Source organism: Lactuca serriola, chromosome 2, assembly GCF_051521515.1.
Source record: "Lactuca serriola cultivar US96UC23 chromosome 2, Lser_US96UC23_V15, whole genome shotgun sequence".
NCBI classification, from domain to species: domain Eukaryota; kingdom Viridiplantae; phylum Streptophyta; class Magnoliopsida; order Asterales; family Asteraceae; genus Lactuca; species Lactuca serriola.
Window position 1 is genome coordinate 210,965,646 of NC_136409.1, and position 72,089 is coordinate 211,037,734.

Below are 72,089 nucleotides of genomic sequence, written 5' to 3' on the forward strand. Positions count from 1 at the left end.
TATGAGTTAGATAAATAAATTGACACCTAAGGAATTTTGAGATAACTAAATAATTATATATATATATATATATATATATATATATATATATAATTATTCTTAAAAATAATGTCGTGGAGCACTTTGGAGGGAGTTGCGATGCATGACTGCGAGATTCACAGCAAAATACAAGGTGCCGCAATTCGAGATACGTGACGCAGTGATTGGAAATACGCGATGCAGCTAGATCAAGAAATAGCAATATAATTTGACCCTCACGACGTGAGCATTAAAGTATGATGCTATAATTCATTTGTGAAGCTCACGACGTGAGATGTGTAATATCACAACGTGACACAAGTAAAGCTCACGACGTGGCAAGGTGGAGATCAAGACGTGGCGAGGTGGATATCACGACACGAAGTAGCCATGAAGATTTAGTAGATGATGTACTTTGAGTAGCTGCGATGTGGCGATAATTTCCCAAGACACCGATTAAAATTAGATTACTATATGATGATTTATGATGATGAATTGCGAGGCGACGAGGAATTTATCATGACAGGATATGTGATAAAGATGAGTTAAAATATAGTTAAATATATTTATAGAGCCAAGAGTGTATAGAAAACGAGAATATAAAACTAGAGTGATTATATAGCTTTTAAAGTTGAGATAATATGAGAGTGATACTGAAGAGTTCATAATCAAAGCGCTCAGATTAAAAGAGATGTTAGAGCAGGAGATTAGATAGAGTATGAGAGTGTGAGACAGAGTGATAGTATTACTCTTAAAACGAGATAATATGATCAAGATTAATATTAAGAAAGAAATAAAGATGTAGAAAACTTTTGAGAGAGATTTTGAGACTCATAAGAGAGAGGGATGATGAATGAGTTAGGATAGAGATAGAAAGAAACGAAAAAGGAAAGAGAGAGAGAGAGAGAGAGAGAGAGAGAGAGAGAGAGAGAGAAAGAATATAGATGAAGTAGGATTTGAGGAATGAAGACTTTTACTCTAGATAATATGATTTACAAAAAGATCTATGAGAGGTGATGGATCTTACAAAATGAGAATTTTGATTGAAACCATAGACTTACATGATTATATCCTGTAGACGATTTGACATATATGTAGACGATTTGACTTACATGTAGACGATATTTTGTGATTGAGTTTCTGAGAGGCGACGAGACCTAATCCTAATATGAGATATATTATGATCGACTTGAGTTGTTGACTTGAGTAAATGATATTGATCTGAGTAGACAATATTAAATTGAGTGATTCGAGAAATTGATTCGAGTGAAAAATATTAATATGATTGATTGATCCAATTAATTTGAGTGATCAAATCTTAGTGGACAATATTAAATGAGAGATAATTAGATCATATATGAGATTGATATTCCTTCGAGAATGAGATTGAGATATTAGATTGATATTCCTTTGGGAATGAAAATGAGATATGAGATTGACATTCCTTGAGAATGAGACAGTTATGAGTTGATATGTCACGGGTTGACACTATTGCTATTTGTTGATGTGTCATGGGCTGACACTGTTGCTATTTTTTGACGTGTCACATGCTTAAACTGTTGCTATTTGTTGATGTGTCACGAGCTGACATTGTTTATATTTTTTGATATGTCAGGGGCTGACACCGTTGTTATTCGTTGATTTGTCACGGGCTGACATTTTTATTCGATATCTATTGGAAAATCACGTGCTGACATTGTGATGTGATATTGGGTTACATGTTACGAGTTGATAAACGATAAGGTTTGATTACAAGGAAAAATAAGATATTATGATTATGGCATTATGTATGATTATGATGCATACATTTAGCAATTACATAAATTGATCAAAGTAACCTATCTGAGTGATTGACCTGAGCGATTGAGATTAATATGAGTAACTGAGTGCGTCAATCGATCTGAGTGATGGGGAACTAATTCGAGCGATCAATTAGAGTGAGTGATTTGGTGGATCATGTAATTTGAGTGTTTAAACTGCAAAAAAAATGAGTTCTAATGAAAAATGTACAAGGCTGCAAAGTTAGACAAGAAGTTATTAGAGGCTGATTTGTTAAATATGACAGCTGCAAGGTGTCAACTTTGAAGCCTAATAACTCGATATTTATAGCTGATAAGGAATAACTTTATAAAGTAAAGTTATGGTCTATATAAAAAAGAATACACAGGAAGAAGAATCAGACAGAGCGAATGTGTAGTGAATGAGATATGATTATTTAGAGTTGGTTGTTCAAATATGTGAAATTGTTGAAATGTTCAAGACCTTCATGTTCACAACTGAATAATTCCATTTTTTGACATATGCAGATGGAGCGGGTTAAATGAAATTTGTAATAACCCTAACAGGATTTCTAACGATATAAATTTTGTTCGATCGGAGTCCGTATGATTGAGTTACAAGGCTAGAAGGATTGAAAAAAACCATAAATTTTGATGGGAGGTTATCCTGAGTCGAGGATAGTAAGGGTGATTGATGTGGGGAGTCATTCCAATTGATTTAATCGATCTAAGTGATTAAATTGAGCGATTGATACTGATATAAGAGTGTTTTTAGTGATTGATTTAATTAGAGTGATCGATCAGAGTGATTGATTAGAGTAATTTGAATGATTGATATGAGAAATTGATGTTAATATAAGTCATCAATTTAATTGATCTGATTGATGTGAGTAAATGATCAGGTTAATCTGAGTAATCGATTGAGTTAACTAATTGATTCAATTGATATGAGTGATCTGAGTTATTGATCCAAGTAATCGATTCAAGTGATTAATCTAAACAATTGAAATTTATTTAGGTAATTGATAATGATAAGAGCGAATGATCTGAGTAACTGATTTTTGATGAGAGTGATTGACATTGAATAGAGTAATTGACATGAGTAAATAATATTGTTCCTAGCAATTTTAGTAATTGATTTTAATGAATAATATTGATCTAAGTGACTGACTCAATTGATCTGAGTAAAGTAATTAATTAATCAATAACTTGAGTAGTTAATTAATCAAGAATTTGAGTAATTGAGTGGTTGATCTGAGTGGCTGTGAATATTTGAGTAAATTAATCACATTGTATGTAACATAGAGATTAACGAGATTGAAAATGATTTAAGTTATTTTTGAATGAGTGGTCATCTTTGAAATATAACTTATAATAAGATTGACTTGCGAAGTGTCTAGTTTATATTTAAAGATGATAATTGCTATGAGTATTTCCACTTGTGACATCAGGATGAGTCGTAAGTCAAGTGTCGAATGATTATTTAGGAAGACTAAGAGAAATGTTGGCTTGAATTATGATAATGAGTTGAGATAAATATAAGATACGAGAAGATTAATAGAGAAAGATTTTGAATATTAGTAATGAACAATTATTATTGATATGAGTTATTAATCACTGATTTGAGTAATCAGGGAGATTGATTTTACTATTTGGGAATAATAATAATAATAATAATAATAATAATAATAAGTATCGATTTGTAATTATCGAGACCTTTTTCCCTACGATTAATGTATCCCCTAGGGATAACGTCAAAAAGGAGAAGACTAACTAATGCCAGGCTTGGCCAGGTCAGAGCCCAGTCAGATTTAGACCGAGGCTAAGGTCGGGCCTCCACCAACGCAAAGATCACTGGCATGACGGTTAAGGTGCAGCACCGTGCCTTAACCTCTTCTCCAAGGAATAACACCCCCGACACACGTGGGACCAATCAGAGTGTTCCACTTCCCCATCTGACGATAGCCACAATCATCATAATATCCAAAGATTCCCCTCTAGATAATGGGGGGTGAGGCAAAATACATGACAGAGGCTCCTTCAATGTGGGTCTGCCACGTCGCACCTTATGAGGGAATGCTCAACAAAATCAGTCGAGGGGAACACACCTCTCTAACAGGTATAAAAGGATCCTTATTCCTCACGGAGAAGGAGACAAAATCTTTTTCTTGTGATTTACCCTTACTTCTCTCACATATCATTCTAACTTGATCGTCAGAGCTTCGTCCCAGGAATTTCTCCCGGACGCTGACTAACGATGATCTTTCTCTTTTGCACTATGATATCAGGAGACGGAACCTGCACAGAGCCCATTTGTAACCTCAACCAATCCATCTCTACCATATCACAACATTTGGCGCTATCTGGGCGTATCTCTAGAGCGATACATCCACGAAACAAACCGAAAGAGCAACGATGGCATGTGAAATCCTAGTGGCGACAGGAGCAGCGGAGAGAAGTCTGCTATGTCCAATGTAACCATTTGATTGGGGGAAAACTTTCGTTCAGGAAGAGCACACTTCAAACCACACACCAGTTTCACAGACGCCATCCAGCTCTGCAGCTGAAACAGTGACAACTTGTACAACTAACCTATCGCGCCCAACAGCTAACTTGGCTCCACAAGTAGTGATCATTACCACAACCCCACAAATCATCACAACACATCAAAAAATGATCTCAGTTTCACAACAACAATCCTTCCCACATACTTCAGGCACCGGGACCTGGATCCCTCACACCATTCAACCACAACCACAGTATCCCCCGATGGTCTATCCATACGCCAACATGGCAGGTTTGCCTCAAGTGCCGCTATTCGTACAACAACCACCGATCTTCAACCCGCTTGTACAATAGAACCCGGGTTCAATCCCTGCATTGTCTCAGCCGCAAGTCACGACGGGGCAGACATCGACCGACCACAAATCCAGTTCTTATGGATCCGGTGTTCAGTTGTCAGTAGCATCTGAATTTAACCCCTTCACAACAGCCACTCAATCATTTAATCCATACGCGCAGTAGTACATAGGGGCATAATATATATATATATATATATATATATATATATATATATATATATATATATATATATATATATATATGGCTCCCCCAACCAGCGGGGCAATACATAATCCAACAATTTGGATTGTCGTCAAATCCACAGCAGTACCAACGGTACATCTTGTCGGTGGCCATGCATAACCAGATGTACGCAAGCCCTTATCCGATGCAGCAACACATGGCCTTTGGCGGTACGTCATACTCGTACATGGACAACCCTATGCGAAGCGCCAACTCCAATTTTAGCCATGAACTGCTGAAATATGATATCCTGCACACTGCGATGATCTTGAATATGCTAAAGTACGACAGTACCATAGACCCAGATGACCACATCGATAACTATGAGTGGACAATGACATCTTTTAAGATGGATTGTCGCTTCACCTATAATTATTTCCCTTGCACCTTAACGGGAAATGCAGGAAAGTGGTTCAATTCTCTAAGGCGGGGCAGTATCTCGAGTTTTGAGCAGCCAAAATACCTTTTCCTCAACAACTTCATGCAGTTGAGGAAAGGAAAAGGGGATGCCAACTCTGTGATGACGTGTAAACAAAAAGAAGGAGAATCGATTTGTGACTATTATGATCGGTTCACACTAGCTACCTTGAATATTCCAGGACATGAAGAGTTCCCGGTAATAGGCGCCTTTGCCCAAGGTCTACTTCCTGGAACCCTATTGAGGAAGATGCAAGGAACAGTCCCTAGATCCAGGGATGAACTCAAGTTTCGTGTGGAAAAATACTTGCGACAGATCGAAGGGGAAAAGCGAAAGGAGGCCAATCTCAAGGTTGTAGCTAACACATATCTCAAATAGGAAGAAGCGGCGTCCCAGCCATACTCAACCTAGCAGGAAAGGCATGATGGCAACCAACAGAGGCACTGCACAATTGCCACTCCAGGAACATGTCGAGGAGATACATACCGTTCAACAGGGATGATAACAGGAGTGTTCATAATGATATCCATGCAATTAATAAGACCCCAACAAAGGAGAGCAAGGACAAGACCAAGTTCTGTGAGTATCATAAAAGCAAAACACATGATACCAACGAGTGCACGATATTGAAGAGGGAGATTGATGAGAAACAACTAGTGGGAAACATTGTTGACATAGCGAAAGACCTCAGGGAAAAATTTGATGAGGATAAGCACCAACCCAAAAATTAAAAGGATGAGGGAAAGGATCACGAAAGGAGTGCAGAGATACTCACCATCACCGGCCCCACTCATGTAGCAACCGCCAGAGCCAACATGTAGGCGCGAAGGTATACCATCAAAACATCCTCAACATAGCATTTTCGATGAACGACCCTAAGCCATAACACTGGGATCCAAATGATCCATTGCACATCACCGACTTCATTAGCCAAAACCGTGTTGAGCAAGTGTATATCGATACCGGAAGCAGGGTCAACGTGATTTATGAACACTCCTTTCGGCGGTTACCAATTGAATGGAAAAAGCAACTTTAACCACCGCGCCAGGGCCCCTTAGTTGGGTTCACCGGTCACGACATCTGGCCAAACGGGAACAATCACTCTCCCATTTACATTGATTACTCATTATGGGGCATAACAGATAACAAGAGTGCTCGAATTATTGGTTGTTGATCTCCCGACCGAACACAACATTTTACTAGGCAGGCAAGCGCTTTTCCAGCTACAAGCGACCTCATCTACCCTTCACGGTATTCTCAAATTCAGCACGAGTGGTGGATCGGCAACGATAGTAGCAACCAAGCCAGACAATGTACGCAATGCCCAACGAGAAAGGAAGTAAGAAAACCAATTGTGTAGAAGTGAATGTTGCCAGAAGGTGGAGGATCAACGGTGGATGTCTGAAGCAACACAAGTGCCGATCCACGAGTCTAGGAAAAGACAGAGAAATGTGTTCAGTTGGATCACCACATTCCCCCACTGAAAGAAACGAGCGCTAACCTGAGGGCGGTTCAACCAAAGTATGGAGCAAAAATTACGAAGCAAAGAAGCGCCTACCTACGGGCAACCGTACCAGCCTAGCTCGCAATCGACGACCGAACCTTGCCCAACCAGAGAACGATTAGGCACTCGAAGCAGATCATGATTGATGTTGAACGTGAACCAAAATCCCGTGGAACGAAAGAAATAAGCGTATGGCATAACAAAAGTAAAGGCAGAGTGCCACTCATTTTAACAAACAAGCCTTCTTATAGAAGAGAACAGACAAGGGCCTCTGGTGAACTAGACAACACCCCAAGTGACAGTGTGACATGCAGGGTCGACAGTCACGTAGAAAAGCACAGGTGGTACCCTCGCCCAGCCAAGGGGAGGTGCTTTCCATGGTCACAACACGTGCTGAGTCAAGAAGAAGAGAAAGTGAAAGCACCTCCAGAACAAGAAAAATGAAATTTCGCCCTCTCACGTTAGGCCCGGTCGTAGAAACAAGAGGAAATCCCAACCTGTTAAGAAGCACTGGCAGCAAATGAGGAAAAAGCGCACAACCTTGATGAGGTATTCATAGCAGAACACTCAATGAAAAATAAAGAGGAGGCCGAGAAAAAGGAGTATGGTCAAACTCCACACAGGATAACCATACTCCAGGTGCTAACGTAAAAATCGGGCATGCACCCTAATAACTAGACATTTAGAGTCTATTGTTTCTTGTTTTACTTCTTTTGTTTTTCTTAAGAGTTATTATAATTTACATTTCAAAAGAGCATTCCAGAATTCAGTTTAACAAATTGCAAAAAACGCAAAGTAAAGAGGTTGTGCGTATTTTCCAAGTAGCAACAATGGTTGATCACCTACGCTACTTGAGCAAAATCTATGCAAGGATGCAATCGTAGGTCTTAAAAGAGTCATAATATTTACCTACAACATGCCAATAACACCTCAGAGCTGATACTATATAAATCCCAACTAATGGCACAAAAAAGGGGTTCTAAAAGATTCATAACCTTTCCTCTGATAAAAAATAGTATCAGGTCTTGAGGTGACGATCTCGGCCAGTATATAGGCAGCTAGACCTCAAAATATAGTCATGAAAATTAACCAAAACATCTTGACTTGACATAAAAAAGTCTGATTACAACATACAAATCAGTGCAATATGAGTCAAAAGTAGCATTTATACGATGTCTGAAGCACCATTAACTGATTAATATGAGCCCCATAACAAGAGAGTGTGTGGAAAATAATCACAGTATAAACATCGAATAACCTTAGCCTAAAGATATCACATGTTAATTCAAGAAATATACATACAAAAAAGAGAAGGAAGAGAACACTTTCATGCCAAATACAAAACAAACTATACAATTCATGGTTATTAACACCCAATATTTTTCCCTACATATCTAGTACACGGGGATGCAAATACATTACAGAATTAACACAAGGGACAAACATAAATTAGTCCTTGAAGTTCGATGAAGATCTTCCCTGACCCGACCTACGACAAAACTAGCAGAAGCTATCATAATCTAACTCCCCCAGACGAAAGAGGCCCACGAAATCTGTCTAAGCAAGGAACGTAAGAGCAATACCCACCTCTTTAGCCTCCCCGCAACACGGCCAAGATCCTGGGCTTCGGATTCACCAGCAATGGTGGAAAAACCACCTAGTTGTCTCCCCTTCTCAAACCCGAGGGCCTTACACGTTGTACGAACACCCTGGATCCCATTGGCAAACTCCATGCTCTCGATAACTTTATCAATTACGCGAGTCAAACCCTTCTCCAACATCCATTGCAAACCGCCTCGGGCAATGATACCATCAACATGGGTATGAGCCAGTTGACATTGGCACCTAGCCAACTCGCTCGCTAACACACCCTTTTCCCGAGTAAGAGAACTCACTTGACTTTCGAGTCAATATGTTTGAACCTCCAAAGTGGCCATATGATATTCTAAAGGGGCCTTTTTGCAAGCTACAATGCTATTTTGCTTGAAAAGTACTTGGCGATCAGCCTCTGAATCCCAGAGTTCCTCCCTTATGTTTGCCACAACCCCTTGCAAAGTTTTTAACTGGGTTCTACTCACGTCGGTGCAACAAACCCTGTCGGCGGCAGCAAACATGAGGGTGGAAGCCTGAGCCACAGCATAGCGAAGGTCACCAGCCATACGAACATTCGATTGGCGTGCAAGCAAATTCATTGTAGCCGAGAGTGAGCACAACTACTCCACTCCTGGGCTGTGATGTCTTCCAACATTAAGGAATCCCTAGTAATCGCCCAACCCAAAACATAGGAATCGAAAGGAAATGAGTGGGACGAAGTCCCCATTTCGTCAACTAAGGAAAGCTTCTCCGGCTGGAAAGAACCTCCAGGTGAATCCAGTCCACCCCCACACAGTATAAACATCGAATAACCTTAGGCGAGAACGGACGTCAAACGAAGAAGTTATGAATTTTTAACGAAAGTTTCTGTCCCGGCCTATTAAAAATAAATAATAAAAATAAAAGTCAAAATTAGCCGACGGAGTCTAAACGAAAGTTGTAGATCGTAGTCTCACCTTCGCATGGATATAAAGAACGTTGAAAACGGAGTTTGTATGAAGAAGATATGAATTTCCGAAGATTATTAAATAATTTGTATTTATTTTTAATCTTTAATTCGGAAGCATTATCCGAAGGAGTCACCGGTCTGATCCGAAGTACGCCCCGCGTACTCCGAAGTGTCGACATTCGCAGCAAGTGGCTTCGGATGACGAACGCAGTGACGTTTTTCGGACCGGTACGCCCCGCGTACTCCGAGGCTCCAGCCTCCTATAAATAGGATGTGAGGGCAGCCGATCCAAATGCCAATTTCCTCTCTTCTCTCTCCCGTTTTGCATCGATTTGCGTGCCAGAAATACCCCGAAGCCCCGATATCATACTCGATCCCCGAGGCGAGTCCCGAGATCCCGAAGATCCCGAGAAGTGCGGTTCCCGAGCCGAAGCTCTGCCCGCGAGAAGTTCGATTTTTGAAGAGATCTTCCAGATCTGCTGAGGATTACTACTTCTGCAAGTCGTAGTGCTGTCCGATCATCTTCTGATCAAGTGAGTGTGTAGTTATTTTCTTCTAACGCATAATTATTAAGTATTTTCTATGAAATACGTGCTACGTGTATAATATAAGGTTGTTTATATGTGTGGGTGTATAGTCCCTTTCATAAACACGGGTATAATACAAGTATTGTTTGAATGTATTAAGTGTATGTTTGGGAGAGTGTATGGTTACTTTCTTCTAACACATAAATATGAAGTATTTGGTATAAAATACGTGCTATGTGTTTATATATTGTTGTTTATTTGAGATGAGTATGGAATGAATGTTTTATATAGTTTTTAAATGAGATAAACTGTATGTGTATTCTATATCTACAAATATGTTGGGTAGAACATGGGTAGATGAGATAGTTGGTATGTGATAAAGTGATGGGGTATGAAAGATGATTAAGAATGATATTGGTAGACGCACCAATTAAAGAATGTCATAAAACTAGCAGATGTGCTGGAGAATAATATCGGTAGATGCACCAAGTAGTGAATGTCGTAATCCTGGCAGACGCGCTAATAGGATAATGTCGACAGATGCGCCAAATAGAGATTGTCATAATAATAGCAGATGCGCTTATAGGGTAATCTTGGCAGATGCGCTTATAAGATAATGTCGGCAGATGCGCCTAAAAGAGAATGTCATAAACCCGGCAGTCGCGCCCCATAGGGTATGACGGAATCATGGCAGAGGCGCTTAAAGGATGATGTTGGTAGATGGGCCTTATGTAGCAATAGATTTGTGCTAATTCCTTAGGTCAATCCTAGGAATGGATGAATGGCGGGTAGTTGAATTCTTAGGGTAAAATCCTAAGAAATAAAGGAGATAATGGGGATGGGTAATTGGGTTGATTGTTTGATGGTTGAATATAATGATTATATTATTGTGGGTTGAAAACCCTATATGCTCACCAGGCTCCCAAGCGTGACCCACTCAGTTTTCTTTGCATTACAAGTAATGACACAAGAGTATAAGTTGGTGGACTTGACGAGAGGTTTTAGACTATAGATCAGTAGTTGAATAACTATTGTAAGGTCTATTTATATTGTTTATGCTTTTGGTCTGTATCGGAACATGACATCCCGAGGTTTTATTATTTAATGGAAATACATTCTCTTTGAGAAATGTTTTGATAAATGGTTATCATATTTTATTTTGGGAACAAATTCCGCAACCGTTTTCTTTAAACGATCACTCTGATTTATAAAACAAAGCATAAACAAATCGGTCTTTTCTGGCCGTGAAATTGGGGATGTCACAGTTGGTATCAGAGCATTAGTTTAAGCGAATTAGGAATTTGTAGGAAATTTCTAGACTTAAACTTAGAATGCTAAGTAATGATTGTGAGGAGTGTGTCTAAATTATGTTAGGTAGTACACCTAAATTGACACAAGCACTAGTTTATTTTAGGAGTGATGCCTAAAATGCTTTTACGTGCTAAATGTTTTGTGTGATAGCTATATTGATGCTATTATTTGTTCGGATCTATGGTCTGTTGCCGACCGGATCTGGAAACCTTATGTGTTTAGGATTCTAAGCGTATGGCTACGATATTAGAACTAGCATGTAAACGTTTCGGAGTAATAAGGACGATTTAATTATCTGTCGTGATTGAGGATCTGAATTCACCTTATTTGGTGTGTAGATCAAAAATGGTAAGAACCAGAAGTGGAGTTGGAAATGCTGATGAAAACAGGAATCAACCACCAGTGATTGAGCAAATACCTGTCGTAGCAGCAGCACCCGAGCCGATAACAATGGCTGGTGTACAAATGATGATTCAAACTATGTTGGATCATCAAATGGAGGAGACTAGACGGTTGCTTCAACAGAATCGTGAAGAACTGTCAATTCGTGTGGAGGAGCCTGAATTAAATGAAGGGCACTCGGAAGGTGGCAACTTCAGTGGGTCTGTTGGTCAAGCCAACCCACCGATAGTTAGGCAAGACAACCATGGTGGAAGGAATGATGGAATGGGATGCAAGTACAAGGACTTTCTAACTTGCAAACCATCGACCTTCAATGGAAAGGAGGATCCGATTAGAGTTATGGATTGGATTTCCGAAATGGAGTTAGCCTTCATGACTTGTGGCTGCAGAGGCAAGTTGCAAACTATCTATGCAGTACGTCAGTTCAGGGGTGGGGCTGTTCATTGGTGGAACACTTTGGGAAAGATCCTAAGTCCTAATGAGCCACTGCAACTGACCTGGGCAGAGTTCTTGGTGTTGGAATAGTGTCTAAGTCTACAACTATATTAGGCAAGTATTTGATCCGGTTGTGCATGGTCCTTTTGGGTTGCCTTCACCATAGCAACTTGATAGGATGATTTATTAAGAGAGAGTAAATATTATTAATATATTATAAGAATAATATAATGAATAATATATTTGTTATTTGATTAATATAAGTCATAGAATTAATTAGAATTAATTTGGTGACTTAAAGAGATTAATTAAATAAAGGGGTATAAACTGTCAATTGTTTGATAGTTAAGCTTTAGACTGTAAATCCATTAGGATATGCCTTGGACGAATTCTAAGAGCTTTTGGATAGCTAAAATCGTCCATATGCTTATCTATGGAATGGATTTGGATAGCCTTAAGAGAAGATTATCCAATTAGGGTTTAGGTTGTAACCCTTAAGGAGTCTACAAGTATAAATAGACCCCATGGCATAGGGAATTCGACACCTCTGATTAAGTAAGAGAACCCTGGTCGAAATTCCTCCCTCTCCTCTCTCCTAAATCATTCTTCTTGCTATTGGTGTTTGTAAGCCATTAGAGGAGTGACATTTGTGACTCTAGAAGCTCCAAGACCTCAAGATCAACAAGGAACTCAAAGGTATGATTCTAGATCTGTTCCAATGTTGTAATTTAACCTAATTAGTAATTAGAAGTCTTGGATTCATAGCATGTTTATTAGAGAGCCTAGATCCAAGCATTAGGGTTTTGCATGCGCACATAGGAAAGTTCTTATGGCTAAAACCCAACAGTGGTATCAGAGCCTAGCTTGGTTTTCTTTAAATTGTTGCTTGATTAACTGAAACAAACCTGCAAAATTCGATTTTTAGGTTTCTGAGTCACTGACTCGGCGAGTCCCAAGGTGGACTCGACGAGTAGGCATGACTCGGCGAGTCCCCTTGTGCACTCGGCGAGTCCAGGCGTCAGGAATGACCAGATTCGGGATTTCTTTGTGTTTATCTTATGGAAACTTACCTTAATCATAATAGATCAACCTAAATCCGATTTTATGATATATATGACTATTATCTTGATCTAGTTAAAGGTATTTATCAACTAATAAAATATTTAATTTCCTTATATGATAATTAATTAATTATTTAACTATTTTGGTAATTATCTTTCAAAGAAATCTTGAATAAATCAAATATAGATAATTAGGATATTAATTGTTAATTGGAATTATTTGTTATTTGATCCTCCATGTTTTAAATGATTAAAAGCTACCCTCATGTTTTGAAATTTACTTTTGTGATTAAAAGTTTTAATTTAGACAACTTAAATTTCAAACCCTAGATTTTAAAAGTTTTAAAATACAACCCTATACTAATATGATATTACTAGAATAATATATATATATATATATATATATATATATATATACATATATATGTATAACTAAATGCTAGTCTTACCGTTAGTAGGCCTCATTCACGAAGCCGATCTATAAGGTGGGTATAAGGTTGCGGCCTATAAAATGGCGCTTAATGGGTGTACACTCACACCTACCGCTTGCTTGATTGGTGGAGGGTCGTTAGCCGAACGGGTAGGATAGGGCAACCTCATCCTCTCATTAAAAGTATAATACAAAGTAACTACACATATTTTTAAAATTTCCCAATCCTAGTTACTTTAGGAAAAGTGAATTGATGCAATCCCATGAAATTACACTTTGCACCTTGCTAAGATGTTAGTGGAGCGTGTGTGGTTTACCGGCACACTAATTGGTTCTAAGCGAAGGTGGCAAAGGGTGATTAATTGTTTATCATAGTTCGATGGAGCGTGTGTGGTTTACCGGCACATCGAATAGGTGATCGTTACAATGAAGGCACCATGTGAATTTGCATGGTAATTCACACCCGCTTTGTGATCCTCGGCATCCCAGTCATAAACAAGAGGGGCATATCGAGATTTAAACATGTCATTGAATAGTTTCAATGAATCTCATCCGAACCTAGGAATTCTCAAAAACACTTAGGACTAATAGTTTAAGTTTTGTGATGGAGAATTAGTGAATCGTCATTCACTTACCTTCAATTTATTTGCATGTTAGATTACGGCATCCCTTTTCTAGTATGTAAATGTTATTGTTGGATCCTAGCCCTAATTTTCTTATTGGGTGATAATTAGGGATTCTTATTCTAATCTATCTTTGTCCTTTTCTAATTGTAGATGTCGAACGCAAACAACGCTGCTGCTAGTTCTTTCACGTTGATGAGCCTTTGCCAAAAGGTCACCTTCGATGGAACGAACTTTAGCGAATGGATAAGATACATTCGCACCATTGCTCGCTATGAGGACAAAGAGTATGTCCTTGATGAGAAGCTCGAGAAAATCAACACCGAAATCGCTACTCCAGCCGAAATCACCGCCTTTGAAACTCATGAGCGAGATGCAACGAAGGTACATTGCATCATGATCGCCACCATGAACTCCGAATTCCAAAAGTCCTACGAGGACATGTACCCGTACGAGATGCACCAAGACTTATTGGAAAGGTACCACCAAAACGCGAGACAAGAGAGGTACGAGATTTTCACTAACATGATTTCCGCGAAGATGGGTCATGGAGAATCTCTTACCATGCACTTGCAAAAGATGCAAAGGTATGTCGACCGCCTTCGCAAGTTAAATGTTGACTTCGGTGAGGATTTGGCGATCGACATGGTGCTTCACTCTTTGCCTCCGATGTACAATCAATTTAGGATGACCTACCACATGAACAAAGAAGAGGTCACCCTAAGCAAGCTCCAAGGTCTCTTGAGGGTTGCTGAGAGCAACTTCAAAGACAAGTCTGTTGCACCTACTCCCAATCCGCCCGCTGCTCCTGTCTTGGCTATTGGACAAGGGAAGGGAAAGAAGAGGAAAGCTTCGTCGAAGAACTATCGCAAGGTGAAAGCCCGAGATGGTGCCTCTTCTAGTGGGACCAAAGTTGATCCCGCCAAGCCCTGCTCTAACCCGAAGGAGGCAGAGTGCCACCACTGCCACAAGATAGGACATTGGAAGAGAAGCTGCCCGGATTACCTGCAAGCAATCAAAGAAGGAAAGATCAATCCATCTTTCGCAGGTATATATACAATCAAATCTAACGATTCTAATCATGCTATTTCTTGGGTTCTTGATACCGGTTGTGGTTATCACATTTGTTCTAATGTGCAGGGACTAAGAAGAAGTAGGGATGTGGAGCAAGGAAGGATCAATCTAATCATGGGGAACAGAAGATCGTCGCCTGTAACCAAGATTGGAGTGTATTCCTTAGTGCTTAGGAATAGTTTAGTTTTAGATTTGAACAATTGTTGCTATTCGCCAGAAATGGCAAGAAACATCATTTCATTTCATGGTTTATATATACAAGGATTTAGATTTTCTTTTAATAATGAGAATGGTTCTATTTTGGCTTACCTAAATGGTGTCTTTTACTTTGAAGTTATACCATGTAATGGAATATATGAAACCGTTATGATTGTTGATAACTTAGGAAATGATGTTTTGAATATTGATTCTTCCACTAGTATGGATAAAGCATCCTTGTGGCATTGTCGTCTTGGACATGTCAACAAGAAACGCATAGCCCAACTCCAAAAGGATGGAGTGTTGGAGTCATTCGACCTTAGGGAAGATGACACATGCGAGTCTTGTTTGCTTGGAAAGATGACTAAGTCGCCCTTCACGAGTACATGTGAAAGGGGCGAGGGTCTATTGGACCTAATACATACCGATGTATGTGGACCGTTTAGATCAACCACGAAGGATGGGAACCGCTTCTATGTGACTTTTACCGATGACTATAGTAGATATGGGTATATCTACTTAATAAAGCAAAAGTCAGACACCTTTGAAAAGTTCAAAGAGTTCAAGAATGAAGTGGAGAATCAATTGGGCAGGAAAATCAAGATACTTCGATCCGATCGAGGAGGAGAGTACCTAAGTCTTGAATTCCACGATTATCTCAAGGAGTGTGGAATAGTTTCACAATTGACGCCTCCTAGGACACCGCAGTTGAATGGTGTGGCAGAAAGGCGTAATCGAACCTTATTAGATATGGTTCGCTCTATGATGAGTCGTGCTTCGCTACCAATATCTTTTTGGGGGTATGCCTTAGAGACTGCCGCCCATATCCTTAACCGAGTCCCTACTAAAAAGGTTGCCAAAACACCTCACGAGATGTGGACGGGGAAAGCTCCCTCGTTGGCACATATCAAGGTTTGGGGTTGCGAGGCTTTCGTAAGACGAGATACTCACGACAAGCTTGAACCTCGAAGTGAGCGATGTATTTTCATCGGCTACCCGCAGACATCCTTTGGATATCTCTTCTATAGACCGAAGGACAATGTTGTCTTCGTTGCGAGAAGAGGAGTTTTCCGAGAGCGAGAACTCATAAGCCAAGGAGACAGTGGGAGGCAAATCGAACTTGAAGAGATTCAAGAGTCGATAGATGAAGGAACCTTTACCACTGGCGTTCAACCCGAGGAGGAAACTCCGGTTGAACCGATTGACGAATCCTTACCTCTTAGACGTTCCGATAGAGTTAGAGTTCATCCCCAGTTTTATGGCTTTCATATTACTACCGAAGGGGACACGTATATTAGTGATGGTACACTAGTAAACCTTGATGAACCTAATAGCTATAAGGAAGCCATGGCAGGCCCGGAATCTGTAAAGTGGAAAGAGGCAATGGATAGCGAGATCCAATCCATGTATGATAACCAAGTTTGGAATTTGGTTGATCACGTGCCCGGACGCAAGACCGTTGGGTGCAAATGGATCTTCAAGAAGAAGACCGACGTGGATGGGAACGTACACACATATAAAGCGCGATTGGTTGCGAAGGGCTTTACTCAAACTCCTGGAGTTGACTATGATGAGACCTTCTCACCAGTTGCGAAGATTAAATCTATTAGAGTGATGCTAGCAATTGCCGCATTTCATGATTATGAGATTTGGCAAATGGATGTCAAGACCGCTTTCCTTAATGGAAAGTTGGCAGAGGATGTTTACATGGCTCAGCCAGAAGGGTTTGTGGATCCGAAGCATCCGGATAGAGTGTGTAAGCTTGAGAAGTCCATTTATGGACTTAAGCAAGCGTCTCGCAGATGGAATCTTTGCTTCGATGAGAAAGTCAAAGAGTTTGGATTTGTACGAAGCGAAGACGAATCTTGTGTATATGTCAAAGCCAGTGGGAGTATAGTAAGCTTCCTCGTTCTATATGTCGATGACATATTACTCATAGGAAACGACATCCCGACTCTGCAGGAAGTTAAGTCCTAGCTCGGGAAGTGCTTCGCTATGAAGGACCTCGGAGAGGCTTCTTACATTTTGGGAATAAGGATAGTAAGAGAAAGAAGTAAGAAACTAATTGGACTTAGTCAGAATACTTACTTAGAGAAAGTACTAAAACGCTCTAGTATGGAAAACTCAAAGAAGGGAGAACTACCGATACAAAGTAATGCCAAATTGAGTAAGACTCAAAGTCCGAGTACCGAAGCTGAGATAGCAGAAATGAGCCGAGTACCATACGCTTCCGCAGTTGGCTCAATCATGTACGCTATGACTTGTACTCGCCCTGATGTAGCCTTCGCTTTGAGCATGGTTAGCAGATATCAAGGGAATCCTGGCAAAGCACATTGGATTGCGGTGAAAAACATCCTTAAGTACCTTCGGAGGACGAAGGAATGGTTCTTAGTCCTCGGAGGGAGTGATGACTTGAAGGTGCGAGGGTATAGTGACGCCAGTTTTCAGACCGATAGGGACAACTACCGTTCACAGTCGGGCTGGGTCTTTACCCTAAATGGAGGAGCAGTGACATGGAAGAGTTCCAAGCAGGAAACCGTAGCTGATTCAACGTGCGAATCAGAGTACATTGCAGCGAGCGAAGCGTCGAAGGAGGCAATATGGCTAAAGAACTTCATCGGTGATCTTGGAGTCATACCTGCCATAAAGGAGCCCATGGAGATTTTCTGTGATAACGAAGGAGCGGTTGCCTTGACCAAGGAACCGAGGGATCATGGTAGATCAAGACATATCGACAGAAAGTATCACTTCATTAGACATCGTGTAGAAGAAGGACAACTCGTAGTAAAGAGGATATCATCAGAAGATAACCCAGCAGATCCGCTTACGAAGGGACTGAGTAGGGTTAAGCACTTGCAGCATGCTAGGAGTATTGGGCTAAAGGATGATATTAGCATAGATTAGATAGTATTAGAAACGTGTAATAGATAAATGTAATTGACATTTGATGATTAAATAAAGGAGTTTTATTTATGAGTAATGTTACTATCTTATGTTAATTGTTTAGCTATTGTTTCAATTTGCATGTTTTGACTTCCAGAATAATTGAGTTTATTAGGAATAATAGAATTGTTCAAATTGTCCACAATCGTTCATATGTTGGAAGTAGATATGAATGAAGATTGTCATGAATTGGTGTGTAGATTGTCTAAATGGTGTTAGACATAGCAAAGGGTTGCTGCAACGTTCATGAGTGCTTATGAACTAGTTTTGAGCATTGGAATAAACCCGCGCTTGCTGGAATGACCTTATGGAATACGATATAAAAGGTGATCGCAAGACGATAATATCATATAGTCTTAAAACCTAGATATATGGTTTATTATTTGTTAATTGATTGTACATTGATAATACGAAAACGCATCAATAACTTGGTGTTATAAAACGTATTGTTGTGTATAGTTGGTAAATGAATAAGTAAATGCATATAAGTCGAAGTTTATCTGTAACTTTTATCTAAGAAGGTAAAAGCGATATCTCGGCCGCTCGATGATTTGATTTGACTTATGTGCCGGGCCCGGTCAGAACTGAATTGATGTGTTCGATTAAGTTCTATGTCAAATAAATCAGAGATCGAGAAACCTAAATGCTTGACTAACCATTCCATAGGATTGTCAGCATGATATCTAACAGAGGACTGTACGTTCCCTTATCTAAAGGACAAGATTGATTAGATCAGAGTTGACAGCGTCTTTGAGAGCTATGATTGCAAACCGAATTGTACTTATGAATATAGTTACTAGACTTATCCAAGTGGGAGACTGTTGGAATAGTGTCTAAGGCTACAACTATATTAGGCAAGTATTTGATCCGGTTGTGCATGGTCCTTTTGGGTTGCCTTCACCATAGCAACTTGATAGGATGATTTATTAAGAGAGAGTAAATATTATTAATATATTATAAGAATAATATAATGAATAATATATTTGTTATTTGATTAATATAAGTCATAGAATTAATTAGAATTAATTTGGTGACTTAAAGAGATTAATTAAATAAAGGGGTATAAACTGTCAATTGTTTGATAGTTAAGCTTTAGACTGTAAATCCATTAGGATATGCCTTGGACGAATTCTAAGAGCTTTTGGATAGCTAAAATCGTCCATATGCTTATCTATGGAATGGATTTGGATAGCCTTAAGAGAAGATTATCCAATTAGGGTTTAGGTTGTAACCCTTAAGGAGTCTACAAGTATAAATAGACCCCATGGCATAGGGAATTCGACACCTCTGATTAAGTAAGAGAACCCTGGTCGAAATTCCTCCCTCTCCTCTCTCCTAAATCATTCTTCTTGCTATTGGTGTTTGTAAGCCATTAGAGGAGTGACATTTGTGACTCTAGAAGCTCCAAGACCTCAAGATCAACAAGGAACTCAAAGGTATGATTCTAGATCTGTTCCAATGTTGTAATTTAACCTAATTAGTAATTAGAAGTCTTGGATTCATAGCATGTTTATTAGAGAGCCTAGATCCAAGCATTAGGGTTTTGCATGCGCACATAGGAAAGTTCTTATGGCTAAAACCCAACAGTGGTATCAGAGCCTAGCTTGGTTTTCTTTAAATTGTTGCTTGATTAACTGAAACAAACCTGCAAAATTCGATTTTTAGGTTTCTGAGTCACTGACTCGGCGAGTCCCAAGGTGGACTCGGCGAGTAGGCATGACTCGGCGAGTCCCCTTGTGCACTCGGCGAGTCCAGGCGTCAGGAATGACCAGATTCGGGATTTCTTTGTGTTTATCTTATGGAAACTTACCTTAATCATAATAGATCAACCTAAATCCGATTTTATGATATATATGACTATTATCTTGATCTAGTTAAAGGTATTTATCAACTAATAAAATATTTAATTTCCTTATATGATAATTAATTAATTATTTAACTATTTTGGTAATTATCTTTCAAAGAAATCTTGAATAAATCAAATATAGATAATTAGGATATTAATTGTTAATTGGAATTATTTGTTATTTGATCCTCCATGTTTTAAATGATTAAAAGCTACCCTCATGTTTTGAAATTTACTTTTGTGATTAAAAGTTTTAATTTAGACAACTTAAATTTCAAACCCTAGATTTTAAAAGTTTTAAAATACAACCCTATACTAATATGATATTACTAGAATAATATATATATATATATATATATATATATATATATATATATATATATATATATATACATATATATGTATAACTAAATGCTAGTCTTACCGTTAGTAGGCCTCATTCACGAAGCCGATCTATAAGGTGGGTATAAGGTTGCGGCCTATAAAATGGCGCTTAATGGGTGTACACTCACACCTACCGCTTGCTTGATTGGTGGAGGGTCGTTAGCCGAACGGGTAGGATAGGGCAACCTCATCCTCTCATTAAAAGTATAATACAAAGTAACTACACATATTTTTAAAATTTCCCAATCCTAGTTACTTTAGGAAAAGTGAATTGATGCAATCCCATGAAATTACACTTTGCACCTTGCTAAGATGTTAGTGGAGCGTGTGTGGTTTACCGGCACACTAATTGGTTCTAAGCGAAGGTGGCAAAGGGTGATTAATTGTTTATCATAGTTCGATGGAGCGTGTGTGGTTTACCGGCACATCGAATAGGTGATCGTTACAATGAAGGCACCATGTGAATTTGCATGGTAATTCACACCCGCTTTGTGATCCTCGGCATCCCAGTCATAAACAAGAGGGGCATATCGAGATTTAAACATGTCATTGAATAGTTTCAATGAATCTCATCCGAACCTAGGAATTCTCAAAAACACTTAGGACTAATAGTTTAAGTTTTGTGATGGAGAATTAGTGAATCGTCATTCACTTACCTTCAATTTATTTGCATGTTAGATTACGGCATCCCTTTTCTAGTATGTAAATGTTATTGTTGGATCCTAGCCCTAATTTTCTTATTGGGTGATAATTAGGGATTCTTATTCTAATCTATCTTTGTCCTTTTCTAATTGTAGATGTCGAACGCAAACAACGCTGCTGCTAGTTCTTTCACGTTGATGAGCCTTTGCCAAAAGGTCACCTTCGATGGAACGAACTTTAGCGAATGGATAAGATACATTCGCACCATTGCTCGCTATGAGGACAAAGAGTATGTCCTTGATGAGAAGCTCGAGAAAATCAACACCGAAATCGCTACTCCAGCCGAAATCACCGCCTTTGAAACTCATGAGCGAGATGCAACGAAGGTACATTGCATCATGATCGCCACCATGAACTCCGAATTCCAAAAGTCCTACGAGGACATGTACCCGTACGAGATGCACCAAGACTTATTGGAAAGGTACCACCAAAACGCGAGACAAGAGAGGTACGAGATTTTCACTAACATGATTTCCGCGAAGATGGGTCATGGAGAATCTCTTACCATGCACTTGCAAAAGATGCAAAGGTATGTCGACCGCCTTCGCAAGTTAAATGTTGACTTCGGTGAGGATTTGGCGATCGACATGGTGCTTCACTCTTTGCCTCCGATGTACAATCAATTTAGGATGACCTACCACATGAACAAAGAAGAGGTCACCCTAAGCAAGCTCCAAGGTCTCTTGAGGGTTGCTGAGAGCAACTTCAAAGACAAGTCTGTTGCACCTACTCCCAATCCGCCCGCTGCTCCTGTCTTGGCTATTGGACAAGGGAAGGGAAAGAAGAGGAAAGCTTCGTCGAAGAACTATCGCAAGGTGAAAGCCCGAGATGGTGCCTCTTCTAGTGGGACCAAAGTTGATCCCGCCAAGCCCTGCTCTAACCCGAAGGAGGCAGAGTGCCACCACTGCCACAAGATAGGACATTGGAAGAGAAGCTGCCCGGATTACCTGCAAGCAATCAAAGAAGGAAAGATCAATCCATCTTTCGCAGGTATATATACAATCAAATCTAACGATTCTAATCATGCTATTTCTTGGGTTCTTGATACCGGTTGTGGTTATCACATTTGTTCTAATGTGCAGGGACTAAGAAGAAGTAGGGATGTGGAGCAAGGAAGGATCAATCTAATCATGGGGAACAGAAGATCGTCGCCTGTAACCAAGATTGGAGTGTATTCCTTAGTGCTTAGGAATAGTTTAGTTTTAGATTTGAACAATTGTTGCTATTCGCCAGAAATGGCAAGAAACATCATTTCATTTCATGGTTTATATAGACAAGGATTTAGATTTTCTTTTAATAATGAGAATGGTTCTATTTTGGCTTACCTAAATGGTGTCTTTTACTTTGAAGCTATACCATGTAATGGAATATATGAAACCGTTATGATTGTTGATAACTTAGGAAATGATGTTTTGAATATTGATTCTTCCACTAGTATGGATAAAGCATCCTTGTGGCATTGTCGTCTTGGACATGTCAACAAGAAACGCATAGCCCAACTCCAAAAGGATGGAGTGTTGGAGTCATTCGACCTTAGGGAAGATGACACATGCGAGTCTTGTTTGCTTGGAAAGATGACTAAGTCGCCCTTCACGAGTACATGTGAAAGGGGCGAGGGTCTATTGGACCTAATACATACCGATGTATGTGGACCGTTTAGATCAACCACGAAGGATGGGAACCGCTTCTATGTGACTTTTACCGATGACTATAGTAGATATGGGTATATCTACTTAATAAAGCAAAAGTCAGACACCTTTGAAAAGTTCAAAGAGTTCAAGAATGAAGTGGAGAATCAATTGGGCAGGAAAATCAAGATACTTCGATCCGATCGAGGAGGAGAGTACCTAAGTCTTGAATTCCACGATTATCTCAAGGAGTGTGGAATAGTTTCACAATTGACGCCTCCTAGGACACCGCAGTTGAATGGTGTGGCAGAAAGGCGTAATCGAACCTTATTAGATATGGTTCGCTCTATGATGAGTCGTGCTTCGCTACCAATATCTTTTTGGGGGTATGCCTTAGAGACTGCCGCCCATATCCTTAACCGAGTCCCTACTAAAAAGGTTGCCAAAACACCTCACGAGATGTGGACGGGGAAAGCTCCCTCGTTGGCACATATCAAGGTTTGGGGTTGCGAGGCTTTCGTAAGACGAGATACTCACGACAAGCTTGAACCTCGAAGTGAGCGATGTATTTTCATCGGCTACCCGCAGACATCCTTTGGATATCTCTTCTATAGACCGAAGGACAATGTTGTCTTCGTTGCGAGAAGAGGAGTTTTCCGAGAGCGAGAACTCATAAGCCAAGGAGACAGTGGGAGGCAAATCGAACTTGAAGAGATTCAAGAGTCGATAGATGAAGGAACCTTTACCACTGGCGTTCAACCCGAGGAGGAAACTCCGGTTGAACCGATTGACGAATCCTTACCTCTTAGACGTTCCGATAGAGTTAGAGTTCATCCCCAGTTTTATGGCTTTCATATTACTACCGAAGGGGACACGTATATTAGTGATGGTACACTAGTAAACCTTGATGAACCTAATAGCTATAAGGAAGCCATGGCAGGCCCGGAATCTGTAAAGTGGAAAGAGGCAATGGATAGCGAGATCCAATCCATGTATGATAACCAAGTTTGGAATTTGGTTGATCACGTGCCCGGACGCAAGACCGTTGGGTGCAAATGGATCTTCAAGAAGAAGACCGACGTGGATGGGAACGTACACACATATAAAGCGCGATTGGTTGCGAAGGGCTTTACTCAAACTCCTGGAGTTGACTATGATGAGACCTTCTCACCAGTTGCGAAGATTAAATCTATTAGAGTGATGCTAGCAATTGCCGCATTTCATGATTATGAGATTTGGCAAATGGATGTCAAGACCGCTTTCCTTAATGGAAAGTTGGTTGAGGATGTTTACATGGCTCAGCCAGAAGGGTTTGTGGATCCGAAGCATCCGGATAGAGTGTGTAAGCTTGAGAAGTCCATTTATGGACTTAAGCAAGCGTCTCGCAGATGGAATCTTTGCTTCGATGAGAAAGTCAAAGAGTTTGGATTTGTACGAAGCGAAGACGAATCTTGTGTATATGTCAAAGCCAGTGGGAGTATAGTAAGCTTCCTCGTTCTATATGTCGATGACATATTACTCATAGGAAACGACATCCCGACTCTGCAGGAAGTTAAGTCCTAGCTCGGGAAGTGCTTCGCTATGAAGGACCTCGGAGAGGCTTCTTACATTTTGGGAATAAGGATAGTAAGAGAAAGAAGTAAGAAACTAATTGGACTTAGTCAGAATACTTACTTAGAGAAAGTACTAAAACGCTTTAGTATGGAAAACTCAAAGAAGGGAGAACTACCGATACAAAGTAATGCCAAATTGAGTAAGACTCAAAGTCCGAGTACCGAAGCTGAGATAGCAGAAATGAGCCGAGTACCATACGCTTCCGCAGTTGGCTCAATCATGTACGCTATGACTTGTACTCGCCCTGATGTAGCCTTCGCTTTGAGCATGGTTAGCAGATATCAAGGGAATCCTGGCAAAGCACATTGGATTGCGGTGAAAAACATCCTTAAGTACCTTCGGAGGACGAAGGAATGGTTCTTAGTCCTCGGAGGGAGTGATGACTTGAAGGTGCGAGGGTATAGTGACGCCAGTTTTCAGACCGATAGGGACAACTACCGTTCACAGTCGGGCTGGGTCTTTACCCTAAATGGAGGAGCAGTGACATGGAAGAGTTCCAAGCAGGAAACCGTAGCTGATTCAACGTGCGAATCAGAGTACATTGCAGCGAGCGAAGCGTCGAAGGAGGCAATATGGCTAAAGAACTTCATCGGTGATCTTGGAGTCATACCTGCCATAAAGGAGCCCATGGAGATTTTCTGTGATAACGAAGGAGCGGTTGCCTTGACCAAGGAACCGAGGGATCATGGTAGATCAAGACATATCGACAGAAAGTATCACTTCATTAGACATCGTGTAGAAGAAGGACAACTCGTAGTAAAGAGGATATCATCAGAAGATAACCCAGCAGATCCGCTTACGAAGGGACTGAGTAGGGTTAAGCACTTGCAGCATGCTAGGAGTATTGGGCTAAAGGATGATATTAGCATAGATTAGATAGTATTAGAAACGTGTAATAGATAAATGTAATTGACATTTGATGATTAAATAAAGGAGTTTTATTTATGAGTAATGTTACTATCTTATGTTAATTGTTTAGCTATTGTTTCAATTTGCATGTTTTGACTTCCAGAATAATTGAGTTTATTAGGAATAATAGAATTGTTCAAATTGTCCACAATCGTTCATATGTTGGAAGTAGATATGAATGAAGATTGTCATGAATTGGTGTGTAGATTGTCTAAATGGTGTTAGACATAGCAAAGGGTTGCTGCAACGTTCATGAGTGCTTATGAACTAGTTTTGAGCATTGGAATAAACCCGCGCTTGCTGGAATGACCTTATGGAATACGATATAAAAGGTGATCGCAAGACGATAATATCATATAGTCTTAAAACCTAGATATATGGTTTATTATTTGTTAATTGATTGTACATTGATAATACGAAAACGCATCAATAACTTGGTGTTATAAAACGTATTGTTGTGTATAGTTGGTAAATGAATAAGTAAATGCATATAAGTCGAAGTTTATCTGTAACTTTTATCTAAGAAGGTAAAAGCGATATCTCGGCCGCTCGATGATTTGATTTGACTTATGTGCCGGGCCCGGTCAGAACTGAATTGATGTGTTCGATTAAGTTCTATGTCAAATAAATCAGAGATCGAGAAACCTAAATGCTTGACTAACCATTCCATAGGATTGTCAGCATGATATCTAACAGAGGACTGTACGTTCCCTTATCTAAAGGACAAGATTGATTAGATCAGAGTTGACAGCGTCTTTGAGAGCTATGATTGCAAACCGAATTGTACTTATGAATATAGTTACTAGACTTATCCAAGTGGGAGACTGTTGGAATAGTGCCTAAGGCTACAACTATATTAGGCAAGTATTTGATCCGGTTGTGCATGGTCCTTTTGGGTTGCCTTCACCATAGCAACTTGATAGGATGATTTATTAAGAGAGAGTAAATATTATTAATATATTATAAGAATAATATAATGAATAATATATTTGTTATTTGATTAATATAAGTCATAGAATTAATTAGAATTAATTTGGTGACTTAAAGAGATTAATTAAATAAAGGGGTATAAACTGTCAATTGTTTGATAGTTAAGCTTTAGACTGTAAATCCATTAGGATATGCCTTGGACGAATTCTAAGAGCTTTTGGATAGCTAAAATCGTCCATATGCTTATCTATGGAATGGATTTGGATAGCCTTAAGAGAAGATTATCCAATTAGGGTTTAGGTTGTAACCCTTAAGGAGTCTACAAGTATAAATAGACCCCATGGCATAGGGAATTCGACACCTCTGATTAAGTAAGAGAACCCTGGTCGAAATTCCTCCCTCTCCTCTCTCCTAAATCATTCTTCTTGCTATTGGTGTTTGTAAGCCATTAGAGGAGTGACATTTGTGACTCTAGAAGCTCCAAGACCTCAAGATCAACAAGGAACTCAAATGTATGATTCTAGATCTGTTCCAATGTTGTAATTTAACCTAATTAGTAATTAGAAGTCTTGGATTCATAGCATGTTTATTAGAGAGCCTAGATCCAAGCATTAGGGTTTTGCATGCGCACATAGGAAAGTTCTTATGGCTAAAACCCAACACTTGGTGCAATTCAAGCGCAAGTTCTGCTCTGCTCAAAATCTATTGGAGTTGGAGAATAAGTTTCTGATATTGAAGAAAGGCAGCATGTCAGTGGATGAATACACTAATGCCTTCACAGACAAGATGGAGTTTGCTTTACGCATCGTCCCAGACGAGCTGACAAAAGTCGACCGGTACGCAAAGGGACTCCCTTGGGAGTATGCGGTGCCAGTACGTCAGGCACCTACCTTAGAGGCAGCTATTTGGGCTGCCAAGTCTGTTGAGAATATGATCAAGGGGAGGACTGACAGTAAGGTTGAAGTTGGCGAGAAGAGAAAGTTGGAAGGAACTTCAGGTTCTAATGAGAAAGGAAAATTCTCAAAGTCTGGAGGAGGAGGAAGGGATGAGGCAAGGTGGTGCGATAAGTGCAAAAAGAAGCACTCAGGAAAATGTGGCGTGGAGGTGACATGTTTCAAGTGTGGAAAGCATGGGCACTATGCCGATGAATGTATTTTCAACAAAAAGGTGTGTTATGAATGTAAAGAAGAGGGGCACTTCAAGCAAGACTGCCCAAGGAAAAATCAAGCAACAAGGCTAGAGGCGCCGCCAAAGCTAAAGGCAAGAGCGTTTCAAATGATCCTTGATGAAGCAGATGGCAATGCAAGGAATCAGGAATAAGGATCTTATATCTAAAGATCAAGTTATAAAGTAGCGATATGAAAAGTATCATGTATGTAGCCTATTAGAGGCATTGTATAGGGTGAACTGGAACTTTTGTGTAATCGTTTCAAGGAATTTATATAAACCCTAGTTTTGTTAACTGATGTGTTGAATGATTGTCTGATTTTCTTGTATGGTGACTTGGTCGACTACGAGACGATACTTGGGACGAGCATGAGTAGGTGTGAAAGGTAGTAGATGCATATACTACCGGAAGCACAGGACTCGCACTTGGATCAGGGAAAGTCACAAGGTTACCAAGAAGCTAGTGATTGATTCCATTTTATTCTGGTATGTCATTACCATTGTTTCAGTAATGACTAGTAATATGGTTCTTGTTCCGACCCTAGTGGTCATATTTAAATTTGAGTTCGATGGCGAGGAGTATGTACGTGGCCTAGAGGACCGAGTTAGAAGTAACATCTGACTTAAGTCAGAAGGTTTAAGTCAGAAGGTTGAAGTTAATGCGATTGATAGTGTCGCTCTCGTTGTTAAAAGAAGTTTGTAGGTAGAAATGCTACATGCTGAAATGTGATTATATCACATTAGAATATGAAGGAAGGTATATTCCATTCTGGAATTTAACTTTATTAAAGACCGAGTCTAAGCGTCGCATCGTGCGATGAGAGGTCGATAGAGCACGACCTATCGGTTTGTTACAATAGATAAATGAAAGTAATTATCCTGAGAAGAAGAAGGAGTCCATAATAACGACTTATTTGGTAACTCGAGGGTTACGATTGAAAGTACAACATAGTACGATAAGGAGATGCAGGATTTAGGCATCTTCCGCGATCAAGAAATCCGTAGAGTTAAATACTCTTTAGAGAAAACATAGAAGTTACGGTTATTACCTAGGATGAATAAATAATGTGTGGAATCATTATGCAAGTCCTATTTCGTTGATGATTCCGGGACGTAATCATCCTAAGGGGGAGATAATTGTAACGCCCGTAGATCCGGGCTAGTCAATTTAGAGACGATATGCGTCAAAAATGACTTTTTGATGGAAGATTATCTAGAAGGATTAATCTTAACCAAGTTGTAGTATATGTCACAAGGTTTCCGTGCATATAAAGAACGCCAAAATCCGAGTTATAACGGAGAAGTTATGACCCGTCGAAGTTTCGCGACAGAACCGGCACGACGCAATGCAACGTAAAAGGTGAATTTACGTTAGAGCGGTATTTAGCCAAAGCAATCTAAATGAGAATCGAAGATCTCATTATTGGTGTCGAAGCGATATAAAGTTAGGCGAGAACGGACGTCAAACGAAGAAGTTATGAATTTTTAACGAAAGTTTCTGTCCCGGCCTATTAAAAATAAATAATAAAAATAAAAGTTAAAATTAGCCGACGGAGTCTAAACGAAAGTTGTAGACCGTAGTCTCACCTTCGCGTGGATATAAAGAACGTCGAAAACGGAGTTCGTATGAAGAAGATATGAATTTCCGAAGATTATTAAATAATTTGTATTTATTTTTAATCTTTAATTCGGAAGCATTATCCGAAGGAGTCACCGGTCTGATCCGAGGTACGCCCCGCGTACTCCGAAGTTTCGACATTCGCAGCAAGTGGCTTCGGATGACGAACACAGTGACGTTTTTCGGACCAGTACGCCCCGCGTACTCCGAGGCTCCAGCCTCCTATAAATAGGATGCGAGGGTAGCCGACCCAAATGCCAATTTCCTCTCTTCTCTCTCCCGTTTTGCATCGATTTGCGTGCCAGAAATACCCCGAAGCCCCGGTATCATACTCGATCCCCGAGGCGAGTCCCGAGATCCCGAAGATCCCGAGAAGTGCGGTTCCCGAGCCGAAGCTCTGCCCGCGAGAAGTTCGATTTTTGAAGAGATCTTCCAGATCTGCTGAGGATTACTACTTCTGCAAGTCGTAGTGCTGTCCGATCATCTTCTGATCAAGTGAGTGTGTAGTTATTTTCTTCTAACGCATAATTATTAAGTATTTTCTATGAAATACGTGCTACGTGTATAATATAAGGTTGTTTATATGTGTGGGTGTATAGTCCCTTTCATAAACACGGGTATAATACAAGTATTGTTTGAATGTATTAAGTGTATGTTTGGGAGAGTGTATGGTTACTTTCTTCTAACACATAAATATGAAGTATTTGGTATAAAATACGTGCTATGTGTTTATATATTGTTGTTTATTTGAGATGAGTATGGAATGAATGTTTTATATAGTTTTTAAATGAGATAAACTGTATGTGTATTCTATATCTACAAATATGTTGGGTAGAACATGGGTAGATGAGATAGTTGGTATGTGATAAAGTGATGGGATATGAAAGATGATTAAGAATGATATTGGTAGACGCACCAATTAAAGAATGTCATAAAACTAGCAGATGTGCTGGAGAATAATATCGGTAGATGCACCAAGTAGTGAATGTCGTAATCCTGGCAGACGCGCTTATAGGATAATGTCGGCAGATGCGCCAAATAGAGATTGTCATAATAATAGCAGATGCGCTTATAGGGTAATCTTGTCAGATGCGCTTATAAGATAATGTCGGCAAATGCGCCTAAAAGAGAATGTCATAAACCCGGCAGTCGCGCCCCATAGGGTATGACAGAATCATGGCAGAGGCGCTTAAAGGATGATGTTGGTAGATGGGCCTTATGTAGCAATAGATTTGTGCTAATTCCTTAGGTCAATCCTAGGAATGGATGAATGGCGGGTAGTTGAATTCTTAGGGTAAAATCCTAAGAAATAAAGGAGATAATGGGGATGGGTAATTGGGTTGATTGTTTGATGGTTGAATATAATGATTATATTATTGTGGGTTGAAAACCCTATATGCTCACCAGGCTCCCAAGCCTGACCCACTCAGTTTTCTTTGCATTACAGGTAATGACACAAGAGTATAAGTTGGTGGACTTGACGAGAGGTTTTGGACTATAGATCAGTAGTTGAATAACTATTGTAAGGTCTATTTATATTGTTTATGCTTTTGGTCTGTATCGGAACATGACATCCCGAGGTTTTATTATTTAATGGCAATACATTCTCTTTGAGAAATGTTTTGATAAATGGTTATCATATTTTATTTTGGGAACAAATTCTGCAACCGTTTTCTTTAAATGATCACTCTGATTTATAAAACAAAGCATAAACAAATCGGTCTTTTCTGGCCGTGAAATTGGGGATGTCACAGATACCATGTTCCTATTCTCTCTTTTTAAAAAAAAGGGGGTGGAGGGGGGGGGGGAGAAGGAGATGAGTGAATACCGCATCTCATGATGTATAACTGTGCCATCTCCCTGCGAGCTCTCCAGGCGGCAGTTATACCGGCCGCAACAAGAACGAAATCTTCCCAGTTATCCCCAATGATAGTAATGTTTCCTAGTCATTTGCCAAGAGCTAGGTTACTCCCAAACAGTTTGGGAAGACGGTCAGGAAAGTCTCATGTTTTGCGAAGCCCACGCCCCACGAGGTTTCGATTAACCCAGAGTCATTGCCTCTGCCAAATTTTTTTTGGAGTGTCTTACTTAGAGATCAACTGATGAATGCCTAGCCTTTTTGCTATAGTGCGAGCACAAAAACTCATAGTTGAACAGAAAAAGTAACTAAAAACACAAAAAGTGGGTATACAACCCAAAGATCGACAAATCAATTCAAAACCTATGATTTTATTAACAACGCTTGGGGTCAACTCATCAATGGAAAAAGCCATAATGATCCACAATCATGTCGAAAAAATCAGATGTCGGCAGGCACAACCCCGCTTCGAATAAAGGGATTGAAACTCCCACCTTCTCTTGAGGACAATCATAGATCGATAACCCCTTTGCCGAAATCATTACACCATGCTCTGGTAAGAAGCCGAAGCGATCTTGCAGAAATCAAAATTCCTCTATAATAGGGACTTTACCATAACGGCCCATTGTCGAAAAAAGATGAGCGATCGAAAAGAAAAATTCACAGAATGCCCGGATCGATACAATGAAGGCAGAGTAGGGATGTGAGGATGAAAAGTCTTGGGAAAATGAAGGATTTTAAAGGCAAAACTGGTGTCACGAACTGTCTCTCGATGAATATGACATAGATTGACGATGATGTTTAAAGCATTTCAAATGTTAGAAACAATCTCAAACATCCACGTGTTGATATATAGGCTCGAACGACGACGCTACCAAGCCGACGCGTACACCTACAAGCCTAAGGGACTTGTTAAAGTATCCCTGAGGGATAACGTCAAAAAAGGAGAAGACTAACTAATGCCAGGCTTGGCCAGGCCAGAGCCCGGTTAGATTTAGACTGAGGTCAAGGTCGGGCCTCCGCCAACGCAAAGATCACTGGCATGACGGTTAACATGCAGAACCGTGCCTTAACCTCTTCTCTAAGGAAAAACACCCCGACACACATGGGACCAATCAGAGTGTTCCACTTGCCCATCTGACGATAGCCACGGTCATCATAATATCCAAAGATTCCCCTCTAGCCAATGGCGGGACGAGGCAAAGGACGTGACGGAGGATCCTCCAATGTGGGTCCGCCACGTCATACCTCACGAAGGAATGCTCAACAGAATCAGTTGAGGGGCATACACCTCTCTAACAGGTATAAAAGGATCCTTCTTCCTCACGGAGAAGGGGACAAACTCTTTTTCCTGTGATTTACCCTTACTTCTCTCAAATCTCATTCTAATTTGATCGTCAGATCTTCGTCCCGGGAATTCCTCCTGGACGTTGTCTAATAATCATCTTTCTCATTTGCACTGTGATATCAGGAGACGGAACCTACATAGAGCCCATCTGTAACCTCAACCAATCCATCTCTACCATATCACAACACCTACCAATTAAAGTCGATCGCCATTGAGGAGTTAGATGAAAGGAATATTAATTAAATCTTCATAAAGTGTCTAGATATATATAGGAAATTATGTAAGTTGTTTAAACTTACAGAAGACATGAGACAATGAGAGTTATATAATAATTCTATTTAGAATCTGTAAAAGAGTAGAGAAATGAGATAAGAAATGCATAAGCCTTGAACAATTATGAGATGAGATGAGAAAACCTGAGATTCATATAAGAATACAAGTATGAGATTAGATAATATAAGAGTAGCGTAAGAGAATATAATGAGATATATGTGACACGAATATTTAACTTATACTAAATTAGTAGCACTATATTTCAAGAGATTCCGAGGACGGAATCTTTTGAAGGGGGGAAGTATTGTAACACCTAGTTTTTCGTAATTACTGTAACACCAAAAATCATGCAAAAGTAATTACCGTAACACCAAAAATCATAGTTTAAACTTTAAAATCAATCCAACTAACAAACGCCACAATCTAATATTCCATTGGCCTATTCCCTAAATCTTTATCATCTAAATCTAACATGTTTAAAGGTTGTGCAATCTCCACATAAACATAAAATACTAATGTTGTTAGTATTTAGTAAAAAGTAATAATTGTATCAAAATAGAATAAAAATTGTAAATTTTGTACCCAAAGCTATATCATCATCCTTCAAAACGTCGTCAACGTTGTCTATTATCGGATTTGTAGACATTCTCACCCAATCTTGGATACATAACAAAGCTTCATGTATCAACGTTGATAAGCTAGTTCGATACTCACTTATAACTCTACCACATGTGCTAAATGCGGACTTGAACGCCACACTTGAGATTTGTATTACCAATATATCTAACGACAAAATAATTAAATTGTAATGACATAAAATACATATGATTTATCTGTCAAAAATACATAAAATTTAGAGTTATAGTCTAAATAAATAGTAGAAATATTTCAACTTTGTTATCACAACTTGGAATGCTTGTAATTCATTAAATATAACACCAAAAACGAAAAAATTATAGTCTAAAATTATGTACAAACTTTAAATTACACGCTGAAGAAAACCGTACGCCAATCCGACTTTAAACGAATGAGAAATGCATGTTTAAAGATACCCAACTTTGAAGGCTTGTAATTCATTGAATATAACATCAAAAACGATAAAGTTATAGTCTAAAATCATGTAAAAAATCTAAATTACATGTTGGAAAGAACCGCATGCCAATCCGACTTAAAGCGAATGGGATATGCATGTTTAAAGATTTTCATAGAATACAAAAGTCAAAAAATAGCTGAAAAGTTGAATATAACACAAAAACGACAAAATTATATTCTAAAATCATGTACAAACTCTAAATTACATGTTGGAAAGAACGACATGCCAAATGGGTAATTAGAAAAATATTTGATTTTTTTTAATAATCAAGTCCAAAACCGGTTTTGACTCGTAATCGGCCGGACTAAACCGACAAAAGAACTAGACAGATTTTGATTAATTCGTAGAATTGAGAACCGGCCCGGCGCAGGGTCCAAAAAAGGGCCCAAGTCCGATCTGAGTCTGGTTCCTTGTCCAATCCGGTCAACGAGTCCAAATGTTCACCCTTACTCTATGGACTAACCATTAAACATATTTACTCGCATTGACCGACTCACATTGATAAAACACACTTTTTAGATCATATATTTTTTTATATGAAAACAGAAAACATGAAAATATTAAATTTTGAATCCATACCAAACAATTCTATATGTATAGAATCACTTCAGGAGACTAGTTGATAAGTTAAAACTAGATCTATATATAAAAGTTAAAAACGTTTCTAAAATCTAAACTAACAGGTTGTACACATGCAAAAATATAACAAAAACATACAACAAACAAGATAACCAAAAACCCTTTGCTATAGTAAAAACTTCACAAACTTATCAACATACAAATACACAAGTAATGAAGGTGTGAGTTTTATTTTCAGCTTTCACATCTTAAAATCAATATTTGACGATTCAGGTTTTGTTATATTTATTTAGTAATATAAAAAATAAAGTTATTATAACAAAAAAGTTTGTAGACAAAATTTATAAACTGAATAAGTATTTATAAATATCTAAAAATTTAAGAAAAGAAAAGCCAGTTTGGTTTTCAAAAAGTAGATTGTTGATTATACAAAAGATAAGAAACGTCGACAGCAGGGTTCGAACCTGCGCGGGCGAAGCCCAATAGATTTCAAGTCTATCTCCTTAACCACTCGGACATATCGACTTCTTGTCACGGTTAGTATTTTTTATTTTTATTAATTTATTCTAAGAGAACGCCTTCTACTAATTTTTGAAACTCGGGCTCTCTAATGGGCAAACGAGAATCGAAACTCGAAAGGGAACGCCTTCTACTAATTGGTTCGACTATTCTGTCCGTTGAATCTTCAAGAAACTGCATTTTATGCCAACATTGTCTTCCATCCTCGAATCATTACGCTAATGGTGAGTTTTTATTTAATCTCTTTGATTTCCTTTTCTTCCGAGTGTCATTCTTGATTTTAGGGTTTACCCTTGTTTATGCAATTTGAGAATCGTTCCTCCAGCTCTAAGAACTACGTACGGCTTTTTAAATCGAAGTTCAATTCTTTTTCGATCACTGTAATTGTACGATCCGATTAAACACGTGACGTTTAATAGTGCTATTAGAGTTTAATTTGTACCTGATTGTAAGATACTAAGATGGTGATTTTGCGACGCAGTGCAACTTGATAAAACCTAGATTTCACATGAAGCGCTTTTGTTCTTTTACATCTTTGTAACTTGGATCGATTGGGATTACATATATTATTAAGGGCCAATTTGTAGTTTTCATTTTCATCATCCCTATTTGTTTGTTTGATTTATAAGCTAAAGTCTTTATAAAAAAGATCGGCTAAGTTCATATTCATCATAAATGGACTCTAAATTGAATCAATGACTGTATTTCAGGCTACCCCATTTATTGCTGGGCTTGCAGTAGCAGCTGCAGCCATGGCTGGTAAATATGGAATTCAAGCTTGGAATTCTTTCAAGACAAGACCACCAAGGCCAAGATCACGCAGATTCTATGAAGGTGGCTTCCAACCTACAATGACAAGACGAGAAGCAGCTCTAATTCTTGGTGTTAGGTAAACCTAAATCCTCCTTCAAAATTACCATTTAAAGAATCAATCTACTAACTTATAAAAATTCTCTACACATTCAAGACTATGAAAGTAAGATATATGAAAAAAGGGTAGTTGAAAAATACCATCTAAAGAAAATTTACATGCTCATACAGATTATCTGAAGTAATCTTGTAAGATTAAGGTATGATGACTAAAGCTGTTGAAGAAGAATGCAGCAACTCCAAGATTGGAACTTGGAAGTAATAACAATTTTGGTTTATTCCTTTAGTTTTGTTAATTAATGAAAAAGGTTATTTTAGACATTTGTCATGTTTGACAGAGAAGGTGCTGCAGCAGAGAAGGTGAGGGAAGCACATAGAAGGGTAATGGTTGCAAATCATCCTGATGCAGGAGGCAGCCATTACTTGGCTTCAAAAATCAATGAAGCCAAAGATGTAATGCTTGGAAAGACCAAAAACACTGGTTCTGCATTCTGATGATTCTTTATCACAAGCAACATGCATACATGGTAATAAAAAAAAAAAAAAAAAAAACTGTGTATCGAGTCTTGTTGATTACAGAAAATTTTCTCCATTGTTGTTTTGTTATGTCTTTGGCTTGTGTTTGTTTGAATAATCAAGAAATAGAGTTGAAGAATGGATATCTTTCCTAGTCTATTGATGATAAACAGTGTCTAAAATAAGAGTTTGACTTTTATGGTCAAACAAGCTTTGGTTTTTAAAACAAGTCAGAAATTACGTTAAACTATGTAGATGAGGTATCTAACAAAGCCTAAGCAGTTCTTTAATAAAACCAAACCATTTTGTGTTGAATGATTTCATTATCTTAATGATTAAGAGAATATAAAGCTCATTAATTATTTAGAGGTCGTTCATTCAGAGTCTTTATCAAACACGTCGAAGGAAGGATGGCTGATTTGTGAATGGTTTCTTTCATTTTGACATTATTAAACATCCCTAAAAGATTACATCAGTAGTTATTACTATTATTATTATACATATCATATTGTGGATAGATGTTGCGTGAAATAATTTTTTTAATTTTTTTATATAAAACGTAAGCCATTTGATGAAATGTAATGATTGTGAGGGTGGCAAAGACTCCATAAATACCTTTTTTTTTTTTTTTTTTTTTTTAATAAAGATTAGCATGTTTTAAAATTATATGATTTTGTTGAGTAAAACACTGTAAGAGATTGTACGTATTTTAATACATTTTTAATGACTTTTGAAAAATTTAACCCATATCATTTTAAGCTGAATTTCAAATTTTACTTTTAGCTGTTAAAGATTTTAAGTCAATAACTTTTTACAGAGTTTACACCTGGCAAAGAAATCAAATAATTATATTATTATTAGTTTATTATATATATATATATATATATATATATATATATATATATATATATATATATATATATATATATATATATATCTTCAACCTAAAATACGTGGCGAAGTGGAATCAGGGAAAGTATGTGATAGGCTGCCATGTGGGGATGCATCTACGAACGTGTCCACATGCAACGCTACACGTATTACTCAACATATTATTTTTTAATTATTCATTTTATCATTTCTCAACTTGTTTTTTTGCACATCAAAGTCGTGGGTTTTTTCCATCACAACTTAGTTTTGATCGTTTTAAATGAATGCTTCGATTTAATACATGATTTAACAAAATGATCTTATAGAACTGGTTTTTATTAATAATGAAAAACTAAGGACCCACGGTTAAGATGCTAATTATAAATTTTTAAGTAATGATTACTTATATAAGAGGGATTATGACTAAATGGTTTTTAAATAAAACAGTAAGTGGGTATTTAAATTTACATTTTGAAAAAAAAACAACGTGAGACTCTGAAATGCTCCAAAAATAGTATTTAGATATGTTTCTTTTGTTTTAAATTGTAATTAATTGATCATTAAAGTGTTAATGATCGACACATTCTTGTCTTTAGAATTTTTTTAGACAAGATGATAAAATTTGATATTTGTATATATTGTTAAATTATTTAAATTTAAAGTATGAACAAAGTTATGTTATTATCCGTTATAGTTATTACTTTCCTTTATGCTAATAGAAAGGAAAAAAGATCTCGAGGTTGATTATATTATTTGCTGCTTCAAAAAAAAAAAAAAGATTAGATGATCTTATTGATTTCAGTTTTATCATACTTTAAAACAACAATAATATATACGATTTCAATTAGTTACTTTTCTCATTTCTCAATAAAATAATTTAGTATATAATTTTAAATAAGCAAGTTTGCTACATATATTTTCATTATAGAGGTTAATTATTAGTCTTAAATAGTTGAATAATAACGATAATAATCGCAATGCTTCAATAAATACATTGGAAATTACAACCAAACACCCTAATTAAAGTACAACCAAACACCCTAAATTACACAAACACAACACAAGTGAAACAAGAAGTAGTCATGAATATTGAAGAGCGTGTTCTTATCCAGGTAGGATACACGTCATCATTATCCACAGTCTTATCCTTGCAAAAAAATAAAAATAATACATAAATAAATAACTACAATAAATATTTATTTATTTATCCAATTTAAAATTGAATTTATTAAACAGGAAATACAATAATATATACTCAAAAAATTGGAAGCCTCTACTTCTTCTTCTACTTCTTCGTCTGGTTTTGTTCGCAATCTCACCACCACCATATCCCTCTTTCCATACGTATACATATCTCCAACCATCGGAGGAATACATATGCCCTAGATTTCTCCCAATCGTCCCTAATCTTGCCAGGTAAACTTTTCTCATCAAATTAACAAATATCCATTGCAGATTTCAATCAAGAAATGATGTGTACAGATACAGATTCCAACCTCACTGTACAGTAGGTGTTTCAAGAAATTTTATTTGTGTATATAAATAGAAATACCATCTACATCGCGATTCGGAGTAAAATGTTCAGTAGTTGCTCTTAATCTCATCGGATTACTACGGACAAGCACGATTTTACATTTGTTTTGTCCGTACTGTATCCAGTTCTTCAGTTCTTGGTATTTGATGAGTTGTTTGTTGTGATCGGTCAAATTAGGGTTTTTTTTCGGGCGGTGACGAAATACTTTCTATCGAGTTTGTTGATCTTTATTGAAACTGGTATTTGGATTTCTGTGAGTGTGTTGAGATTGTGATTTTGAAAATTAAGTAGGGTTTTGTGGTAGGTATTTTCAGTGATGGTGAATGTGAATGGGAATCACCCCTTAGAGTCTTTTCTTAATTCGATCGAACTTGTGAAGAATGCTCTAGGTCCTCTTGAATCCAATTTCAGGAAAGCTGCAAAAGACTTTGAGCATCGATGGCCTGGTAGTAAGAATGAACATAAGACTGAAGAAATTGGCATGGGAAAAGGGAGTAAAGTTCAATTGTTTGGTGTGAAGAAAAAGAATGATCAAGGTATGGTTAGTGATGAAAGAAAAAAGGGTTTTTCAACTAAGGTCCCGTTTAAGGCATTCTTAGGGATCTTCACACATAATGATGAACATAAGGTTGATGTCTCCAAGAAAGAGTTAGATATACAAGATTGCAGTAAAGACGATGGAACTTGCATTAATTGCATGCAGTTTGCTGTGAGTTGGTCTGTACTAGTTAGCAGCTTTGTTCAGGCTGTTCCAGGCCCATTCAGAAATGGTAAAAAGAAGCTGCAGAAAAAGACTAATGGAGATAAGCTTTGTAAAGATGTGCAAGTGAATGCCTACAAGTCAAAGATTTCAAAAGTGGTGTTCCAAGAAAATATTTCTGGTGATAGAAACCACACAGAATTGAAACATGAGTTGATATTCGTGCCATATGAGGAAACATTAAAAGCCAAAGATGGAAACAGTTTGTCACTTGACCATCTTCTTGGGTTTCTGTTTGATCAGCTTGCTCAAAATCTACAAAAGTTTGAGTTAGGTGGTAGTCTTTTAGAATCTAAGAAAGCAGATTTCAGTGGGTTTTTGGGTAATTTAAAGTTTGCTAGAGTTGGAGGTGTTCCATCAGGTATCGTTGACATAACTTCTAACGAAAGTGATGATGTTGTTAACTCAAATGCTACAGAAGAGAATGTTACAAGTTTCCCACAAAAGATGGCTAATGGATTTGGTTTACTCAGTATCCCTTTATCAAATGTTGAGCGATTGAGGTCAACTTTGTCAACCGTGTCACTCACAGAACTAATTGAGCTTGTACCCCAACTAGGCAAATCACCTAAAGATCACCCTGACAAAAAGAAACTTTTCTCAGTCCAAGATTTCTTCAGATACACAGAGGCAGAAGGAAGGAGATTCTTTGAAGAGTTGGATAGAGATGGTGATGGAGAAGTGACTTTAGAAGATCTTGAAGTTGCTATAAGAAAAAGAAAGCTTCCTAGGAGATACGCGCGTGACCTAATGCAACGTACTAGAAGACATTTATTTTCAAAATCTTTTGGTTGGAAACAGTTTTTGTCATTAATGGAACAAAAAGAACCAACAATCCTACGTGCCTACACTTCTCTTTGTTTAAGCAAATCCGGGACCCTTCAGAAAAGTGAAATCCTGGCTTCATTAAAGAACGCGGGACTTCCTGCAAATGAAGATAATGCTGTAGCCATGATGCGGTTTCTCAAATCAGACACTGAAGAATCCATTTCTTATGCACATTTCAGAAACTTCATGCTTCTTCTCCCTTCTGATCAGCTTCAAGAAGATCCAAGGTCAGATTTATTATGCTTATAAAAACATTTACTTTTTTTTTTTTTACTCATCATCTAACTTTTTTATTTTTTAACCCTAAATTTCAGGAACATATGGTTTCAAGCTGCTACTGTTGTAGCTGTGGCACCTCCTGTTGAAGTACACACCGGAAGTGTTCTAAAATCTGCATTGGCAGGTGGTCTTGCATGTGCATTGTCTACATCTGTAATGCACCCTATTGACACAATTAAGGTAAGTTTATATTTGATCTTTATTTAAGTTTCCTGATTTTGGTTTTGAAAAATAAAAATGATCTTTTATTGTTAGACTCGAGTACAAGCATCAACTTTAAGCTTCCCAGAAATTATTGCTAAACTTCCTGAAGTTGGAGTTCGTGGGGTATACCGAGGATCAGTTCCTGCTATTATAGGACAATTTTCAAGGTTCATATTCGTTATCATTGTTTTATTTTTTTTTGTTAAGACAAAGTCAAAGTCATTTGATGTTTTGATTATTAAATATTGTTATATTGTTGCAGCCATGGGTTACGAACAGGAATCTTTGAAGCGAGTAAGATTGTGTTAATAAATGTGGCCCCGACACTTCCAGACCTACAAGTAAATAAAATCCAAACTTTCTTTTTCTAGAAATTTTATTTCCTATTCGACAACTTACAAATCATTCATTCGACTAATATGTATATATATATATATATACACATGTGTTTCAGGTTCAATCTATAGCATCATTCTGCAGCACTGTTTTGGGGACAGCTGTACGCATTCCATGTGAGGTATTGAAACAAAGGTTACAGGCTGGCATATTTGACAACGTTGGGGAGGCAATCATTTGCACATGGCGACAAGATGGTCTCAAAGGTTTCTTCCGTGGGACCGGTGCCACTCTTTGTCGGGAGGTCCCGTTTTATGTTGCGGGCATGGGTCTTTATGGCGAGTCCAAAAAGGTAACTTTTTCATGCACACATATATACATATATTTACATATAAATATATTTTATATATGATTTTGGTTTTTTGACAGGTGGTCCAGAAGATTTTGGGAAGAGAACTGGAGCCATGGGAGACGATTGCGGTTGGGGCTATATCGGGTGGTTTGGCGGCTGTGACAACGACACCTTTTGATGTGATGAAAACTAGGATGATGACAGCGCCACAAGGGCGGCCGGTGTCCATGTCAATGGTGGCGTTGTCTATTCTCAGGCATGAGGGCCCGCTTGGGTTGTTCAAAGGTGCTTTACCTAGGTTTTTCTGGATCGCTCCACTTGGTGCTATGAACTTTGCAGGGTATGAGCTGATGAAAAATGCTATCTCCAAAACTGAAGAACAGCAAGCAGTGGAGGAGGTTTCACAGAAATAGTCAGTTTTGTTTTTTCTATTTCTAAACATGGCATGTTTTGTTATAAAGGAGGAAGTTTTGAATGTTTTTCCATGTACAAATTTTATCTCTCTGGATTATGTATGTCATTTAAGAAGCAATGACCATGGTTTTCATAGGATATTTGCATTTTGTACATGGTATCGTTTGGTTTTTTTTTTTTTTTTTTTTTTTTTTTTTTTTTTTTTTTTTTTTTATATGAAAGATTGATTCGGATTCGATGAGGCCAGCATATCTGATTAGTTGCTATCCTATTATTGGCTTTTGCATATAAAATTGTTGCTATGTTATGATTGTTTGTTTTATAGGGTTAGACCCATGTATTGTATGCTCTTTGTTTATTACATACGTAATACGTTGTTGTCGGATAAGCTTCTCTCAAAATATCACTATTGCTGATATGATTTAAGTGTAATTGGAATATATACTACTAGTTTTTATTAAGTCTTTTAAACTATGATCTTATTTATAAAAGTTTGGTGGTATCAGGTATGAGGTTCACACTTGTATAACGGGAGTTTGACCCAAAGCACAACAAATGCTGTGATCAAATGGGTCCAAGATGTGGAGTCGGCATAAATACATTTTTATAGTTTTTAGAATATTAATTAATAAATAAACAATCTTCTTACATTATAAATTATGTTAGTGCTGCATCCACTTTAGGACGACGAATGAGGAAAATGTTAGTTTATGATTTTGAGGAGTCGAAAGTCAAGTTCATATCAACTACCATGTCCTCTAACTACCTGATTAATCAGTTTTACCATATTTTGTGATTAGTAGTAGTAGTAGTCTCTTTTTAAATTAAAATTTATACAATAAATATATTGTTAGTAACGACAATAGTATGTATTGAATTCCTACTTAATTTTATGGCTGAATGTATATTAATAATTAAACTTTTAAAGCATCTTTTCGTTAAAACAAACATAAATCGAAAGTACTAATGCAACTTAGTTATGTTGTTTTTCTTTTATTTTCTTATTAAATGTTGTCCAGTGCTATATAATTAATGACTAATCATTGGAAAAATGACATATTTTATTTGGGCTAATAAGAAAAAGAGCATTATATTTTGCAATTTTCTATTTTAACCATCAAATTTTCACTTTTGTTAAAAAGTCATATTTCTTTTATATAAAATTTCTATCATCACGACCATTATGACGTTCAAATACGAAATGTCGTTCCTTTTTTCTTTAAAAAAGATTCTTATTTTTTTAAAATTCCATAATGCCCGCTATTTTTTTTGTTTAGTTTTAGGATTTATTTTTGTCAAAAAATTATTTGTATTATATAAACAGATATTTATATTTTATGTCATTGCTAAACCACAAAATTTGATATATTTTGCTAAAAAATCATTCAATTGTGGCTTACATAATTTAGTTTTAAATGTATATTTTTTGTCTACAGATGTGCATGACCACTTGTAGACCATATACAGACATATGTTATCATAGAGTATTTGTTTTTGTTTTTTGTTTTTTTTGAAGTGCCCAAGCCTAAACACGTATGCACGAGGTCTTCTTGGCACAAACATGGACCAACGTCTTTTAAGGTCATTACGACTAGGTTTGTAAACGATCCAAATGAACACGGACAAGAGTTTGTTCATGTTCATTTAAGTTAGCCGAACAAACAAACGAATATGAACGGATAAACAAACGAGTTTTCTTGTTCATGTTTGTTCATTTAACAAATTATCGTGTTCATGTTCATTCGTTTATGTTCATGAATATGCTAAAGGAATATAAACGAACAAAGATAAACAATACAATTGAACATATATGAACATAAATGAACGTATAATGTATTAAAGACAATTGAATATATATGAACATAAATACGAAGAAATATAAACGAAGGTTCATGAACATAAACGAACAAACGAGACCATTGTTCATATTCGTTCGTTTAACTAAATCAACAAGAATTTATGTTCATGTTCGTTCATTTATTAAATAAGCGAACTTCCCGCCGAAAGGTTCACGAAAGCTTCGTTGAACGTTTAGTTTGTTTACAACCCAATTTACGACTCTTTAATCTAACCAAAAAAACAAAAAAGCTTTCTTTTCTCTTAGCGCCTCTAACATACATCGACACCTCTTTCACCATTGACACTTCCCTCCACCGGTCTTCTTCAACCTCTCGTTTCCTCCTCATGTCGCCGCCGTTCATACCAAAAATGTCGTCTTCCTCCTATTCGACCGCACCACTAGACGCACTCAGTTGTCCCAAATTTCTCCTCTGCTCTGCAATCATTCAAGCTCATCGTCGCTGCCTGTCACGCCTGGCGTCTCCGTCGCCACCGATAAGAACATTTTTCCTAAAATCAAATGTTATCCTCTATGGTTTGTTATAGTTGCTGGAAATCAAATGTTATTGTTGGTGAAATCAGATTAGTTTGTTGAAACACGAAAATCATATGTATATTTGCTGAAAATCAGATTTATTTGTTGAAATTAGATGTTCATAGGTGCTAGAAAATATGATTTCTTTGCTTATATATATATATATATATATATATATATATATATATATATATATATATATATATATATATATACTTTTCTTAAAAATGAAAAATGTTGTTCAATTTGTTGAAACTAGTTGTTATTGATGCTAGAAATCACATTTTAACTGAAATTAGATGTATATTTGTTGGAAATCACATTTTAGCCTATAGTAGTTGTTATTGTTGCTGAAAATGGCATTGTTAACAAAAATTAGATGTATATAGTTGTTGGAAATTACGTTTGAACTAAAATTAGTCTTTGTTGTTCTTGGAATAGTATTTATATATGTTGTTTTAATGCTTGTAATTCATATATTTTGTAGTTCATTGGTATTAATTAGACTTGAAGAGTTAGGCTAAAGATTTCCTTGAACCGAGTTCTTAATTGGTTTGGAGCGAAGAGTAACAATGGCAAAAGGAAGGCTCATATTCTATAAACATAAGTAACTGATGGATGCAGGAAAACTATTTGATTAAATGCTTGAGAGAGTTGGGGCTTAATATTGTCACATTAAATATGATTCGTCATTGCCATTGATATGCGAAGTATTTTGGATTTTTTCTAAAAAAATAATATCATATAAACATGTATATAGATGGTTATAAGTTGAAAAACATTTGTATAATATGTGAAATTAGATCACGAGTGTGATGAATGATTCATGAATTGCAACTTTGTTTTTACGTGATGTCAAAATGCTTTTAAATGATTGATTTATATTTCAATGTTGTACAATTTGAAAATAATAGATTTTAGAGGTTTGATTTATATCTTAATGTTGTATGATTTAAAAAAAATTATTTGTGGTTATATGATTTATATTTTAATGTTATAAAACTAAAATTATTTAAATTTTCATGTAGAAAAACACTTTTAAGTTTAAAAAATCGGTTTATTAAAATTTCAGTTTATTTTACCAGACTACAGATGTTAAAAAACAAACAACTTTCTACTTGCAGACTGCAAACGTTTGGTCTACCTCTTCTACTGTAGATATTGCAAATATGGTCCTCAAACTGCTGACGTTTTGTCTCTCTAAAAACAAACAATACCTTAGTATTTCTATGATGTCTGATAATATGTTTAAAAAATCGGTTTATTAAAATTTCAGTTTATTTTACCAGACTACAGATGTTAAAAAACAAACAACTTTCTATTTGCAGACTACAAACGTTTGGTCTACCTCTTCTGCTGTAGATGTTGTAGATATGATCCGCAAACTGCAGACATTTTGCCTCTCAAAAAACAAACAACACCTTAGTATTTCTATAATGTCTGATAATATGTTATATATATATATATATATATATATATATATATATATATATATATATGAGAGAGAGAGAGAACACATTCTACCACTACATTTTCCCACTATACAAGGGGTTGTGTTTGTGTGTGTCTATGCAGGCCACATCATCATAATATAATGACATCAAACAACACCGAGTTTATCAATGCATTATCAAAAAATGCACATAAACTACCGATAACAATGTTGATTGACTTCTATCGAACAACAATGCAACAATGGTGACAATGGTGGTGTCAACAACATAATGAAGGTAATTATTTAAATTATAGTTCTTCCATGGTAATTCTACTATAATTTAGTGTGCATGACAACAATGGTGGTGGGGGAGGTTTGGTTTTTTGTTCACATTTAATTATTTTTTTGTACACTATATACCATTAAACTAGTTGAAACTGTTCACATATTATAATTTTACCTGCGGTAATAGGTTGCAACTTACAAGGATAATATGTGAACATATTCAACAAATTGGATGATATATGATGTACGAGAAAAAAAAGAGACTAATATCAACAAAATCAACAATTCATTATCTTCATAAGCCTTTTCCTTTTTTTAACTACTAAAAGATTGTTTCTAGTTTGACTTTGGCATTTCCTTTCCATACCTTAAGAATTTGTATTCTTAGTTTTTTAATCTCAAATTCAAATAGAATTCATTCTTATACTATGTCATTGTTATATTAAATATCCCATATGGTGTTGTGTATGCAATATTATTATATTATATGGTTTCAGAAGATATAATACTCGATAAATATCATGAACAGTTGGTTACAATCTTCGACATTCATGTGTCCCATATAATATAGAATTAATTAATTTGTTTACACTTCTTTAAATAACTATAACTTCTAGAGTCTTCATGATAAAAAAAATATATAATAGTTTTGACAATTTTCTAACAAGTAAAAGATTTACCCGCCCAACATCTAGAGTTTATTTTTCCATATTTGACGTAATATATTCTAATGACCATCCATAGACCATCTAGAATCAACACACAGCCATGTGTCGGGAAAATAATACATATGCATGTAGAAGCATAAAGAGAAAAATTAATAAATCAAATATCTTCCTCGTTGCAAGAGGATTAGGTAAGTAACAATTCATCAAACTTGATTTCTCCCATTTTCTAGGACATTCATGCGTAAACAAAGGTTCCTCGTGTGTAAATCAAATATTCATGCGTAAATCAAATATCTTCCTCGTGTGTTATGCACTAATTTAGATTTTTTTTACCGAATTTCTACACAATTCTTATCTTGTTATTTTTAAATTTTACGCAAAAATTATTAAGAATTTCTTTAAATATTCAACCTAAGTTGAATGTAGCAAATCCATAAGATAAAAAAAAAAGAAAAAAAAAAAGACAGGTTGTACAATGGTGTGTCTTAATTCCTCTCGAGCATCTCTATCTCGATGAATGTCGGTAAACCCCTTATCAACGCGGCACTAGTTACATACCCAAAACAAAATGTCAAGGGTAGCATAAGTTAAATTAGGGATATCATGCCTCAAAAATTACATCATACTGAAAAATTTCTCATAAAATTTTCATTACATCTAAAAATTTAAGGGGTAGAACCAGCTACCCCAAGCTCCCACTAAGGTTTGTCCGTATGCAACACGATCCTATATATATATATATATATATATATATATATATATATATATATATATATATATATATATATATATATATATATATATATATATATATATATATATATATATATATATAAAAGTAGGTTCAGACGAAAATATAAATATCTTATGAAAACGCGAAAACATATTTTATCTTATAAAAATCAAACACATGTACTATAAAAAAATAAATTTATTAGCAATAAATTAAAGATAGTAAGCTTACATTGGATGATGTTATGGTAATATAGATTTAAAGACGGTTTTGATAATTATATTTTTTTCATGTCCTTAATCATTTTTAAATTCATGTTTTCATAATAAAAATGTTAAAAATCATACTTTGCTAATATGAAACAATTTCTCATCTATCATCGATTATCATCATGTATTTCAAAGTTTGGATGAATTATTTTCCAAAATATAATGTTAAGGTGACACAATATCATAGGTTTTTCTTGTTTTCGCGTTTTCGCAAATTATTTGTATTTTCGCATTAACCCTCACACACACACACACACACACACACACACACACATATATATATATATATATATATATATATATATATATATATATATATATATATAGGGGATAAGGAATATACATTACAGCCCCACCTAAGCTTAGGTACTAAATCTCTAAAATATGTCGTTTTAACTTGCCAAATATACCTGTTTTGGTTTCACTTGGTAAATATATCATCCTCCATAACATTTCTTTCTTTCATTATCGTTTTACCAACTCCGTTTTCTTTCCTCCATTATCGTTTATTACTTCACCCAAGTGAACATTAGTAAACCCTAAACCTAAACCCTAAACCCTAAATCCTAAACCCTAAACCCTAAACCCTAAATCCTAAACCCTAAACTCTAAACCTTATTGTGTCGATCTTGAATTTACATCTTGAAGTATTAATCGTGAATCCATTAACCGTAATCTTTATATAGTAAAACAATGTATTTTCAAGAGGTTTAGTACCTAAGCTTGGGTGGGGCTGTAATGTATATTCCCTTATATATATGGCTTAGGAAATATGTGACTGTCATGTACCTAAGCTTATATATGAAACCTTTCAAACAATGTAGTTTGATCTAATTTATATCCAAACTAATCATGATATCTCTTTTACTATTCTTCTTTAATCATGTGACTTACTAAATCGATCAAATTTATGTTATTTTTTTTATTGTGTCTAAAAACTTAAAACATTAAAAGTCGTGAACATTTAATCAATCATACTAAATTTTAAATGAAAACTAATAGTATAAAAGATAAAAGAAGAACATGTCATAACTCAATCAAGTTTTTTACAAAATCGTTGGATATAATTTTTCAATTGAAAGACAAAACACTTGAGTTATATGCGTTAAAAAATATGGTTTTTTATTTTCTCTATAAACTTCAATAATTATTTGCAATAAAAATATATATATATATAATTGATATTTTTTCATTCCATAATTGAACTTAATTCAATGGTATTCTATTAAAACAAAACTAAGAGAAAATGAAATTGGATTTGTTTTGTTTAAAACTACGTTCTATATCTAAGTTTAGGTACATAATAACCACATATTCACTTTTCTTTTATATATATATATATATATATATATATATATATATATATATATATATATATATATATATATATATATATATATATATATATATAATGGGCCACAACTGCTACACCCATCAATTCAATTTTTCATACCAAGTTAACTAGTTTAGTTATGCATATATCAAATCACTATCAACCAAAAGAATCCATGACATAATGTCTAATGCAATGAGTACACTAATGGAATTATAATCTAATATCATTTATAAAATATTTTACGTCGCCTAAAATAATTATTTCAAATTTGAAAAAACAAGATTGTAGTGAAATAAACGTTTTGAATTCCTTGTAGGGAAACAAACGTTTTGGATAGTCATATAGGACATGTTAGGTTGTTTTGAAGACTATGACTAAGAAGACCTTATGTTCGTCAAAAAAGAACAGAAAGATGTGTGTATGTAGCGCGGTTCATTATTTGGTTAAAACTAAATTTTCTAAAATGACAATTTGGATTAAACAATTTGGTTCACATATTCAAAACTTTAAATTGATTTTAATCTAAACAAATTATTATTTAGAATTTTGAATTGGTTTTGATTTATAAAATAAGAACCGAATATATCAAAAAAAAAATTTGAATAACAATTTATTATTTATTTTTAATATATATCTTTTATCATTTATAAATTAACTTAATTATTTTTTAATTATTACAAACTTCATCCAATATAATACCTTAATATGTACTTTTTATTAAAAGTTTTTCGTCAATAAAATATTAAATTATAATCAAATTTTAGTTATTTATAAATTATAATTAATAACTAAAAAAAATTAGTTATTTTTATAGAGTTGACTAATATTTAAATTATATATTTTTTAAATATCTTGTCTCTTAAAAATCATAATTGTAAAAACTAATCCAACCGAATTGTAATTTGTTTGGATCGGATTATATTTGAATTTAGTTAGATATTTCGGATCTATGTTTTAAAAACCAAAATCTATTTGAACTATTTGATCGGATTGAATCAAACCGATCTAAGAAGACCTTATGTTCGTCAAAAAAGACCTTATGTTCGTCAAAAAAGAACAGAAAGATGTGTGTATGTAGCGCGGTTCATTATTTGGTTAAAACTAAATTTTCTAAAATGACAATTTGGATTAAACAATTTGGTTCACATATTCAAAACTTTAAATTGATTTTAATCTAAACAAATTATTATTTAGAATTTTGAATTGGTTTTGATTTATAAAATAAGAACCGAATATATCAAAAAAAAAATTTGAATAACAATTTATTATTTATTTTTAATATATATCTTTTATCATTTATAAATTAACTTAATTATTTTTTAATTATTACAAACTTCATCCAATATAATACCTTAATATGTACTTTTTATTAAAAGTTTTTCGTCAATAAAATATTAAATTATAATCAAATTTTAGTTATTTATAAATTATAATTAATAACTAAAAAAAATTAGTTATTTTTATAGAGTTGACTAATATTTAAATTATATATTTTTTAAATATCTTGTCTCTTAAAAATCATAATTGTAAAAACTAATCCAACCGAATTGTAATTTGTTTGGATCGGATTATATTTGAATTTAGTTAGATATTTCGGATCTATGTTTTAAAAACCAAAATCCATTTGAACTATTTGATCGGATTGAATCAAACCGATCTATCAAAACAAAACACTCATTTATGTACGTGTAAATACGTGGGTGTGCCTATGTATGTCAAATTGACGACCCTATAAATTTATAACAATTTATTTTACAAGATGTGATGTATATCGTATTTAAAAAATTTAATATTATTTGATACCAAATGTCGGTTTTGTGAACAAATATAGAACCAAATATATATTATTATATATTTTTATGTTATAAAGTAAGCTTGTAGTATTATTTTTCTACACTTGATTTACATATTTGTTAATTTTGGAAAACAAATTTTATATTTAAGTTGTAAATAGACCTAAGACCTTCGACGTTTATGAGATGAAAAGAGTATATTACATTTCTATCATTGTTGTAAAATAACAATGTAATATATTCCTTCATTTAATGAAGTTCATTAATCACAAAGGATCCTATCAAGCAATGTTTTAAAAATCGGTTTTTTAGTTGAACCGATATGACGACGCGTACCCGATTTAACCGGTTCAACCGCCGGTCCAACCGGTTTCTATAATTTTTATATTTTTTTCCTTATTTTTCTACACATACATACATACATAAAATCATGAATTTGACGTCTACAAGTTCAAACATTAAAAATACATATAAAAATAAGTTGTAGAACAATCTAAATACATTAAAACAACACTTATAAGTTTTACATCAATTCACATACGTCAAAAAGAAAATAATGTATAATACCGAAACAAAATATAATTTTAGATGGATACAAATGCATCAAAAACATCATAACATTTACCATATGTTTTTATTTAGAAAAATCTAAATAGATGTGAAAAAAGTCCACCAAAGTTTATTATTGAAAATGATTTTTTTCATCTATTTTTATTTAGTTTAACCGGTTCAACCGATTTATTTTGACCGGTTCAATCGTTTTTTTCTAAAAACATGTCGGTTCAATCCGGTTCAGAAATTGGTGTAAAATCGATGATAGTTGAACAACTCCCTTCCCCGGTTTTCGGTCCAATCGGTTCGACCAGCCGGTTCAAACCGGTTTTTAAAACACTACTATCAAGAGATGTGTCTATCTATATGCAAACTATAGTGATAAATTATATAAAGAGGAAATGACACATTAGCCCTATAATATTTTGTATATTTTCTTATTAAGTCTTTTAAGTATTTTCCGTATTTTATGAGGGAATAAACTGTAAAGTGACATGTCCTTTTAGTCCTTATCACCTACCATTACTATTTTCATGTACTGAGTGGTTTTTAATTAATTAAAAAAAAGCAAAACTAGCCATTCTTCCTCCTTCTTCTTTGACCATTTCACCCTCATTCTCTATCTTCACAATTTTTGTTTAAATTCTTGATTGATTGGAAGCACCAGTCAGTTTAGCAGAATGTACATGCATAAAAACAATGCAATACTACCGTCATATAAACATTAAATACCTATACCTACCAAAATCAATTGCTAAAATTCAAGCTGTAAAAGTTATAGATACCAAATATCAACGTCCGAATAATCAATCAGTGGATGATATTCCAAATTTATTTCCCAATGTGCGTGTTATAACATTTAGAAGCATTGCATTGACATAAAAAGAGCCAGAAAAAATCAAAACCTTATCTTGTTGGAGTTTATTTCTTTGTTCGAGTTCATCTTCGTATCTCTGGAGAGTTACCTTGAGCTTTTTGCCCTTATCAGGCAACTTATTACATAGTGTTACCAAGATTCTTTTAGATCTTGCAATATACTCGGTGATTTCACCATATGATTTCGTCTGGAGTTCTAAGTCTTCCTTTTAATTCTCTTGAATGTCTCCTCCACTGCCGCTACATTTAGATTTCCTTTTCGATGTCGCCAGAAGTTTCGTCAAATGATGATCGTCATCGGAAGATGAAGGTAAGAGTTGTTTCCAGTTAACGACCAACTTCCTTCTCTTGATTTTGCTGCAGCCACTTTTTCCTCGATTCCCATGCAGAAAATATGTGTGAAATCATTGGTGATTGAGGTTCGGGCAGTGCTTGTAAAAGAGGGATTGATTGAAAGGGGTGTGGAGTGAGACGGTGAGCTCCGGTTACTACAACCACCATAGGAAGCAGTTGAACAGTCGCTAGCTTTATCACCTGAAGAGCATCACATGGCTACTTTTCTTGTTGAATGTTCAAGTATAGACCTTAAAAGTCAAGCCACCATTAATGTACAGAGGGTGAATGAGAAGAATTTTGATGTTTATGGGTGTGTAGGGTCTATGTGGCAAAGGGGTAACCGGGTTACCCCTTCATTTTATGCAAAGTGACCTAATAGAACCGACAAAAACAAGTTTATTCCCTTTATAAAGCACGAAAAATATTTAAAGGACTGAATGGGTAAATGTGCAAAACATCGTAGGGTTAATGTGTCATTTCCCCTTACATAAATTAAGAATATATTGATAAGATATATGACTAATAATACCTTGTGTCAAGGTGGGGGCGAGCGAATGTTGAGATTGTCTTGAAAGTTGTCAAATGAAACTTTGGTTAGACCGGTTGTAAATATATCGATTGGTTGATACCTTGACAGGACAAGAAGAACGCATATCTTTCTCTTTGTAACTTTTATGTGGATAAAGTAAATGTCTATTTCAACATGTTTTGTAGGTTGATTTGGACCGTATTTTTCACAAAGTAAGTAATACATTATCATAGTAGACAATGGTTTCCGTTATGAGAGGATAGTGGAGTTCAAGTAGCAGATTCCTAAACTAGCATGGTTCGAAGACAACGTTGGCAATTCCCTAATACTCTGCTTTCATAGTAGAATGTGATAAAGTTAGTTGTCATTTCAATGACCATGAGATTTATTCGGATGTAGGACATAAAATAAGGAAGGTAGAAGGCTAGGCAGAAGTGAGGTGAGGATATACTGCAACTGAGAAGGAGTAGATTTCCAAGAGAGTGGGTTGTTGCTAGTTGTGGTGTGTTTGGGATAATAATGTTGGTTGCAATAGTTGAAAGAATGTTGTTGGGTTGGTAATAACAAGATTGTGAGGGCTGTATAGTGGGGTCGGTACGAACTAAATTTTAAGGGAGTATTGGTTCATTTAGAAAGGTGTATGGATAGTTGGTTTAGAGTAGGTTTTTGTTGAAAGGGAAATATATGTTCGTTAAACATGACATGGCAAGACATAATAATTTTTGGTTTTGAGATACGGGCCTCGCCCACACTCAGCTACTAATCAAAAAATATACAGGTCGACCTTGGTGCCTTCGACTTGTTTAGACCAGGAGGAAACTCACCTCGCAATGCAAACTGTGAAATCTCACGGTGAGGAATCTCTAACGGCTGCTCCAACGACACCCCAACTATCATTATCATAATAACACTTAGTTAAAATCCAATAATCCTTCTTAGGGTAAAATGACCATTTTACCCCTGGTCAAAGTCGACATTCTAGTTAAAGTCAACACTTGGTCAAAGTCAAAGTCAACACTCCGAGTTGATTCAACTCGTCGAGTCATCCCCCTGACTCGCCGAGTTCCCTAGCTACTCGTAGTCGTGATAAAGCGATTCAATTCGTTGAGTCCCTCCTTAGACTCGTCGAGTTCTACCCTATTTAGAATCGGGACAAATCGACTCAACTCATCGAGTTCCTCTATGGACTCGACGAGTTTCTCAGTCTGTTTGGGCCATCTTAATGGATTAAGCCCCTACTCTTCAGATCTAAGCTTCATACTTCTCATAGACACTGAAAATGTGCTTTTAAGGGTAAATTTTCCAACTTTAATCGTTAATAGCTTTACTTAATGGGTTTAGCTCAAACCCTAACTCTTTAGGAACTAGATCTTGATCCTAAAGCCATCAATACTCTAAACCAAGGCATATAAACTGAGATCTGGACCCTAGACACTACATGAACACGTAAAGCTTCCACCTTTCCCTCCATGCATGACCTTTTGGAGCTTAAAAGGCCAAAATGACATCCTATAGCTTGCATGGGGCTTCAATGGCCATAAAGTTTGTACCTTTATGCCATGAAACCCCTCCATGGTTCCAGATTTGATGGTATACTCACATAGGACGTCCATATCCCAAAGATCGTGCTTCATAGACCAAAAACCCAATAAAATGATAATAAAGAGATCTAAGAAGTTGTTGGGTTTTAGTATACTACAACATCCTATGGTGCACATACAACCCTAAAATCTTTGGATCTATGTTTTCTCTAATTATACATGCAATATTGTTTCCAAAGCTTTAAGCCTACAACTAGCATACAAATGATATAAACAACATAAAAATACTAGTTAGGAGTTTACCTCTTCATGTAGCTTGTAGAACTTGTTGTAGTTGGCCTTTAAGAACTTAGCACCAATAGTATGAATGCCTCAAATGATTCACAACACATCTAGGACAAAGGATGACATTTTAAGAGAGAATCTTGAACCCAAAATCGTCCATGAACTCCAAGAACTAGTAGTGCATGATTTTGGCTATGGAGTCACATATTTATATGTAGGATTCCAAGGGTCACGGGTTAACCCTAATCCATACCCATAGGTTTATGATCCATGGTTCATGTGGCCCAACTCTTTATGTATCCATACTAAACTTAGTCCAACATGGATCATAAGCCCAACATATAAATATAACTAATTTACACAATTAGCCACCATTGATTTAATTAGTCTCTTTTGATCACCAAATTAATTCCAAACTAATTCTTGATCAATACTAATTAAATCATATGATTTCATATTAATATATTAGAACTTATAATATATTAATAAACCATGAATAACCTCTTCTCAAAAGTCCATCCTAACAAATTTTCCTGATGATATGCAACCCAAATGGACCATGGTACTCTCGGGTCAAGTACATACCAATTATAGTTATGGGCTTAGACACCTAATCCAACAGTCCCCCACTTGGATAAGTATAATAACTATTATTGCAAGTACGACTCCAAAATCCCGACTAGCAATCGTAGTTCTTAAAAGCCGCTGTCGAACTTTGACCAAGTCAATGACGCGTCCATTAGATAAGGGATCATATAGTACTCCATTCTAGATATTATATGGACTGAGACATGGATTATAATCATTCTCTCTGTCCATTTGTAGTTTCCCGATTTCTGATTTATGATGACCGACTAATTGAACAAATCAAATCAGTACAGGCCCGACCGAGCACTTAGGGTTGTCATCACTAAATCATCGAGGGGCCCACAGATATCGCTTTTATTCACATGGGGTAAAAGGAACGGATAAACTGTGACCCAAATGCTTGCTTGTACTTATTCATCAAATTACACACAATAATATGTTTTATAACATCCAATTTACTGGTGCGTTTACATATGTCAATGTGCAACCAACTTGTAACTACAACTCACATGTCTCCGTTTCAAGAATATAAGATATTATAGTCTCACAATCACTCGTGATAAAATCCATGAAGTGATTCATATGAGCGTAGGTTGAATCCAATACTCGAATCTTATTCCAGGAGCACTCATGAACACTTTAGCTATGTCTAAAACACCTAGACAAACTACATGCCCATTCATGACAGTCTTGCCTCAAAACCTACTTCCAAATTATGATTGAATGTGGATGGTTTGAATAACCTAGTTATTCGGGAATTCAAAACATGCAAATTGAAACACAAGAATAACACTAATCCTATACGGCCCCAAAACTTTGAGTGTCATATTAATTACTCATTATTCATTGTATAATGTTTCAAATAATCAACTTAATACTTGAATAAAAAAAATAGTTGTCCCATGCTCCAAGCATGCACACTATGTTTGTCTATGGTCCTTACTTTGTAAAATATATCAATTGACAACACTTTAATGATGCTCATTTCACAATTCCAAATCCTTACCGTAAACTTAAGAATATCAAATTCTTGCCATTTACTATAATCTGTTAGATTCTAAACTTATATGCAATGATCCTTTTGTAATGACTATGCACAAAAGTCATAGAGACTTGGCAACAGACATTACAAAGTATTCCAATGGAGAGAAATTCCATGGAAACAAAGTCTCACATTCAAAGTACATTCATTTGAACATCCTTTTTGCATTAATTTTTCTAATCTTACATAGATTTAAAGAATAACTTCCACTTATGGAAACATTTCCATATTCCCATTTTGACTATCACTTCTAAACAAGAGTTGCCTCTTTTTAGAATATGTCAATATGGTCCTTTCCAAAATTTACACCATACTTCCAAGTGTCCATGAGCAACCAATCTTTGGTAAACCTCAAGTCGTCCTCGACAATTGTTTAACCATTTTAGTCATATCCAGTTCTAGTGTTTTTCCCTCTTAATGCTCTAGGCATTTGGAAAATTTAAAACGGATGAATATTACAATACATATAATCGATCCTATATCCGAAGCATATGGGACACGATTCATGATGTCTCAGATAAAGACATGATACTAGACCAGTCTTTTGCTATAATATTTCTATTTCTATTTGCCATGTTCTCATAATTCGAATTGTGAAAAGGGATGTCGTAATCATAATCAAATTTTAGAACTCAAATAATATTTCCATATATAGAATTTCCTTATGTTGAACCATTCCAAAATAACATTCATATATATACTTGACTAAATTTGATTAAAATTTCAACATAAGCTTTTAGAATTTAGTGACTAAATTTGCTTAAAATCTCAATCTAAGCTTTTAGAATTGAAATGAAGTATGAATTCCTCTCTCTTAATTATAGGAAAACAACTTTTCAAACCTGCAACTTGGTAAATTGAAACCTTTGTTTTCTATAATTAACATTGCTTACTTGCAACACTTACCATAATTGATTATGCTCCCACTAGCATAATAATCACTTTACTAGCATAACACTTATGCTCCCACTAGCTTTGACATGTACCTAGAAATAAGTCGGACTTCTAGAAATTAATACTTTATTGACTTTCTTACCAAAGTTCAGATTTCTGATACGAGATTCTTTGATAAGACTTTATCAAAATCATACACCTTTCCTTAGATAACCACATGTGTGTCTAAACATTTATGAAGAGGGATGCCGTAATCATAATGTTTAGACCTTTTGCCTCTTCTCACAATTCGAATTATGAAGAGGGATGCCGTAATAATAATCGAATTTGAGAATGCAAATCCCACAACTGCTATATATTTAAAATCTACTTAGTGAAAGCGTTTCCTCACAATCATTTTCATGAATAGGAGAGAAACCTTATGACACTTAGATTTTATGGTGTGTGTGTTCCTATCCATGAGAATTTGTCAAACCATAATCATAAGACAAGGTTAGTGACAAATCCAAACTTATATGGACTGAACTTGTTCAATCTCAATTTCTTGCCACCTGGCAGCACAAGGGCCTACCATGTCTTTCAAGTTGTTATGCAAACAATTGAGAACTCATAGAACTCACATGCATTGACAACTTTTAACTGGAATGAGCACAAAAATAAGAATATGTCAAGACGATAGGTTACAAACCTCAAGTCGTGTGCTAGTGATCAACAACAGTTTTTATTCTTGATTAGTTCTTGAGACCCTTTTCAAGATAATTAAGACTCGCACTGACTCCATCGCATATGAGATTCTCTTGTCAAGAACCATTCATTGAAAAACAAATATTCAAGAGTTAGTGTGGATTCTTATCAAGAAAAACACTTTACACTATTGGTCTTAGTTGGTCTTTGTTTTATCCAAAACATCACAACTTACCAATTTCAAATGTATAAGAGTAGAAAGCATTTTACTCTACATTTGACAAGTCTTATAAACCTTTCTTAAGATTATGTCACTCAAGTTACAATCTTGGAGTATGACTCTAAGACTTGTTTTGGAATGAAGTATGATTCATCCTCTTGATTTAACCATTTCAACAATTCACGAATCCTCTTCTTAGCCAAACAAATTCACCAAGATGTCCTTAGAGGATCAATTGTGCTATGGATTTCCATAATCTTTAAGATGATCATAAAACATGATACTGAAGTACTCTCCCATATTTTCAGATTAGAGAAACTTTTATCTTTCTGCCTAATTTGATTCTTCTCATTCGTCCTGTCATACATTGAAACTTTTCCAATGTTTCAAAATTACACTTAAACTTGTACGCATAACCATATTTACTAAACTTTAGTAAATAATGACGAATAGTCTTATCGAAATTTGTGGTGGACTTGACCAGTGCACAACCAAGTGTACTCGATCCCCTAGTCCTTCACTTGACTCACATATACATGTGAACAAGGAATTAGTCTTAGTTTCCCAAAGATGAAAATTCTCATTCATCACACAAGTTGCTTGATTCCAAGTTTCTATCCAACTGAAACTTGGGTGATGAGAATCTTTCCTTATTCGGCAAATTCTCGACACTACCACAAACGAAAGAATAAAATCCATTTTCCAATATTGCTATCAATGGAATCATATAAACAATAATTTTCACAAATCTCATTGTAAGGATACTTAAAATAAATAAAATCAGAAATTTTCTTTTTAATTTAAAATTGCGGAAAAACTTATCCTTACAATGCAAATACACATGAAAGCTATGTTGTTATCTATTCCAAAGCAATCTATTATAACTCTTAGCAACAACTCAAAATTCTGATCTTCAGATCATGCGATCGAAATCCATCTCTTCACGATCAGAATTAGCTTATTCCTCCTTTAAGCTTCCTTTCATTTCTTCGATTATGCAAAATATCAAAATGCGACCTAGTCGCATCATGTAATAAGAATCTCCAAATAGGAACTTAATAGAGTTAGATAGTGGACTTTACCTGAAGCATAGTCAAATTTTTTGACTTTTACCATCCTAGTGAACTTTCAGGTAAATAGGGAAGCTTCGCAACCAGTGCCCCTTCTTTTGGAAATAGAAATATATGGACTCTTTAATAATGGTACACTGGACTATCTCAGACTTAGCCTTTCTCTTTACCATTTAGTCAATCGGGTTTACTATCGCCGATCCATTTCCATTGGGAAGAGAAGACTTTTCTGGACTTCCAGTGTTTCCATTGTCAATATCCATGTAAGTTTGGGAAGTATGTCTTCCAATCAAATTTGCTTTACCAGTGCTCCAAATCATTGTTGATTTAGCCACAACAAGCAAATAGGTAAGATTATTAAGGGTCATGTCGTGGTCTATCACATAGTAGTCCTTAATGAACTTACTATATGACTCGAAAAGTGATTGAAGAACCCACTCAACAGTCAACTTCCTTGAGACTTCAACACCCAACTTTCCTAGCCTATCAATATGTGACTCCATCTCCAAGACGTGAGTGCACACAAACTATCCATCTTTGTGTTTGCTTGCCAAAGGGCTTGAGTGACCTTGAACTTTTTCAAGTCTTTGAACTTGTGGGTTAGGGAGAATAATTGGAGGAGGTAGAGGAAGTGAAGTATGATTTCGAGTCCCATTAATGCACAACAAAGGGATTAATCTTTCACCTTGATCGTCATGTGGGATATCATCTTTATTAGGAAAGCTTTTATCCAAAAGGATAAGGAAGACCATAGTTGTCATAACTAGACATCTATGAGGGAGAAATTCAAGTTTAGTTGATTTAAGTCCTTAATATAACATCCAATTTGAAATATTAAGGCTAGGACCCAACACAATATTTAACAAATTGGAAGAGGGATGTCATAATCCAATTTGCAAAATATTTGAAGGTAGGAAAATGATGATTTACCAATTTCCACCACGAAAAATGAAAAGGAACTTTAGGTTTTAAGTGAATTGAAACTCCTAGATCTTTTGAGATTCATTGAACTTTTCAATAGCATGTTTACTCTCAATTGTGCCCTTCAAGTTTGTAACTGGGATGCCGAGGCTCACAAACAAGGTGTGAATAACCATACAAATTAGCTTGGTACACCCAATGTTACAACCATCTAATCAATGTGCCGGTTAACCACACACACTCCATTGATCTATGATTAACATCAAGCTACCCTTGGCCATACATTGTCAGTCCCAGATTAGTGTGTCGGTTAACCACACATGCTCCACTAACGACTTAACAAGGTGCAAAGTGCAATTTCTTGGGTTAGCACCATATTCACATTTTTCCTAAAGTAACTAAGATTGAGAATTTAATAAAAGTTTAGTTACTTTATATTTATCATTATACTTTTAATGAAGGGAGAATTAGTGTCCTATCCTACCTGTTCGGCTAACGACCCTCCACCAGTCAAGGTGTAACACCAAGAATTTAAAAATAATTTTTCGCATTTTATAAAGGCAAAATTCATTTAATATTCATAAAAACATCATTGTTTGTAATTCATTTCATAACATATAAAAACCCCAAGATCACATAATATAAAATCCCGCGTGTGTGCACTGATCAGGCCGGCGCCTTCCCGCGATCCTCACTAGTACCTGAAACAAATAACACCAACACTGTAAGCATAAAGCTTAGTGAGTTCCCCAAAATACCACATCAAACATATTAGCCACTCGAGGCTACAACTCTGTGGGTCCGTGCACCCATACTCTGTGAACCCTCAGGTTCTAACTCTGTAAACAAGCATAGCATAATTCACATAGAAGAATGCAGTGCAACACATAACATACATAGCATACAAATACTCTATCATATAACTCTGGTTACCTACTCAAGGTAAAGTATAATAAGAAGACTCACCTCGCGTGTCTCGATATCTCACAACCCTGGGAATCCCTCGTGCCCGATTCTCTGAGCTCTAATCCTCCTATAACATCATATGTCCCTAGTTAACACTTTATATCTCTAATGTTGACTATCCCTAAGAAGTCAACACAGGTCCACTCTGGTCAACGGTCAACTTTGACCGGACTCGGCGAGCGCTAGGGCGACTCGGCGAGTCTAAACGTTCTCACCAATTTTCTAAGATTCCCTTTCTACACGTCGAGTATCCCCCCTGACTCGACGAGTTCCTCCTGGAAGAATCGCGGGGCCACCCCGACTCAACTCGCCGAGTCTAAAGAACAACTCGGCGAGTCCCAGTTCGACTCAGACCACCTGTTAACCCTCTCTAACTCGCCCTGACTCACCGATCCAACCCATAACCCGGACAGGACCATTCTAAGGCAATCTTCAAGCTACTCTCCGAGTCTGTTCATCGGACTCGGCGAGTCCATGCCATGCAACCGCTCAAACTGCTTTCTAAGGTCAGATCTGCTCCGGCAATTCATAGGTCTGGCCTTCCTAGACTGGTTCATCATGTAAAGTCCTTATTTCGGTGCTCATAATACACCCCATGACTCATAATTGACGTTTTGATCTAAGGCATAAGGATTCCAATCCAAAACCTCCATTGATTCCCGAAAAGCTCAGGCATGGGACACTCTGGACTTCCAAGGGTCCCAATATAGGGTTCCAATCGCTTGGGGGACTAAGGAAGCACTCAATCTAGCCACAAAAGGGTTCCATAAACCCTAAATCCATATACACATCAACATAGAAGGGAACAACTCGAAAATATTACCTGAATAACGTTGCTCTGTGTCCCTAACCCTTAGAATATGGCTTCTCCTGTTGTTCCCTTAACCAAGCCTCCTCCTCCTTGCAAAATAACACTTCCAAGATCAATAATGGTCTTCTACCTTGCTCCAGATGCTCACAATCGAATTAGGGTTTCACTCAAAGGACTAGGGTGAACAATGACGGCCATAAGGCCCCTTATATATGTCCCAAACCTGGGAAGTTAGGGTTTCGCTAAACAGCGCGGACTCGCCGAGTCCAGTCGCGAACCCGCGACCAGATCCGCGATCCTACTCGGTGAGTCTGAGCTCCAACTCGCCGAGTCCCCTCTTAAAACACCCAAAATCATAAATATAACAATACCTGGAATTTCGGGTTGTTACAACTCTCCCCCACTAGGACTAGACTTCGCCCTCGAAGTCTCACTCTGAAAATAGCTCCGGATGCTGCTCCCGCATCTCACGCTCCGGCTCCCAGGTCATTTCCGATCCCTCAGAATCTCCTTATTCCTCAGAATCTTGATCTTCCGATCTCTGATGGCCACTGGTCTCTCGGCATAATTCAGGCTCGCATCCACCTGAATGTCCTCTAATGGAACTACTGCCGACTCATCGGCTATACACTTTCTCAATTGCGACACATGAAAAGTGTCGTGGATCTGTCTCAATTCCGTTGGCAACTCCAAACGGTAGGCCACCCAGCCTACCCTCGCAATCACACGAAAAGGCCCAATATACCGGGGCTCCAACTTGCCCCTCATCCTGAATCGAATCACTCCTTTCCAAGGAGAGACCTTCAGGAGTACGAAGTCGCCGACCTGAAATTCAAGCTCGGACCGGCTGCATAACTTTTCTGTCGGCTCTGGTCGGTCAATAACCTCTGTCTAACCTGCTGAATCTGCTCTGTCGTCTGAAGCACGATCTCTGTACTGCCCATCACTCTCTGTCCCACCTCTCCCCAACAAATAGGGGTCCGACATCTCTTACCATACAACAGCTCAAAGGGCGGCATACCGATGCTCGAATGATGGCTGTTGTTGTAGGAAAACTCCGCCAAGGGCAAATACGCATCCCAGCTACCCCCAAAATCCAACACACACGCCCGAAGCATGTCCTCGAGCGTCTGAATCGTCCGCTCACTTTGACCGTCTTTCTGGGGATGATATGCGGTACTAAAATGCAATCTAGTACCCAACTCCTCATGAAATTTCTTCCAGAACCTGGAAGTGAAACGCACATCACGATCTGAAACAATCGAGATCGGCACCCCATGCCAAGATACTACTTCTCTCACATACACCTCCGCCAATTTCTCTGCTGAAGAACTCTCACTAATGGCAAGGAAGTGAGCGCTCTTCGTCAATCTGTCTACAATCACCCAAATTGCATCAACTCCTCTGGCAGTCCTCGGCAATTTGGTGATGAAATCCATAGTGATTTGTTCCCACTTCCACTCGGGAACCTCCAATGGCTGCAACTTGCCATGCGGTCTCTGGTGCTCGGCCTTAACCTTACGGCAGATCAAGCACCTCTCGACAAACCACGCGACGTCCCTCTTCATGCAGGGCCACCAATATTCTCTCCTCAAATCCAAATACATCTTTGTAGCCCCGGGATGGATCGAGAATTTCGATCGATGTGCCTCCTCCATCAAAGTAGTACGCGTACCGCCCACAAACGGTACCTAAATCCGACCCTGAAAGGTCATCAACCCTCGAACATCAATAACGAACTCTGAAACCAAACCAACGACCCGTTCCCTCTTCTGCATCTCCGGTTGCATAGCCTCCGACTGTGCCCCACGAATGGCATCCAGTACTGGAGCTATCACGGTCAACCTCAAACATACATTTCGTAGTGGAGTGCTCTCCCCCTTACGGCTCAACGCATCTGCTACCACATTAGCTTTGCCCGGGTGGTACAGGATCTCGCAATCATAATCCTTGACCACATCCAACCACCTCCTCTGACACATGTTTAGGTTGGGCTGGTCCATCAAGTACTTCAAACTCTTATGGTCCGTGTATATCGTGCAACGAACCCCATACAAGTAATGACGCCAAATCTTGAGGGCGAACACTACCGCCCCCAGCTCTAGATCATGCGTGGGATATCTCGTCTCGTGAGGCTTCATCTGCCTCGATGCATATGCTATTACATGCCCTCTTTGCATCAGAACTGCACCCAACCCCGAAATAGATGCATCACAATAAACTACAAAATCCTCCATCCCTTCCGGGAGAGCTAACACCGGGGCTTCGCACAATCTCTGGCGAAGTGTCTCAAAAGAGGTCTGCTGCTCGGGTCCCCATGAGAATGCAACCCCCTTTCGGGTCAATCTAGTGAGTGGCACTGCAATTCTGGAGAAGTCCTTAATAAATCTCCGATAATACCCTGCCAACCCAAGGAAGCTCCTGATCTCAGAGGGTGACTTCGGCACCTCCCAACTCATCACCGCCTCAACCTTGGCCGGATCGACCAATATCCCTTCCTGATTAACAAGATGTCCTAGGAATTGGACCTCCCGCAACCAGAAGTCACACTTGGAGAACTTTGCATAAAGCTTCTCCGATCTCAAAACCCCAAGGACCTCCCTCAAATGCTCCTCATGCTGCTCTCTAGATCTCGAATACACCAAAATATCATCGATAAATACTATCACTGACCGATCCAACATCGGCCTACATACCCTGTTCATGAGATCCATGAATACAGCCGGGGCGTTGGTGAGCCCAAAAGGCATCACCACAAACTCATAATGCCCATATCGCGTCCTGAATGCTGTCTTTTGTACGTCCTCATCCCGCACTTTCACTTGGTGATATCCCGACCTCAAGTCGATCTTGGAAAACCAAGATGCTCCCTGCAACTGATCAAATAAATCGCCGATCCTCGGTAATGGGTAACGGTTCTTGACTGTCAACTTGTTCAACTCCCGGTAATCAATGCACATCCGGTGTGAACCATCTTTCTTCTTGACGAACAGAATAGGTGCTCCCCACGGCGAGCTGCTCGGCCGAATGAATCCCTTCCCCAGCAACTCCTGATGCTGCGAGGATAACTCTTGCATCTCTGGAGGTGCAAGACGATAAGGCACCTTAGCGATAGGCACGGCCCCCGGAATCAAATCAATACCAAACTCCACTTGTCTCACCGGAGGTACTCCCGGCAGCTCCTCGGGAAAGACATCTGGAAACTCACGCACCACCAGTACCTCCTCAACTGAACTCGGTCTCTCGGAAGTCGCTCGCGTATCCATCACATACGCCACAAAACCCTTACAGCCCTGCTGTAGACACTGCCTCGCTCTGGCAGCCGAACAAAAGGCTGATCCCGAACGCGTACCCTCGTCGTACATCGAAAGAACTCCCCCACTAGGGTCTCGTATAGTCACCAGCTGACGCTCGCAGTCGATGACTGCGCTGAATCAGCTCAACCAGTCCATGCCCACAATGACACATACATCACCCATCGCGATAGGAATCAGGTCAATCGGAAACTCAACCCCGAAAATCTCTAACACACATCCCCGGAAGACCCCCGTGGCACAAATCACTCTATCATCAGCTATGGAAACTCTCAGAGGCCGACTCAATGCCTCACGACTAACACTGATATGCTGACTAAAGGCCAAAGATACAAAAGACCGACTCGCACCCGAGTCAAATAACACTAAAGCAGGCACAGAATTCACAAGGAAGGTACCTACGCATAACCTAATATAAGCATAATATTTCAACATCAATATAAATACATGAAAGGAAACGTACCAGTCACCACATCGGGCGCAGCGCGGACTTCCTCCGCAGTCAGCTGGAAGGCTCTCCCTCGAGCTCTCGGTGCCTCGGTCTTCATAGGCCGACTCTCTGTAGCTCTGATGGCGGCAGGAGCAGATCCCTGAGGTGCTCCGCGTAGCTACGGACACTCAGCCTTCCGGTGTCCAGTCTGGTTGCAGTGAAAGCACACTGCAAACCCCTTGGGGCAGTCCTTGGCCATGTGCCCCTCCTTGCCACATTTGTAGCAAGACCCCGCTCGGCAAACTCCGTCATGCACCTTGCCGCACTTTCCGCAAGTGCGGCCCTTCTGGCTCCCTGGTCTGGGATCAGCAGGCTTGGCCCGCTTGGCGGCCGGCTGCGACTGTGCCGGTCGCCGATCACTCCCCTGAGACTCCGCCTCCTCCCTGGCCTGAGTCTCAAGCTCGATCTCCCTCTTCCGGGCATTTTCTTGAAGCTCGGCAAATGTCCGGTACGAGGAGTTCGCAGCGAACTCCCGAATATCCCGCCTCAAGATGCTCAAGTAGCGGCTCATACGTGCCTGCTCAGTGGGCACGTGCTCAGGGCAGAACATCGCCCTCTCGTGGAACATCCTCGTGATTGCTGTAACAGACTCAGTACCCTGCTTGAGGGTCAGAAACTCCTGTGCTAAACGCTCCCTCTCCACCTAGGGAATGTACTCATCTCGAAACATGGTGGTGAACCTCTCCCAGGTCACCGCAGAAAGCTCAGCAGGTGTATAATGCGCCGTTGCAAACTTCCACCAGTCCTTCGCTCCCAAGCGAAGCTGGTTCAGCGCGAATCGGACCTTCAAATGCTCAGGAGACGAGCAAGTGAAGAAGCACCCCTCAATATCAGATATCCACCTCATCGCTGCCACCGGATCCTGGGACCCATCGAACTCTGGTGGTTTTGTGTTGCTGAATTCCCGAAATAGTAACGCATCCCCACCCTGCGGCCTTGCAGCAGTCACCACTGCGGTAGCCGCTGCAGCAGCCTTAGTAAGAGCGGCATAACGCTCGTCGAACGTCTCAATCAGTGTGGTCTTTATGGACCCAAACATCTCCGGAATCTCTGCCCTGATGGCTGCAGCTACCTCCTCCTGGATGATCCGGCGGATATCCTCCTCACTGGTACCACTGCTCTCGGACGTGAAACGTGTCCTCACCATGATCTACCGCTGAAATACGACATACAATAAATTTAGAATCCCCTCGAACACACTCACACTCGTCAACTCTTTCCTCCTTGATTCTTGGCATTCCAAAGATTCTTACTTGGGCTGCACCCCGCTCCGGTGCTTCCAGTAGTACGGGCCCAATACTACTGTCCGCACCGCACCAAAATACACTCCAAGTCCTCCTCTTCGGATTCCAGGTCTCAAGTACTCTATCATGCGTAGACCACTCTCTAATAGATCTCTCATAAGTCCCTCGCTGCTACCTACTCACTCTCAAGCATCTCATAGCAGCTCACCTCTCCCTAGGCTAAGGCATCACAAATCAGGCTAATCTAGTTCTAATAGCAATGCCTAGCCTACTCTAGCATGCAGATACATCATATCAATATTAACATCACATAATGTAAGGGTATTTTCGGAAATCACCGTTCGGGCGCGGGCTGATCGTACACACATCTCTTGCTCTGCGTCTTTTCAAAAATCTTTTAATCTTTTGAAAATTACATCTCAAATCCTCAGTTTGAGTTCTAATACGCCCGAAGGTGTACTCGAATCCCTCAAACCAAGGCTCTGATACCAAATTGTAACACCAAGAATTTAAAAACAATTTTTCGCATTTTATAAAGGCAAAATTCATTTAATATTCATAAAAACATCATTGTTTGTAATTCATTTCATAACATATAAAAACCCCAAGATCACATAATATAAAATCCCGCGTGTGTGCACTGATCAGGCCGGCGCCTTCCCGCGATCCTCACTAGTACCTGAAACAAATAACACCAACACTGTAAGCATAAAGCTTAGTGAGTTCCCTAAAATACCACATCAAACATATTAGCCACTCGAGGCTACAACTCTGTGGGTCCGTGCACCCATACTCTGTGAACCCTCAGGTTCTAACTCTGTAAACAAGCATAGCATAATTCACATAGAAGAATGCAGTGCAACACATAACATACATAGCATACAAATACTCTATCATATAACTCTGGTTACCTACTCAAGGTAAAGTATAATGAGAAGACTCACCTCGCGTGTCTCGATATCTCACAACCCTGGGAATCCCTCGTGCCCGATTCTCCGAGCTCTAATCCTCCTATAACATCATATGTCCCTAGTTAACACTTTATATCTCTAATGTTGACTATCCCTAAGAAGTCAACACAGGTCCACTCTGGTCAACGGTCAACTTTGACCGGACTCGGCGAGCGCTAGGGCGACTCGGCGAGTCTAAACGTTCTCACCAATTTTCTAAGATTCCCTTTCTACACGTCGAGTATCCCCCTGACTCGACGAGTTCCTCCTGGAAGAATCGCGGGGCCACCCCGACTCAACTCGCCGAGTCTAAAGAACAACTCGGCGAGTCCCAGTTCGACTCAGACCACCTGTTAACCCTCTCTAACTCGCCCTGACTCACCGATCCAACCCATAACCCGGACAGGACCATTCTAAGGCAATCTTCAAGCTACTCGCCGAGTCTGTTCATCGGACTCGGCGAGTCCATGCCATGCAACCGCTCAAACTGCTTTCTAAGGTCAGATCTGCTCCGGCAATTCATAGGTCTGGCCTTCCTAGACTGGTTCATCACGTAAAGTCCTTATTTCGGTGCTCATAATACACCCCATGACTCATAATTGACGTTTTGATCTAAGGAATAAGGATTCCAATCCAAAACCTCCATTGATTCCCGAAAAGCTCAGGCATGGGACACTCTGGACTTCCAAGGGTCCCAATATAGGGTTCCAATCGCTTGGGGGACTAAGGAAGCACTCAATCTAGCCACAAAAGGGTTCCATAAACCCTAAATCCATATACACATCAACATAGAAGGGAACAACTCGAAAATATTACCTGAATAACATTGCTCTGTGTCCCCAACCCTCAGAATATGGCTTCTCCTGTTGTTCCCTTAACCAAGCCTCCTCCTCCTTGCAAAATAACACTTCCAAGATCAATAATGGTCTTCTACCTTGCTCCAGATGCTCACAATCGAATTAGGGTTTCACTCAAAGGACTAGGGTGAACAATGACGGCCATAAGGCCCCTTATATATGTCCCAAACCTGGGAAGTTAGGGTTTCGCTAAACAGCGCGGACTCGCCGAGTCCAGTCGCGAACCCGCGACCAGATCCGCGATCCTACTCGGCGAGTCTGAGCTCCAACTCGCCGAGTCCCCTCTTAAAACACCCAAAATCATAAATATAACAATACCTGGAATTCCGGGCTGTTACACAAGGAAGCGGTGGGTGAGAGTGGACACCCATTAAACTGCCATTTTATAGGTAGTAACCTTATACCCCTCTTATAGACCGACTTCGTGAATGAGGCCTACTAACGGTAAGACTGACTTACTCTTATATATATATATATATATATATATATATATATATATATATATATATATATATTAACTTTTAATATTATAATATTATAAGGGTTGAATTTTAACTTTTAAAATTCTAAGGTTTGGAATTAAAGTATTCATAGGGGGGGGGGGGTTTACAAATTCCAAAACTTGAGGGAAAGTTTTGAACATTTCAAAAACTTTTGGATTCCATAACTTATGAGTTTAATAAGATTTTTATTGAAAACTTTTCAAGTTCCATAACTTGAGGACAAGTTATGGAAGACATTAACACCATTAAAAATAAGACTGTTCCATTTTTCATAACCTATGAGTTTTAGTGACCTTTTTAAAAGAAAAAAAACTTCGTTTTCTATCACTTGAGGACAAGTTATGGAGTTCATAAAAACCATTAAGATCAAATATTCTAATTAACACAATAATCAAATAACTTTCTATGATCTAGATTAAACTCATAAGTAAAGATAATTCACATCAAGAATTTTCAAGAAATTTAGCTAATCATATAAACTAATACAAATCTTGAAACTTTGACAATTATCTTGTTTTTGGATGAGGATAATCATTACCATAGCATCAAAATCAAATTTTATGAACAAAAACATTTTGTGGTAATGATCCTAATCCAAAACAGGCCAAAGAACTAGAAGATTTACTGTCAGGGGCACCCACTTGTTGAGTGCATGAGCTGACTCAGTGAGTTGGCTGAATTATAAGGTGAACTCGGCGAGTCCACTGTCCAGACAACACAAAAAACGATTTTTTCTCTTTGAAAACCAATAATAACATCAAGTATAATAGAAAACAACTCATGGCTATGATACCACTATTGGGTTTTAGTATACTACAACATCCTATGGTGCACATACAACCCTAAAAGCTTTGGATCTATGTTTTTTCTAATTGTACATGCAATATTGTTTCCAAAGCTTTAAGCCGACAACTAGCATACAAATGATATAAACAACATAAAATACTAGTTAGGAGTTTACCTCTTCATGTAGCTTGTAGAACTTGTTGTATTTGGCCTTTAAGAACTTAGAACCAATAGTATGAATGCCTCAAATGGTTCACAACACATCTAGGACAAAAGATGACATTTTGAGAGAGAATCTTGAACCCAAAACCGTCCATGAACTCCATGAAATATTAGTGCACAATTTTGGCTATGGAATCACATATTTATATGTAGGATTCCAAGGGTCATGGGTTAACCCTAATTCATACCTATGGTGTAATGCCCGCAGATTCGGGCTAGTCAATTTAGAGGAAATAAGTGTCGAAAACGAATTTTCGGCAAAAGATTATTTATAATAAATAGTCTTAACCAAGTTTTAGAATATGTCTCAAGGTTTCTATACATATAAAGAACGCCGAAATCCGAGTTATAACGAAGAAGTTATGGCCCGTCGAAGTTTTACGGCAAAACCAGGACGACACCGGGAAGCGTAAATAGTAAATTTACGATGGAGCGATTTTTAGCCTTAGTGATCTAAATCAAAGTTGTAGTATACGTTAAACCGGGAACATCCATAAAAAGAATGCCTAAATCTGACTTTGTATGATGAAGTTATGATTTTTCTAAGATTTGACTTAGCAGTGCACGACCCGAAACTCGAATTTTAGGTCGAGCGGTTTTTGGCTTATGCGACCTAAATGAGAGTTGAAGATCTCATTAATAGGAACTCAACGGTAAAAAGATAGATGAAAACGGATTCCGTATGAAGGAGTTACGAATTCTTTGCGGTCATTTAGTAGTCTAAACTCCTCCTATTGTTAAATTTGAGATCGGTCGAGAATTAGCTGACGGAGTCTAAATGAAAGTTGTAGATCTTGATTTTACCTACGCGTTGAACAAAAGAACTTCGAAAACGGAGCTCGTACCTATTAGTTAAACACTGGTAGCTATGGACTTAGTACCTGTTAGGAATTGGTAGCTATGGACTTAGTACTTATTAGATAAACACTGGTAGCTATGGATTTAGTACCCGATGAATAAACTATAACAACTATGGAATTAGTGTTTTATGAACGAGCATTGGAAGCTACGGATTTAGTGCCGGTCCTATAACCCTGGAAGCAAGGGACTTCGGAATAAACGAATGCATGATAGATGACTCTTAGGATAGATCCTTAAGAGTAAAGAAGATAATAGGGATGGGTAATTGGGTTAATTGTTTGATTGTTTAAACATAATAATTATATTATTGTGGGTTGAAAACCCTATGTACTCACCAGGTTTCCCAACCTGACCCACTCAGTTTATTTATATCACATGTGTTGATATGAAGTCACATTACACTGAGCGATTAAAGAGATGTAGATCACTAGTGTAAATAAATGTAAGTTCTGTTTATACTTATTTTTCTGTATTGACGATGGCATCCCAAATGTTTTAAAATGAATAAAATACGTTTCTTCGAAAATGTTTTGATAACGTATTTATCGTGTTTTTCTGGGAATAAATTCCGCAACATTTTTATGAAAAGAAGTACTATGATTTTTATAAAGCATAAACAAAAAATCGGTCTTTTCTGGCTGTGAAAAATGGGGATGTCACAGTTGGTATTAGAGCATTAGTTTAAGCGAACTAGGAATATGGATTTAGTTCTAGACTTAAACTTAGAATGCTAAGCAATAATGGTGAGGAGTGTGTCTTAGGTAATACACCTGAATAGACACAAGCACTAGCTTATTTAGGGAAAATGCCTAACATGCTTTTATGTGCTAAATGATTTATGATGATTTATGATGCTAAATGTATAATCAGATCTA

The 72,089-nt window shown here is 37.4% G+C and overlaps 2 protein-coding genes and 1 non-coding gene across 4 annotated transcripts; 2 read left to right on the forward strand and 1 right to left on the reverse strand.

Moving 5' to 3' along the window:
* Positions 1–34,740: 34,740 nt before the first annotated feature.
* TRNAS-UGA (transfer RNA serine (anticodon UGA)) lies at positions 34,741–34,822 on the reverse strand. The gene has a single exon. It is a non-coding gene; the product is annotated as a tRNA-Ser (tRNA).
* Positions 34,823–34,915: 93 nt separating this feature from the next.
* Positions 34,916–36,372, forward strand: LOC145088382 (Chaperone DnaJ-domain superfamily protein). Its single transcript, XM_079026727.1, has 3 exons — positions 34,916–35,040; positions 35,527–35,705; positions 36,025–36,372. Exons 1-3 carry the CDS (start codon positions 35,038–35,040, stop codon positions 36,179–36,181), a joined length of 339 nt encoding a protein of 112 aa, XP_078882853.1. The 5' UTR covers positions 34,916–35,037; the 3' UTR covers positions 36,182–36,372.
* Positions 36,373–38,333: 1,961 nt separating this feature from the next.
* Positions 38,334–41,919, forward strand: SAMTL (mitochondrial substrate carrier family protein). 2 transcript variants are annotated; one of them, XM_079026728.1, is made up of 7 exons: positions 38,334–38,488; positions 38,911–40,421; positions 40,509–40,653; positions 40,729–40,844; positions 40,940–41,018; positions 41,132–41,365; positions 41,443–41,919. In XM_079026728.1, the coding sequence occupies exons 2-7, from the start codon at positions 38,923–38,925 to the stop codon at positions 41,776–41,778; spliced, it is 2,409 nt and encodes an 802-aa protein (XP_078882854.1). In that variant the 5' UTR covers positions 38,334–38,488; positions 38,911–38,922; the 3' UTR covers positions 41,779–41,919. The 2 variants fall into 2 exon arrangements, with proteins under 2 accessions (XP_078882854.1, XP_078882856.1); XM_079026730.1 differs by having other exon boundaries at positions 38,335–38,488; positions 38,921–40,421.
* The last annotated feature ends 30,170 nt before the right edge of the window (positions 41,920–72,089 follow it).

Bases quoted from the DNA above. Each gene is read 5' to 3' on its own strand.
- LOC145088382 (XM_079026727.1), top strand. The intron at 35,706-36,024 runs GTAAACCTAAAT...CATGTTTGACAG, and splicing joins GCTCTAATTCTTGGTGTTAG to AGAAGGTGCTGCAGCAGAGA.
- SAMTL (XM_079026728.1), top strand. From the start codon at position 38,923: ATGGTGAATGTGAATGGGAATCACCCCTTAGAGTCTTTTCTTAATTCG. The intron at 40,422-40,508 runs GTCAGATTTATT...CCTAAATTTCAG, and splicing joins CAGCTTCAAGAAGATCCAAG to GAACATATGGTTTCAAGCTG. The intron at 40,845-40,939 runs GTTCATATTCGT...ATATTGTTGCAG, and splicing joins ATTATAGGACAATTTTCAAG to CCATGGGTTACGAACAGGAA.